Source organism: Xyrauchen texanus, chromosome 11 (genome assembly GCF_025860055.1).
Source record: "Xyrauchen texanus isolate HMW12.3.18 chromosome 11, RBS_HiC_50CHRs, whole genome shotgun sequence".
Taxonomy (NCBI): domain Eukaryota; kingdom Metazoa; phylum Chordata; class Actinopteri; order Cypriniformes; family Catostomidae; genus Xyrauchen; species Xyrauchen texanus.
The window spans coordinates 41,284,685-41,350,427 of NC_068286.1; the positions used below are offsets into that span (position 1 = coordinate 41,284,685).

At 37.2% G+C, this 65,743-nt stretch overlaps 2 protein-coding genes and 1 non-coding gene across 4 annotated transcripts; 2 read left to right on the forward strand and 1 right to left on the reverse strand.

The window, feature by feature from the left end:
• Positions 1-26,034: 26,034 nt before the first annotated feature.
• Positions 26,035-26,249, forward strand: LOC127652238 (small nucleolar RNA U3). The gene has a single exon (XR_007971688.1). It is a non-coding gene; the product is annotated as a small nucleolar RNA U3 (small nucleolar RNA).
• Positions 26,250-32,195: 5,946 nt separating this feature from the next.
• On the forward strand, positions 32,196-43,407 carry LOC127651765 (vacuolar protein sorting-associated protein 37A-like). The gene is made up of 12 exons (XM_052137774.1): positions 32,196-32,635; positions 34,912-34,986; positions 35,074-35,191; positions 35,347-35,447; positions 36,786-36,996; positions 38,049-38,119; positions 38,392-38,516; positions 38,729-38,787; positions 38,905-38,973; positions 41,797-41,940; positions 42,731-42,840; positions 42,927-43,407. The coding sequence occupies exons 1-11, from the start codon at positions 32,526-32,528 to the stop codon at positions 42,809-42,811; spliced, it is 1,164 nt and encodes a 387-aa protein (XP_051993734.1). The 5' UTR covers positions 32,196-32,525; the 3' UTR covers positions 42,812-42,840; positions 42,927-43,407.
• A 282-nt stretch (positions 43,408-43,689) lies between these two features.
• LOC127651758 (myotubularin-related protein 7-like) lies at positions 43,690-60,419 on the reverse strand. Of its 2 annotated transcripts, none has more exons than XM_052137763.1 (14): positions 60,190-60,419; positions 59,355-59,474; positions 58,153-58,315; positions 56,774-56,931; positions 53,479-53,607; positions 53,218-53,352; positions 52,686-52,818; positions 52,474-52,583; positions 51,196-51,321; positions 51,053-51,102; positions 49,152-49,352; positions 48,447-48,581; positions 45,845-45,971; positions 43,690-45,220 (listed from the first exon to the last, which is right to left on the reverse strand). In XM_052137763.1, exons 1-14 carry the CDS (start codon positions 60,211-60,213, stop codon positions 44,900-44,902), a joined length of 1,932 nt encoding a protein of 643 aa, XP_051993723.1. In that variant the 5' UTR covers positions 60,214-60,419; the 3' UTR covers positions 43,690-44,899. The 2 variants fall into 2 exon arrangements, with proteins under 2 accessions (XP_051993723.1, XP_051993724.1); XM_052137764.1 differs by having other exon boundaries at positions 45,024-45,220; positions 45,817-45,971.
• Positions 60,420-65,743: the final 5,324 nt, after the last annotated feature.

The window sequence follows — 65,743 nt, forward strand, 5'->3', positions numbered from 1 at the left end:
ATGGTTATCGTACCGCGCCACCCTGTACACAGGATAAGCGGTTGACGATGGATGGATGGATGGATGGATGGTTATCGTACCGTTAAAATCTCATACTGTTTCAACCCTAGGTATGGCTACATGTAATTTTTAAAAACAAGCATGAAATTCAATAGAATTTCAGTCAGTGTTACAGTGTTACATTAATGTATGTCTATAAGTCACGTAACGCAAGTTTATAAGAAATGAATAAAACCCTCATAACATCAGATGAGATAAAAATGTTTTCTGCATTAAATACATTTGATAATGTTTATCTGATTTAATTAGCAATTAGATTTAATTCAATTAAATCAATCAATGAATTACAGAAACTGAATTACAATTTTTGAAATAAAAAGTACATTTCTAAAGGGTTCATGTTTCAGATGCTGTCAATATGTTAATAAAAACACATTCGATTCTGCAGATAAAGTCAACTCACCTCAGAAGGGAAGAATTTATCTTTACTATTGGGACTGTATGAAACTGGAATGAATGGAATGTAAAACATAGTGCCATTTCATTTTAAGGGGCCCCAAAAAAGATTTACTACATATAAATAAAAGTACTTTATAAACATGTATAAAAAATGTACAGCTAAAAAGATACATCTTACCAGTTTGAAGTATCTTTTAAGCATTTATAAATGTCTATGAATTTGTTATGAATCCCCAATGGCAACATATTAATGCTTGACTTTTGACCAAAAGTTGAATTCTCCAGAAGAAAAAAACTAGGTCCAAATTAACTGGAGCCACAGATTTGTAAAAATTGAAATTATCTTTACCCACTATGTCTTCAATGAAACACAAAAGGAGATGCTAGGCAGAATGTCCAGCTTGAATTGACCATAAGCGCAAATGAGATTTGAGAGTTCCTTTGGAGGGGGAGATTATTAGTGAATAATGGAATTTTAAGGACATTTCTGTTTACCTTTGTCTCATAAACAATTTTGGCACTGTCTAGTGTAAAATCTGGAGCCTGAAGCAAACCCATTTGAAAACCACAGTTTCAGAATAGAATTGTCGTCTTGCTTAGCGGACTTTGAATGGCTCAGTATTGCTTGAGTGATTGTGTGAAACTGTGGGTGTTGGGTTGAATTTTCAGTGTCAGGTTCTCCTCCCGAAGGCGCATAGGCAGTGTCCCGTAACACTCAGTCCGGTCACCCTGAACTATCTCAATGCCCACTACTGTCTCCATGTCCTGCTTCACACAAGCTGTGGAGAAAAACGCTTTCAATGGAGGTGCAGGAAAATCTATCCCTTCTCTCTGCCCCCCTACTGCCTTGACATAACAGAACTTCCATTTTTCCATTAGCCCACCTTTCTATGTCTCTCTTTCTACTTTATTTTGACTCTCACTCTCTTTTCCCATAGTTCTCTGCTTTGAGGCTTTCTCACGAGTCGAACAAAAGCAGGGACAGTTCGCTGTCTAAATGGGGCACATCTCCCAGACCTGACGGATGTTTCTGGAGCACTCTTATCCAAACAGAAGCCTTTGAACGCTGCCTCTGTCTCCATGGTGGTCACTCACTGTGTCGAAGTTTTCAGCTTCAGTGTGTGGGCCAAATGCAGGGCAAATTTTGGCTAAATGTAGACGGACGCTTCAGCCGAGAGGCACCTTTTTAGATGTTATCATCATGAAAGGGGGGATTACTTGTCTTCTTTTTTTTTAGAATAGGAGAAGAAGGGAAAAGGTTCTGCGACTCCATTTATCTCTGGAGGCCCCTAGCTTTGAAAATCAGTAAACATTTTAATCCGACCTTCTGAGGAGCCGCCTTCAGAGTTTTCAGTTTAGACAAAGAGTAAAAAGCAAAAGGGGAGATTAAAAAAAGGGTAGACGAGGCCATTTGTAGGTTGTTAGTGTGTTGCTGTACATTAAGAGAATGGATGTGACCCTTTGAAATCCTTTTTCAGGCATCATCGCTTACACGAAATATCTCTTTCTGCTCTGCATTCTGACAAGTGAGTATGACCTCTATCTTTCCATCTTTTCTCCTGTCTTTCTCTTTCTTGCTTTCCTAGCCTTTCATTCATATGCCATGCTGCATTCTTCCTTACCCATCACTTTTGAGATAAGCCCATTGTGCATACATCTTATTTTAAACACAAGTCACAAACATTGCCCTGGTCCATGGATGTTTTACATCTAGTATGGTCGACACTGACAAGGCCCACCCAGACTCTCACCCCCTATAAAAAAGCAGGAGAGTTGGAGAAACACTTCTGTTTTCGTTAAAAAAAGTTTTCAGTTTCACCAAAGCCACATTTTTAAAGTCCAAACAGCATCCAAAAGTAAAAATTTGTTGCTCAGGGGTTACTCTTTTATAGTTCAGGAGACCTCAGATGGTTCTCCAAAAATCCTGAAGATGAATAAAAATAAATGTGACAATTTTTGATATAAAGTACATTAAGAGTATTGAGCAATGATAATTTAGCCTTGGAAGAATTGAATGAGAAATCTTTGACTTCACATTGAAATCTCTGACTTTTGATTGCAGATGCTATCTGGGCAAATATGAGCACAATTTGTGACATTGCGAGATCTCTTCTGAAACTCTTGAAGAGACATGTGAGATTGTCTCCTTCTCAGACGAAAAATCTGAGAAGCAGGAAACTACAGCAAAAGTCTGTTTTCCATTTAATCAGTCTCTTTATTTAATTGATTGTGCATAGGAGAAACAAGTGGTGAAGGAGATCTAATTAGTTTCCCCGATATTCCTTTCCTACAGGGTTGTTTGTGCTCATCTGACTCCAAGCTCCAACTGTCACAAAGAGAGCAACAAGAGATGCAATGTCTGCTGTGCGTGCTCTCTTCGGCTGTTGCTTGGGCAACACAACAGAATGTAGACATGTGGCTCTTGACAGATTTAAAAACACACCTAAAGAGTGTGATGAAAGGCAAAGTGGTGAAAAGAAAAAGTGCATTGAAAGTTCTTGGTGTGATAACAGGTTCTTACAAATGTGGGCCTGACCTCTGATCTGATATGATCTCTGATTTAGCCATCTAGTGGTGGAATCCAGAATGATAGTTTACCAGATGAGACTACAGAATTTGAAGTGCCTCATGAGCAATCCCTGTATGCATACCATTCTTTTATTAATTGATATGCATGATATAACATGTAATAATAAGCAACCGCTACAAATGACTTCTTTTCACAGTATTCCTTCAGAGCCTCATGCAGGCTTTAAGATGGCTTTCAGTTTCAATATGTTCGATGCCAATGGTAACCAGATGGTGGATAAACGGGAGTTTCTTTTGGTGAGTGTAAAATAAATTAATGAGTTAATTACGTGGCATTGTTTGTTTTGCTTTATTTACTCTCCGATTATAGCTGCAGGAAATCTTCCACAAGAAAAATTAGAAGAAAGGAAGAAAAGGAGATGCAGAGAAATCCGCTCAACTGTTAAGGAGTCACAATTTGAACAACTGATATTGAGATCTTTGTATTATTATCTTATTTTGTAAACAACTGGGTGACTAAGACAAAACTACAGATATATGTTCATTGTTAATTATGTGATGAACTTGCTATGTGATGTAATCTAGATGAAGCACCAAAAATTATAAATGATTTTTTTTGTTTTGTGGAACACAAAATTTGAAAGACTGAAAGTTATAAAAATGTTAAAGACTTAATTCTGCTCTTTTTCATTCATTGAAAGCACATTATAACCAGGGGCTGTCATGCTCCAAAAACGTCAAATAAGCACCCTAAATATAACATACAAGTAGTACATATAATTTGCGTACTGTATTACAAGTCTTCTGAAGCCATAATATTGCTTTTTGTGTGGAACAGATCAAAATGTACAGGTTTTTTTCCCCACTTATCTTCCCCTCTGCCATAGCTTTAAATGTCATTTGTGCTTCCACAACTTAGCACAACGCATCTTGTTTTTGTGAATTTTTTATTCAACTTCCTTAAACAACAGCTTAAGTTTCTGATCAGCACTGAGAGGTTTTAAGTTAGGCCGTTCCTAAATTCATATATGGCTTATATGGCTTTTTATGGGTTTATAAAAATGTTTTGTCTTTATGGAAAATCAGTAATGGCCAGTATTGTCAAAACAGCTTATATTTGAAGCTTATACGAGGTTAGTATTAGAGAAGGGTTTTATTCAAAATCAAAACATTGTAGTGCATTAGGGGTTGTTAAAAACTGTTATTAGGCTTGATAACAAACTGTCCCCCAAACTATTGCTGCAGAGGGCAAAATGAGCTGTCTTTCATTATTTACCTCTTTATCTGTCTCTCTTTCTGTTTGATATGTCACTCTAACTGCAGATTCTTATTTAAAATGTATGTTTTGTTATTCTTCTGTATATAAACATAGAAGGATATTTTATCATGGCATGATATTGCTGTTTATGTTTTTGTTCCATGGTAACCAGTATGAATACAAACATGATTTTACATTGCTTTAAAAATAGCCAACTTACACACTAGATGCAATAATCAAGACTGTGGACATGATTCTTCCTGAATTCCACAAGTCTTTATTTTATTTTAATTTTTTTTTACTTTAAGTAGTTTAAGATAATTTTGATCAGTGTTTTTGTCTTGAGGTAGATTTGTGCAAGCAGCCATTTCTAAGATCGTCTTTCTAAGTAGAGCATTTTAAAGTGAAATGGTACTTGTTAGATACTTACATTGTAAATTGTTTAAATGTCAGATGCAATGTTGAAGGTATAATTAACAAAACCAAAAAAAATCACCTAGGAGAACTGCTATTTGTCTCATGAGCAGTGTGTTTTGTTGTCAATAAATATAATCAAATTATGGTGATAGTTTGTCAAATGACCACAGGATACAAATAATAACTGTATGCTCTGTAAATTTTGCCAGGTTGTAAAAACTTAATCAGGGGCATTGTAAAATGATCATAGACTGTAAAAATACTTAACACACTGTATACAGCCAATGCGAGTGGCACGTCACATTGCATCAAAAGCAATAGAACCCCATTATCATCAATGATGCTCTCTACACTAGAAGCATCCATTGCAGTGCGTCCGTTGCACCAACAGTAAACAGGTGTCGCATTCCATTTTGATCACGCCCCACTCCAATGGCTCCACAGTATGAAGGATACTAATGCGTGGATTATTCGTTGGTATCTGGCACTTCAGCCCTTTAAATTTGAGGTAGTCCACAGGCCGGGGACGCAGATGGCTGTGACCGATTTTCTCTCTCGGAACGGGGGGGGAGTCGGTGGCAGGCTGGATGGTTCCCCGGACTGAGTGGGGCGGTGGGATTATGTGGAAGTGGGGGTGGAATGCTGAGTGTTTAAGGATTTACACCTGTGCTAACACATGTTTGTATTCCCAGTGAGCTGTGACACGAAGATATAAGAGGAGGAGATGGCGGCAGATGAGAGAGAGAGCTGAGCGTCCAGCAGTTTGTGTGTGTGTGTGTGTGTGTGTGTGTGTGTGCGCACATTTGGGAGCGTTCTGCTGAAAAGCAAAAACTTTGTGTGAATAAAGACTGTATTTTGGAATGAAGTATGCCATCTCCCACTTCCTTATTCTATAAGAACTAAGGGATTTGCTACAGATGCTTTCTGCAAAACCCCTGGAATAAATCGTTTTCATAAGTGCATGTAAGCATGGTCAACGTAACTAACATGGATAATATTTTTTTGTTGTCATTTCCAGTGTTCTTGAGATACATTTATAAATCTGGGCTATTCTTTTGGAAGGAAGGAGTGACATAATGTTATTCCATTCACACTTAGTGGATTCAGAGCTCCATGAAAGTTCTGTAAACTTCTGTGTTTACCTCAATCCTGCACTAAATCTTGGACTTTTGCCAGGAGGAAGATATGGGTGAAAAAAGTCCCATAATTTGTAATAAAGTTGAAGTATAATTCCTGCTATACTCCTGCAACCAACTGGAATTGCAAACATAAAATGTGTTTTTAAGACAGCTTTCTGAATATGCCCCCGTCTGCATTAGGTCAAACAAGATAGTACCGCCCCAAACTCATGCCATTGGGGCGGGTCTAAGTGGGTTGCTGAACACAGGAAGAGTTACATAGCATACATAGCATAATATAGGCTTTCGACTGTGGCTAGAAAGCAGTCACTTAGCAAAACCCTGACAACCACCCATAAAACCCTATACATTAAAAACCCAAAAAAGTTGACTTCACTCAATTAAGTAAGCTCATTCCCTCAGTTGAATTGAGTTTTGGCATCACCAAAATTTTTGTAATTAAGTTTATTTAGCTTGGTGTTCATATAGAATTAACTTAACTATTTAAGTTAAGGTAACTAGATACAAGTACAGATTTGCTGTTTAAATTTTGTTGTTTCTACTTATTCGTTTTAGTTGAATTGACAAAAATTTTGATCATACAATAACATAGCTCAAATAATGAAGAGTATAACCCATTCTAGGTCAAGCATTAAATAAACATAACATCTCCTCTGAAATGCATAAAAACATGTACTTCAGTTGCACATCCACAAGATGAACTGAAATAAAGTTAACAGGTTCCAACTTCACGAAAAGGGACATAGATCACCCTAATAGTCATCACACGAAACAACTTTTTGCAACAAAACAACATAAATAATACTACAAAAGAGCTAAAACCTCCATTAATTCTTAATAGCAACTATTTAAATAGCCCCATAAGTTCCCTTTGACCAAGCGAACATAAATATATAATTAAAAAATCAAAATTCAATCGTTTGAGTTAATAACACATTAAGTCTTAGTCTAGAATTTAAAGTCTAGAGATTTTTAAGATAAATACGTTTCTAGGAACATATAAACTCAGCAAAAAAGTAATGTCCCTTTTTCAGGACCCATTTTAAAGATAATTTTGTAAAAATCCAAATAACTTAACAGATCTTCATTGTAAAGTGTTTAAACAATGTTTTCCATGCTTGTTCAATGAACCATAAACGATTAATGAACATGCACTTGTTGAACGGTCATGTAACACGGTTAAGGATGGGCAAGGAGGAGGCGAGAACCGGCTTGTCAACATAAATCATAATTTAATGCAAACTGAACTCAAAATACACAAATATTAAACAAACACACATACGACGGACATGCCCGTAATTCTCTCTCTCGAACCATCGTCACCGGCCGCCTTTATCCCTTGCGCGCCTCATCAGGCCGATTGGGGACCGGGCGCGCGATATTCCCACCCGGCCCGGCCCCGCCCCCCCTCCGCTCCACACTCCTCCCGGCGTTATCTCAGGCCGGGGTGCCACCGGCATGACGTACATCCCCCCCATCTCTGGGGCGGGGTGTATCTTGCGTCCCGTGTGGTCATCCCTGCCTTCCTCATCCTGGGAGGAGACAGGAGGGGAAGACAACAACAACAAAGAAAACAAAATAGGCGAGGGAAAAGGCCAACACGGTGCGAAAGAGAGAGAGAAAAAGCTCACTCACCGGTTCTCTGATGTACCGTCGCGTGGTCCTCGAACACACCTCCACACTCAGGTGGACGACAGCCGCTCCAACCCCGGGTGAACCGGAGTCAAACCTCCGACCCCCAGCGGGCAGAACGCCCCTCCGCTTTTCTGGCAGCAAATGTGGACACTCCTCCACCCCTGGCAGCGGCCCTAACGCTCCAGGCGGTCGGGGAGTTTCTTCCTCCTCCCCTCGTGGACGGCGGTCTCCCTCGACCCCTCCGCATCTCTGGGGACGGCAGGGCACTCCTCCACCCCTGGCAGTGGCTCCCTCTCTCCAGACGGTAGGGCTATCCAGTCCCCACTTGCCCCGCGGACGGCGGCCATTCCCCGCATCCGGGCGGTCGGGATACTCCGTCACCTGCCAGATAGCAGGGGCGCTCCCCTGGGTGGACGGCAGTGTCAAGGACTCTGCAACGGGCATCCCTCCTCCTTCCCGGGCTTTCGGCACCAATGTAAGGATGGGCAAGGAGGAGGCGAGAACCGGCTTGTCAACATAAATCATAATTTAATCAAATCAAATCAAATCAAATCAAATCACTTTATTGTCACACTACCATGTACACAAGTGCAACAGTAGGTGAAATTCTTGTGTGCAGTTCCGAGCAACATAGCAGTCATGACAGTGACGAGACATATACCAATTACAATAAACAACATACTTACACAAAACAATTTACATATCAAATGTACACATACTTACACAACACAATAATTATATACAATGCAGAATATAGAACAGAATATACAATACAATACAATAAGTGGGAGTATATGAAATATATATGTGTATATATATATATATAGCAGTTGTATTGAGGAGAATATGTTGACAGTCCAGTGTGAGATTATAGATTAATAAAGTGCAGTGCTAATTATTGATCCTGATAGATCAAGAGTTCAACAGTCTGATTGCTTGGGGGAAAAAGCTATCATGTAGTCGGCTGAACTGAACAAACTGAACTCAAAATACACAAATATTAAACAAACACACACACGACGGACATGCCCGTAATTCTCTCTCTCTCGAACCATCGTCACCGCACGCCTTTATCCCCCGCTCCGACCTGGCCCCGCCCCCCTCCGCTCCACAGGTCATTAAGACACTAACAGCTTATAGACGGTAGGCAATTAAAGTCACAGTTATAAAAACTTAGGACACTAAACAGACCTTTCTACTGACTCTGAAAAACACCAAAAGAAAGATGCCCAGGGTCCCTGCTTACATGTGTGAACGTGCCTTTGGCATGCTGCATGGAGGCATGATGACTGCAGATGTAGCCAGGGCAATAAATTGGATTGTCCGTAATGTGAGACGACTATGAAAGCTCTACAGGAAGACAGGAAGGACAGCTGATCATCCACATAGTGGCCTGGTAACAACACCTGCACAGGATCGGTACTTTCGAAAATCACACCTGCAGGACAGGCACAGGATGGCAACATCAACTGCCCTGAGTTACACCAGGAATGCACAATCCCTCCATCAGTGCTCAGACTGTCAATAACTGACAGCAATAATCTGAGAGAGGCCGGACTGAGAGCTTGTAGGCCTGTTGTAAAGGAAGGCCCGTTCCAGACATCACCGGCAACAACTTTGCTATGGGCACAAACCCATCTTCGCTGGAACAGACAGTACTGGCAAAAAGTGCTCTTCACTGATGAGTCGCGGTTTTGTCTCACCAGGGGTGATGGTCGGACTCGTGTTTATTGTCAAAGGAAAGAGCGACCGAGGCCTGTACTCTGGAGTGGGATCGATTTGGAGATGGAGGGTCAATCATGGTCTGGGGCGGTGTGTCACAGCATAATCAGACTGAGCTTGTTGTCATTGCAGGCAATCACATTGCTGTGCATTACAGGGAACACATCCACCTCCCTCATGTGGTACCCTTCCTGCAGGCACATCCTGACATGACCCTCCAGCATGACAATGTCTACCAGCCATACTGCTTGTTCTGTGCTTGATTTCCTGCAAGACAGGAAAGTCAGTGTTCTGCCATGGTCAGCGAAGAGCCCAGATCTCAATCCCATTGAGCACTTCTGGGATCTGTTGGATCGGAGGGTGAGAGCTAGGGCCATTCACCCCAGAAATGTCCGGGAACTTGCAAGTGCCATGGTGGAAGAGTGGGGTAGCATCTCAGAGCAAGAATTGGCAAATCTGGTGCAGTCCATGAGGAGGAGATGCACTGCAGTACTTAATGCAGATGGTAGCCACACCAGATACTGACTTACTTTTGATTTTGACCCCTTTGAGTGTTCCACAGAAGAAAGAACATGATAAGGGTTTGGAAGAGCATAAGAACAAGTAAATAAGGACAGAATTTTGGATGAACAATCCCTTTAAACCACTTTTTTCTCTTTGTATGTTTATCCTGTCTTGTCCATCACTTCTTATCTCACTTTCTCCTTCATGTCCTTCTTATCCCCTCTTCCGAATGCTGTGACTGCTCCTCTGTACTTTGTGTAGAATAAGCAGCTCTATGGAAATCTTGTTGCCACAATAAACAGCGTGTGTATCGCCCCCGGGCCTCTGACCTGAACTATAACCTCTGTGTGAATCTTGCAATGATTGGAGAGAGTGAGAGAGATCTGCAGATGACTGAATGAAATGTGAAGGGTGGTGGAGTGGACCTCAGAGGTCAGAGTGCATGTGGGGGTTTTGCCACAATCAGTGTGATTTGATTCTTATTGATTTGTTCTTTAACCACAACATGTCAGTTTCAAACTTCAACAGTGGGGTATATTGAGCAGGCTTGTGGTTTAGGTCTAGGTAAGAGTGGGTGGAGTTGTTGGTGCAAATGTTTTTTCTATTGAGCCAGCTCTGAAGTCTTTCAAATGTACTTATATTAAATAGATGTTTCCTCCCTTACTCTCTCTGATTCTCACGTAACCTGTCAAGAACATGTCTGGGATATATTTCACTCCAAAATAAAACGAATGAAAGAAGAACTTTTATTTTATTTTTAAGAAATTTATTTTATTTTTGCATTGTGGCAGTATTTTTATGACAGTTAAGAACATTCTTCGGAATGTCATTATATAAATCTATTATAATTGTTTATTGTAATGCATACAAATAATATGTTATTTAAATTGTGTTTAAAAGCATGTTTGCCTAATGGTAGTATTTTTAATTCAAATTTTATTTATTTATTTAAAATCTGACATGGACATATTTTCTTGAGATTCACTCACACACATAAACACACACAAAACACACAGGCCTGTGTCTGTTGGAGTGTCTTTTCACAGCAGATGACTGATGATAAAAATATATTTTAGATTTATATATTTCTGTGTATGTATAATCCTAGGATATATCCAGGGACAGTTATTTCCTCATTTTTAATATCAAGCCCAACCTGCATTACTAACCTAGAGCTACTGCATAACACTACAAAAAAAATGTAGTTAGTAGCATTGATACTTTTTCTTAGTTATCCTCCCCAACACAGAGCTATATAAGATTATGTGCCTGTTATACAACATGTCATGATGATAATTGAAAACTACCTTTATCTGTTATTCTCCCCAAAACCACTTAATCACGTAATGCTTTGAACTTTTTCTAATTATTGATCACTTACATCATGTAATCACATACAATTAACATTGTCCTTCATGTTTAAAAAAGGACTGAGAAGCTATGAGCCACATGTTCTTTTTAAACGTGTCTAAAGAGGCTGACATGATAACAGCTTTCTATCTCATACTAACCCCTCTGCAACAGCTTAAAAAATAGATACAAGAGTTTATGTCCAGGAGCTACTGGGACATGCTGAGACATGGTGCAAGCCAAACCTTCTTTTCTGAACTGACAGAGGTAGAGCCATAGTCCTCTGTCTTCCTGTGATCGTCCCATTTTATTTATTCACCCCTAGCCATCCCTAACAAAAGTCTTCTCGAACCTGGATAAAAACAGAAAAAATCTGGTTTGGTATCTCAACCCTCCACCACTTTTTGTTGTGTGTGGATTTTTTTCCCCTTTTTGGAATGCCCAATTCCCAATGCACTTTTAAGTCCTCGTGGTGGTGTAGTGAGTTGCCTCAATCGGGGTGGCTGAGGACTAATCCCAGCTGTCTCCACATCTGAGACCGTCAACCCGCACATCTTATCATGTGGCTTGTTGAGGGTGTTGCCATCCACCGCGGCATCCAAGCACAACTCACCATTGCCCCACTGAGAACAAACCACATTATAGTGACCACGAGGAGGTTACCCCATGTGACTCTACCCTCCCTAGCAACCGGGCCAATTTGGTTTCTTAGGAGACCTGGCTGGAGTCACTCAGCACACCCTGGGATTCGAACTAGCGAACTCCAGGAGTGGTAGAACCCTCCTCCACTCTTAAAATCACACAATGGTCATTTTCATTTAATGACCCAAAGAAATCCTTTTGTTGCTGTCTAATAAATCTGTTTAAATCATCCCCCTTTTTATCAATCTATTGGACATCAACTGTTGATCTTTTAGAAAACATATTGTTAATTCTTCCAGAGTATAGTGTGAGTTGTTAATACTTCATTATAAAAGGGAATGTTCACCCGAAAATAAAAATCTTTACTCATCCTAATCTCGTTTCAACCTCACGTGTATTTTTTTTCTTCCATGAAACACATAAGATGTTTTGAAGAATATTAACACTGTTCTTGCCCATACATTAAAAGCCGAATGGAACCATGGGTTGTCAACAAAGTTAGATTTGGTGCATCATAATTGCTTATGGTTATGAAACAAAAAGCATTTGGCATTATTGATGTCAAACCTGGCGTGACACGTATTTCTGCACATAGTTTGAATGTTTTGCGGAACAAATCGGAAATGAGATTTTAGAGCTACAGCCAATGGGAAGTTTTTCAGTATATAATATCTAAAGCTCCAGTCTTCTTCTCACACAAAGCTATCGTATGGCTTCAGAAAACATGGAATTGTTGTTTTATGGAAAAATGCAGCATGAGCGTTTTGCAAAACATCTCCTTTTGAAGGAAACATCACAAGGATTTGGAATGACATGAGGGTGATTTAAAGATAACAGAATTTTCAGTTGGGTCAGTTATTTCTTTAATCGTTTAGGTAGTGTTAGTCCATTGAATGTTTTGTGCTATATTTGTATTGATTTAGATGTGACTAATAACAGTGTAAAATACTAAATGCTCACAACTGCTTGTTATTGATCTCGAAATCAAATCCACACTTAGTCAGAGAGAGGCACATTAAAGTCCTTTGTTTGTCTACTGATCTGGAACACATCTATTCAGCCTGACGGTGTGTTTGCGTTCTAATGGCTAATTGAGGGCGTCCGTAGGAAGCAGTAGTTTAATGAATGTGTGCAGATGCCCTGTATTTACTTAGTCTGTTATTCACAATGAGAGGGTAATTTCAACTCAGCTTCCTCAGATGACACAGCAGTTAGACAGGGCTGTTTGTCTGAGTTGACAACTGCACAGTTCCAGACTTTGATGGGTAAAGGGTATGTGTGTGTGTATACGCATGCATGCTAGCATGGTGTAAGTGTGATTCGAGTTACTCATCATAGAAGTCGACAGCAGAGATCACTATTATTATCTCTGTTTTTAGATCAAAGAGTAAAATGCATCAGGGGATGTCTAAGTCACAAGTGGGCATGGCTGTGGTGTTACACATTATGAGGACCTCACATTAATGGTTTCCTGTAACCATGGTGTTGTGACGTCACATTTCCAGCAGACTGATGATGCAATGAAATTGGAAAACAGCTTTAGATGTTTAAGTGTGGAACAGTGTATTAAATCCAGAATGTTCCTTTGCCCCTCTGGAATGCCTTGCCCCATAGAGGTCTGTTGACTTCTAATGGAAATGTAAACTTGTTGTATTTAATTCTGCAGTTTTTTTAATAGAAACATTGAGATAGCAAGAACTTCTTTTGAACATTTAGTTTGTCTGCCAAACATGTTGTGGGGTCCAAACATCATCTGCAGCCTAAAACTGAACTTTTGGTCAGATGTTTGGAGAGAATGCATTTAGCTGCATAGGAAAGCTATAGGATTCTCCCTTGCTCCCTATTTACTGAATAATTGAGCCTCCAGTGTGCTATCTGTCTGCACTTGACTCAGAACTGTTCAGAATGCACCTTATTCTCATCCTAACTCCATGTAAAGCCTCTGAAAGCAGCATGAAATAAAGCGGAGCATGCCAGCCTCTTCTGTCTCTGCCCTCTGCCTCATAAGGCGTAGTCCAGAGCAACAGTTACACATAGCCATGTTATAATCTAAAATCTGTATTCCATTCCCCTCCATGTTTTCTTGCAGCATCATTCTGATAGCAACCAATGCAGATATGCCAGAAGATAGCCACGTGACACACAAATCGTATCTGATCAGTTGGTGAAAGTCAATCATGAAGATCGGATTCCGATCGGATACACAAAAAATGGATTTGGAAATACAGTCTGAACATAGCTTTAGTTAGTCACTCCCCAACACTGTTACAGAGTTTCAGCATGGTACAATTGGCAGAAGCTTTTTTTTATTGGCGAATGAACAACATGAGCAACTTTTCCTTAGCTCAGTTGAAAAGAAAGACTGCTTTTGAAATCTTAACACTTGCATTGCTCAATGTAAAATTGTTCAAATTAATGTTTATAGTTACATTGAGTTTAAACACAAAAGATTCTGTCCTGGAATCTTCTCACATCTGTGCATTTCTTTCACATTTCTTGCCGAAGATAAGGTGTTTAGAAGTTGTCCGCAGAAATGCATGCGATGTGGATGCTTGGTATGTCTTTTCATTTGTTTTGTCTTGTTTTTGAATGTACACAACTGGCATGTGTGTGTGCATTTCTGTATATCATTGTTCTTTGTATTTCTATTTAAGTCTAATATATTTACTTTATACCTGATGAAAAATCACTGTTGTGCTGTTCTTACCCACTGATGGTATAAAAATCAGAACTGTGAGCTCAGATGAGAAAAGAAAAAATGTATGCACTTTTTCAGGTGCTGCAAGGCTGGTACAGACTGCTTTCTTATTTTAAAGTCTGCAAGATTTTTTATATTGTTTTCTTTTCTTGTCTTGCCCTCTTCACTACCACTCATCACCATTCACAGTGTGCGGATGAGAACATGATGACTGACACCACTCTGCTTGTGCACTACTTTGGCAAGAAGGGGAAGGCAGAGCTAACCTTTGATGACTTCTACAGGTATGAAGACTTGGATTTAAAGCTGAGGTGCATGTGTAATTTATATTTTGAAAAAATTGCAAAACAAAAACTTAAAAATAATCACTGTTTTCCAACAGTCTCCAGAAAACATTCATCACCTTGGTTTCCCAACTATTGGTTGTAAAAATAGATTGAACCATCCTGAATGCACAACACTGGTTGAGCCAGTGTAGCTGTGTTGGGATGGATGGGGCACTCAAACAAACAGAGGAATGTTTAGTGCCAAAGAGCCACAGTGATGAACTTTTCAGCTAAATCAACCTATTGTTGGCTTATTTATAGTTGGGGCAGTTTTAAATGTTCATGAGTTGGATAGCCTGAGGGAAAAAACTGTTCTGGTGCTCAGTGCTCTGTAGTGCCATCCAGAAGGTAACTGTTCATAAAGGTAGTGGGCTGGGTGAGTGAGATCTAGAGTGATTTTTTCAGCTCTTTTCCTCACTCTGGAAGTGTACAGATCTTGAACGGAGGGCAGGGGGTGACCAATAATCCTCTCAGCAGTCCGAACTATACTTTGTATTATTCTGATGTCCAATTTCATAGCTGAACCAAACCAGACAGCTATTTAAATGCAGAGGCCAGACTCAATAACTGCTGAGTAGAACTGTATCAGCAGTGCCTGTGGCAGGTTGAACTTCCTCAGCTGGTGAAGGAAGTACAACCTCTGCTGGGCCTTTTTCACAAAGTCAATGAGGGTCTCCCACTTCAGGTTCTGTGAGATGGCAGTGCCCAGGAACCTGAATGACTCCACTGCTGCCACAGTGCTGTTTAATAGAGACATATGCACAACAGAGAGACACAAAATAACAGAATGTTTCTCACTCTTATCATTTATTTAGCTGAATTTTAGTATTTTTGTACAACAAATTACAAGCAAAATGTGGGTCATGACTTCTTAACGTACTGTAAGTTAAGAGAGAGAGAGAGAGAGAGAGAGAGATCTGGACACACACACACACACACACACACAATGTGATGTGATGTGGTAAAATAAATAATAATAGTAATTTATATATTATTGTTATTTATATATTACTAATAATTATATTATATACTGTCTAAGTTATGGGACAAAATGTATTTTGCTTTTATTTTATTTATTCTATATGATGCTTTGGCAACATTGTTTTTGAAACTTTCATGCCAATAAAGCCCATTGAATTGAATTGAACTGAAATTGAGTGTGTTTTTTAAACAGCTTGACTTTCCCAATTAAATCTATCAAATATAAATTAGAATTGCCTGTTTGGACATGCATATATACTGTACAGTAAATAAATGTTCAGTAATGGTGAATATTCCAGATAAAGTGTTTACATAAATAACATTTCTGATTGATACATGGCACATACCTATATAGATTTCTAGAAACCATAAAAAAGGATTAATCAAGTCATGGTAATGGATTAAAGTGTTTCCATGAAGCAATTGGAATATGATGAAATTCTGATTAATAACTGAATATTCTTTTATATGTACAGTTATTGTCATCCTTCTTTCAGATTCATGTACTGCAAACTGAGATGTTGGAGATTGAGTTCCTGACCTATTCTAAAGGCATGACCACCATCAGTGAGGAGGATTTGCCCGAATCTTGTTGTGACACACTAATGTAGAGGATATCTGCATCTATCTGGAGAAAATGCTCTGTGCATACCTTATGAGAAGGTAATGAGAAACCCCACCTAGCTGCTAAGTTCATTTGAAAGGAAAAGCGTTGGACAATTGTGATGACCACCTGGCCCTGCTCACACTTTCACCTCTCTAACTTACCCTCTTCAACCCCAATCTGGCCCTGCTACCACCAGATTTACATCTACAAGAAGCTTATTGGTTAAAGCCTATGAACATTTCTGTTGTGCCCATGGGAAAGCTCTCAAAGAGTTTAAAAGTTGCAATGGGTCATTCAGCTAAAAAAGACAACTTCTGTCTACTAACACATACCCCTTCTATCCAGTCAAATTTCTAGAGCACACAAATTCCCACTCCTTGAGTTGTCGTTCACCCTTGAATGCTCCTCTGCCCCATCAGCAGATAGTGATTGTATAGTGTGACACTTGTATGTAACCTGCAGTTAAATCTTACTGTCTCCTTGTTCTCACCTCTACACAGCTAATATCACCAAACCCTTTCATCCTGCAAACAGACTTCTTAGTACAATGTTTATTTAAGAAGCCATTGTCAGGGGCCTGGGTAGCTCAGCAAGTATTGATGCTGACTACCACCTCTGGAATAAAAAGTTTGAATCCAAGGTGTGCTGAGTGATTCCAGCCAGGTCTCCTCCTAAGCAACCAAATTGGCCCGGTTGCTAGGGAGGGTAGAGTCACATCGGGTAACCTCCTTGTGGTCGTGATTATTGGTTCTCGCTCCCAATGGGGTGCATGGTAAGTTGTGCATGGATCGCGGATAGTAGCATGAGCCTCCACATGCGGAGTCTCCGTGGTGTCATGCACAACCAGCATCTTATAAGATGCGCGGATTGATGTCTCAAAAATGGAGGCAACTGAGAGTTGTCCTCCATCACCCGGACTGAGGTGAGTAACCACACCACCACAAGAACCTACTAAGTATTGGGAATTGGGCATTCCAAATTGGGAGAAAAGGGGATAATATGTATAAAAACAAGTGTCAAACTCACACTTTTGAAGTAAAGAATTGGCTCTCCCAGGCAGTCACTGAGTTGATTCTATTATCTGGGTGCAAATATTATGTTATTTTGTGTCTCTTGGTTTGCTTGTAAATTAGAACCTAACAACAATTAAACACATTAATAATGTGAAAAATTACTATTACAATTTGAAAAAAAATTGTATCTACTTCAAAGAGTTCTCATCAAAAAATCCTCCACGTGCAGCAATTAAATTTTTACGGATCATTGGCATTATAGCTGTTCGTTTTATCCAGATACTCATTTCAACCCACACTTCCTGTAGCACTTGCCATAAATGTGTCTTGTCAGGCACTTCTCACGCACCTTACAGTCTAGTTGATCCCACAAAAGCTCAACGGGGTTAAGATCCATAACACTCTTTTCCAATTATCTGTTGTCCAATGTCTGTGTTTCTTTTTCCACTCTAATATTTTCTTTTTGTTTTCTGTTTCAAAAGTTGCTTTTTCTTTGCATTTCTTCCCATAAGGCCTGCCCCCTAAGTCTTCTCTTTACTGTTGTACATGAAACTGGTGTTTAGCAGGTAGAATTCAATGAAGCTGTCAGCTGAGGACATGTGAGGTGTCTATTTCTCAAACTAGAGACTCTTATGTACTTATCCTCTTGTTTAGTTGCACATCTGGCCTTCAACATCTCTTTCTGTCCATATTAGAGCCAGTTGTCCTTTGTCTATGAAGACTGTATTGTACACCTTTGAATGAAATATTCAGTTTTTTTGGTAATTTCAAGCATTGTATAGCCTTAATTCCTCAAAACAATAATTGACTGACAAGTTTATAGAGAAAGCTGTTTCTTTTTTGCCATTTTTTACCTAATATTGACCTGAAGACATGCCAGTCTATTGCATACTGTGGCAACTCATAAACAAACACAAAGACAATGTTAAGCTTAATTTAACAAATCAAATAGCTTTCAGTAGTGTTTGATATAATGGCAAGTTTCTAGTACCAAATTAGCAATTTAGCATGATTACTCAAGGATAAGGTGTTGGAGTGATGGCTGCTGGAAATGGGGCCTGTCTAGATTTGATCAAAAATTGCTTTTTTCAAATAGTGATGGTGCTGATTTTTACATCAGTTATGTCCTGACTATACTTTGTGATAAGCTGAACACCACTTTGGTGAATTAAATTACCAATTTCCTTCTCAATCCTAAAATCTGTACATTATTCCAAACTTTTGGCTCCAGTGTATACACAATTATATTTGCTTATAGATTTAACTTATATATAATAATAAAATGATTGTGCATTATGGCATGATTGCTACTAATAGAGATGAATATCTTTACTAACACAGCTATTATCTTGACAAATTTGAACAACTGTGCTTACTGTGGTTAGTTCAACACTGTGTGCACACTGTAATTTAATATACAGCAGACAAACAATACTGTAATACATTTTTCTTTATGGCTGATTTACTGTATTTTAATTTATATCATAAAAACAACTACTGTAATTAATTTTACTGTACATTATATACTGTGTGTCATTATACATGTATACTACTGCAGTTAGTTCAGTTAGTGCACTTTCTGCAGGTTCATGTTCCACTGCAGTGTGCATACAGTTCCTTTCATCCCTTTTCTATCACACACTGGAAGAAACCAGAGGTTGGTGCCTGCCAGAGTATGCCAAGAGTACATTATTTTCTTACCTACACTTTTGGCCTTGTGGCAATTGCTCAAGAAAGTAAATTCCAGTTTACTTTCGACTTGCCAAGATTACCTTGTTGTGAGAGCTGATTACAGTGATAAGCTTCCATACAATTTTTCTTTAAATTGTCTTTAAAACTTCAAGATTTTTAGAAGTTCATAGTAAGATGCAGTGGTCCAAAATGAGTTAAAACACTTACACTGGGGGCCTGGGTAGCTCAGCAAGTAAGGACGCTGACTACCAAACCTGGTACCAGATCTGTTTGTGTTAAGGGTATCAGGTTTGGGGGCCTCTTTGACAATGTTTGCACATTTGGCTAGAATGACTTAACCTTCCTCTGCAATTTCCATAGAATAGACCCTAAACTCTCATTGAGGGTGGTTTATGGTTTTCTGCCATAAGTGCCAAGTCCAGAACTCAACCCAACAAAATCCAGTCTTAAACATACTGCACATCAATCCTGAACTGAAATTTATTCTTAACTAATCCCCAGGTAAGCCTAATGTGTCACTAGAACAATATTAAATACTCACCAGAGAGGTTTACCGAGATTCCTATAGCTGTGACAATGGCAGCAACCACATTTCCTGCATTTGGTCAAGGTATTTTCTCCCTTTATATATTTACCCTTTATCCATATAATACATCTATCACCCTCAGGAAAGTGCTTAAAATCTGACCTGAGACAAGATGATCTTTTTTTAGGTCTAATCATAGATTTTGGGCTAATACTTAACATTGATGTTTCCTTTGTTGAGTGTTTATGACGGGATTCATTTATAACGTGAGGTAAAATGGCTCACTATTTGGATGGTATTACATGAAAGTTACACTTTTTTGAATGTTGTTATAACTGCATATATATTATTTCCAATGCTTTTGTAAATTAATTCTTAGCCTTTATAATCATGTAAAATATTACAGTTTTCATGTAAAATGTTATAGATTTCCTTTTAATATTAGCCATACAATATAGTTAGAGAGCTGAGATGTTTGGACAAATGGGTCCAGGAATGTCCAAAAGGCTGGTGGAGTTCTGTTGTCTGATAAACCTTGAGTTCTTGCTAAGGTATCTCTTTTATTTCTGTCTATGATCTAAAGCTGTTTGTTTTCACCTCTCCACATTCAGACAGGCTGACAAGTTTATGACATAGTGCTTTAAAATGACTCATGCCTTTCATCATTTCATGTGTCACTGTATGCAATGAAGCGACCATATGTTTGGAAGAGTACAAAGAGCTAAATGCGCATCAGCTAACAAGCATGAGTTGCACAGCGACTGTCATGTTTGTGGAATTCTTCTTTCTTTGAAATGGAATGGAGTAACAGTTAATGGGAGTAATGTTTGTTAGATTGAATGTCTCTTGGATGATACATTAATTTCTGTTTTTTTTTTTTTTTTTTTGCTAATGTTTCTTTTCCAAGTACAGGGCATCACCTTTGAAGAGTTTAGGTCTTTTTTTCAGTTCTTTAATAACCTTGAAGACTTTGCTAGCCGTTCGATTGGACAAGGTGAACTATTTTTTACTTTAATACATATATAAAATGCATACTCAAAATCTACAATTAAAACACAAAATATTTACTGATCAGATTAGATTAGCTAACTGATCTTTTGTGAGGATTTTCATTAGGCTATTGATTTGTGGTATTGAAGAACTAGAAATAATTTAGTAATGATTACAATTAACTATCCTCACTTTCTCAGATGAGTTTGCACGGGCGGTGTATGTCACCACAGGCCTAAAGCTGACCCGTCACCTGGTTAACACATCTTCAAGATCTTTGACGTGGATCATGATGATCAGCTCAGTTACAAAGAGTTCATCTGTATCATGAAGGACCAGCTACACCGTGGATGCAGGGTTAGAAAAAACAGAGATAATCTTTTGTCTTTATTTCTTAAAAGTGCATTTTTAATTCACAGTCTTATTCATTTCTCATCTTGCCCTACATAGATTTTTGTTCAATTAAAGGCTCTCTAGAATGAGAATGTCCCTCCCCCTAATACCAAATGCAACTGTGAAGTCCATGTCTGAGACACAATTTGAAAAAAAGCACAGGACCTTCAATTTGTACCGCCTCAACTGTTTCAATATGAAATAGGTCCACATAGTAAAAAAAAAAAAAAACTGTGCTCATCAAGTGATTTCATTTAGTGCAACAGGTGCTGAGCAGTGTCAAGACATAATCACTGCAACTCCAGTGCCATCTAGTGCTGGGTACGTCTCAGTAATCTATTAGCTTCCTGAAGGGTCGACATCATCATAATCAGGTCAAATACCAAAGTAATTGTTAAAGGTGCACTTAAAGGAGTATTTTTATCCTTATTAAAACTTTGGTACTTCTAAAGAAATGAAAAGTAATTTTGAAACATATGTTTAAAATCATGACCACTCAAGTGAGATGAGGACTCCATTCAGTAGCCAGAAGTGAAAATAGACAAATGACAACTACACTTGTTACAGTACTTGAGTACATTTTTAAAAATGCAACTTTTTTTAAGTATAAATAAATAATGGTACTTTTACTTGAGTTAGGGTTAGGTTAAGTATTCAACTTTGCTACAGTTATTTTTCACCACAATTACAAAGTACAAAAAAATAACATTTCTGAAAAAAATACTATATAAACTGCCGCCAGTGTTCTCTCTTCTCTAGCTTCTCCAAGACTTTCTGCCCTGTCACTATACAAGAACTGTAATACTGTGATTTTCTGCATGTTTCATTTTATTCTGGAAAGGACCAGTTCATTCAGGTATGAGGGAACCGTCTCAACACGTTTAACCACTGATCAAACTTCACTTGTTTTTAAGGTTGGCACTGTTTGAACTGTATCAAACATTAACACAATGTAGTTTGACTTATACAGTGCATCCGGAAAGTATTCACAGCGCTTCACTTTTTCCACATTTTGTTGTTACAGCCTTATTCCAAAATTGATTAAATTCATTATTTTCCTCAAAATTCTACAAACAATACCCCATAATGACAACGTGAAAGAAGTTTGTTTGAAATCTTTGCAAATTTATTACAAATAAAAAACGAAAGAAATCACATGTACATAAGTATTCACAGCCTTTGCCATGACACTCAAAATTGAGCTCAGGTGCATCCTGTTTCCACTGATCATCCTTGATATGTTTCTACAACTTGATTGGAGTCCACCTGTGGTAAATTCAGTTGATTGGACATGAGTTGGAAAGGCACACTCCTGTCTATATAAGGTCCCACAGTTAACAGTGCATGTCAGAGCACAATCCATGCCATGACGTCCAAGGAATTATCTGTAGACCTCCGAGACAGGATTGTATCGAGGCACAGATCTGGGGAAGGGTACAGAAAAATGTCTGCAGCAGTGAAGGTCCCAGAGAGCACAGTGGCCTCCATCATCTGTAAATGTAAGAAGTTTGGAACCACCGGGACTCTTCCTAGAGCTGGCCGCTTGGCCAAACTGAGCGATCGTTGGAGAAGGGCTTTAGTCAGGGAGGTGACCAAGAACCCAATGGTCACTCTGACAGAGCTCCAACGTTTCTCTGTGGAGAGAGGAGAACCTTCCAGAAGAACAACCATCTCTACAGCACTCCACCAATCAGGCCTGTATGGTATAGTGGCCAGATGGAAGCCAATCCTCAGTAAAAGGCACATGACAGCCCGCCTAGAGTTTGCCAAAAGGCACCTGAAGGACTCTCAGACCATGAGAAACAAAATTCTCTGGTCTGATGAAACAAAGATTGAACTCATTGTCTGGAGGAAACAAGGCACCGCTCATCACCTAGCCAATAACATCCCTACAGTAAAGCATGGTGGTGGCAGCATCACAGGAAAAAAGGTTCTATCGGCTCCGCTTCATTTCCCTTTGCTCCAGGCGAATGAGGATCCTGGATTTTCCTTCCCATAAAGTAAAAGATTTGTCTGCTGGAAGCGTTCCAGAGAGAAGTCGTATTGCAAGAGATTCCACAGATCTACCTCTTTCTCTTCTCGTCCTCTTCTGATCTTGCACAGCATGTTCTGTACCAGCATAGCCTTGCATGATGTAACTCTTTAAACTTTATACTCTCTTGTTTGTAAGTGAGAAACCTTTGCCTTGTAACTGAATTGAAATTGCTACAGGTTTATACATTTTGTATGATTTAAAGTCATGCATAGATGCTCAGAAAAGCTAGAGTTCATGTATTTTTGTATATTAAGCAGGATGAGATACAAATCGATACAAAATTCAATATGGTGTTTAAATCAGTAGATTCTTATTTACGCTTATTTTACAATGACAAATATAAAGAATTATAACAGCAAATATTGTTATGTACCGAATTATACTGTGAGGGCTATGTGTAATATAATGTTCTATAACTTTAATCTTAATATGGAATTATTTATCTCACACAGAATTTATCTCACATGATTTGTGCAGTCACAGTTTAAGTATGCTGTGTTATAACTTAATCTTGAGAGAGTAACACTATAACTTCACCTTGAGATCTTGAGAAATAAAGATTTGGAATTCCCTCATAAAGTTCGAAAAGTTGTGCAATGAAGGTGATTTAATATGGATATGATTAAAATATCACAATTTATGTGTAGCAATAATATCAAAAAAATGTCCTTTCATAGCCTGCAATTGAAATGTACCTTTTATAATATAGATTTTGTTAGAATACTATATAAACATTATATTTAAAAAATATTGTTTATTTATAAATTATATAAAACTAAGAAAGTAATTGGATAATCTGGTATATAAATGTTTTTCATTTCATTTTTTTTTCTTTCTTTTTTGACAAAGGCAGAGATTGATAAAGATGACATTTAAAGGTAACAACCATAATAAATTATAGAATTACTTGAGAAATTGTCAACTTTTTTGTGTTTTCGATGTTTTCAACTGTTTTATTCTGCAATGCTCAATAGATGAATTGTACACTGGAAGACCATAATTATTTATGTGACGTACAAAAGTGAGATGGGGGTTTTTACTAATTAAATTTTATTGTTATTTGATTTTCTTTAGCCTTAAAATTTTCCTGCTCGCAATCCACTTTCTTTTGTGTCTGCAGGATGCCCATGTCTACCTTTAACTCTCTTGGGCTGCTTAATAAAAGTCCGACACCTCGGAGTGGAAACAGTACCAGCAGATGGCTGCAGTGACTGTGTGGTCTGATTTCCTTTTGTTACTTTAAGATGATCTCATTTTAGGTTTAGTTAAGATTATGAGAAGTTATGCATTTGGATGTATATTTAGATGTAACTATTAATTGGCCAGTAGCTTTTGTAATGCTGTATACAGATGATTCTGCTTGTAAAACTAAGAAATAATTTGTGAAATAATGAAATAATTAATCTGCGTCCTGTTTTATAATAAATCCATTACAAGGACAAAAATAAATTATCTAATTACTTAGCAAAATATGACATCACATTCCTCTGGTTGTGTAGCCTAACCATACTTGGTAACCTGGCTGGACATGGATTACAATTTGCCCATTTTTTTCCCCCATTTTAAGTCAACATATATTTTGACATGGGTAAGCATCTGTTCTAAATGTTTTAGCAAACGTTTCCTTTAGAATCATCCAGCAAATTATGTTTCGGCTAGTTAATTGAACGCAGTGCTAATTGACTGAACGAGAAAAATTGGTTTTAGTCTAGCCGCCAAAAGTATTGTCTCTTACTATGCATCAAGTGTAACAAAGCTAATAGAAATATACATACAGTTGTATCTCTCTGTTTATATTTAAATAGAATGTTTCTGCCGATTTGGGAGACATAACAGGTAAAGTGGACCATAATGATGTTTACCTCGAGATGGCTGCTGTGCTTATAGCATCGTCCTCTTCTGTTCCCTAACAAAAGTAGCCTACTTTAATGGCCATGCATATAAATAATTATAGCTAAGACATTGTGTTTGTGCTTTAAATTTGTATCGATGAAACAGAATGCCCAAGTTAATTTGGAGTGCAAAGCATGAAACTGTAGCAGGCACGCTTTTCCCGACTCGTAGTTGTGAGTCGGGGCTGCCCGAAATAGCTTGAGGCTAAAATAAACTCTAAATAAACGAAAATCTAAAGAACAATTTTCGTTTATTTAGAGTGTTCATATGTTTGCGGTTCAGTGACTGTCAATGTGTATATTAATCCACCATCCTCTTCCATTATAATCATATTGTTAACCATTGGTAATTGTATTTAATTGATGTTGACTTTTTAATTTATTAAATGCAAATATTAAACAACAATATCTCTTAAAACCAAATCAAGAAACTCGTATTCTTATCAAATATAAAAAAATAACTGGATTTATAAATCTTTTGGCTTGCTGTTGTGCTGCTCTTACTCTTGGCGGAACCTTTATGTAGAGTAGGCGAGTTCTCGCCGGACCATTTGTACTGCTGCACCAATGCGCTCTAACCGCAAATAAATAAAATGGGAGGAAATAGTCGTTTTAAAATACAAATAACGCATGCCATTAGATGTTTACAAACGTCATATGACTGCTTTTAAGGTCTGATTATTTCTGCCTCTACGCTTCTTTATTCCAAATGTTCTGTCCTCTTTTGTGAGATTGTAAGTGGTCTCTTAGCTGATTGGTTGCTTGGCTATCTCATTGAGCATGAATTTGGAAATTGCATTGTGGGTAACTATAAATACTTAAAGTAATATATTAATTAACTGTGTTATTATAATGAAAATAAAGTGTCTGCTGTGGTTTAAGTAATATATGTAACCCGATCAATAAGGACATGCTTTAAACGTCCACAGGTGTGTAATTGTAAAGTGTTGTTTTTGACATCGGTGAGTAAGCGCACACACATTTTCGTGTACTTCGTAATTTTTTATTACACCGGAGAACTTGTTTTCCCCTATATATAGTGCTATTAATCAGTGCATGTGTCCATTTTTTATAGGTTTTTAGAGCTGAAAAGATTATTGAAATACCATTTCCGTTGTTTTCCTCAACGCTGATTAGTCTACAGCCAGAGTGAACAACAACCGAGCACCGTCAGTGAGACTCGGAGTGTCAGTATAGTGTCGAGCTTGGTTTTGACTGTTCAGATTAAGACTATACTTTCAGGGATCATTTCTATAGTATTTAACTAGGAAATGTGTTTCGAAAGTGTTATGTCTCCCAGACCACGATGAAGAGTTTTGATACTTCTTTCTGAGCGTGAATCGAATTCAGAGTAATGATTTATGTCATACGCTTTGTTTTATTGATGAACGTTCCCCAATGCATTTTGTATTGCGGATGGAAGGAGTATGTGCGGAGTGGTTTGTTTTCAGAGTTAAAAATAGATTGTATTTAAGTAGAAACGCTATTGAGAAAATTTGTTTGAGTTATTATGAGTAGTAATAATGTAGCATAATAATTAATTTGAAAATGTATTTTTGTATGTATCATAAACGTTTTCAAATCATATCATTTTGTTGTCACACTATCATGTACACAAGTGCAACAGCAGGTGAAATTTTTGTGTGCAGTTTCGAGCAACATAACAGTCATGGCAGTGACGAGACATATACCAATTACAATAAACAACATACTTACACAAACAATTTACATATCAAATGTACACATACTTACACAACACAATAATTATATACAATACACACAATATAGAATACACAATATACAATGCAGTAAGGAGTATATGAAATATATATATGTATATGAAGTAGTATATTGAGGAGAATATGTTGGCTGTCCAGTGTGAGATTATAGATTAATAAAGTGCAGTGTTCTAATGATATTGAGATGTAATGTAGTTCCCTCGATTAAATATTAAACAAATTAATTATGGTGTATACGTATATCATGGGCAATAAAATATAATATTCTACAAATATGAAGTTACATTCTGAAGTTACAAATATTTCAAAGATTTTAGGATAATTCGGAACTTTTAGGAATAGCAGGATAATTGCCTAGCAACCAAATTAGCACACCCAAGGAACTGAGTAACAAAACACATCATCACTGGACCAGTTCATTGTACAGAATTCCAGTTTGACTCATTTGTCTCAGACTAGAAAACATCTTGTTAGAATAACACTGGCAACAGCCTAGCAACTAGACGGGGTCACCCTAACATCGTAGTATTAAAATACATATCTCTGGACCAGAACATTGTAGAGACTTTAGAGTTAACCCATTTGACTCAGGCCAGCAATAACTTAATTGTAATTGAATCATGACTAGCCAAAACCATATTAAATGTGTCTTTAATTAAGTTCTGACTAGTCATAATTCAATTACAGATATCTATAATTGATTGTATTACTATTAATAACTTAATTAGAGATAACTTATAATTTGTACTAGTAATAAATCAATTGTAGATATCTTAAATTAAAATGTATTTTAGGGAAAAACTCTATTGTAGATGAGAATAGTTTTCAACGCAATCCTATGGAAACAAATAACTGGTTAAAATTGCATTAGTTTTAAGATTACATATCTTAAATGTTAATTATGACATTTCAAACCAAATCTACACCCTTGCATAATCAAGGTTGTTTAATCTAAGTTAATAAGCTTCTCAATTTTTTAATTTGCAGAAATGTGCTGCTTAGCTTTTATTTCCTCCAGGCCAATGTGTAGCCTTGGTCTATGATAATAAATATCTTTAATATCGTCTTTGTCACAAAACGAGAGCCTACGTCATAGTATTACGTCATTTCTCCAAAACTGCACAGAAGTGAGTTCAATGTGAGGAGATGCGCTGTTCTTAAAGAGACAGTAACCATGCTTTAAGAGACGCTTACGTTTAGTAGTTTAACAGACATTTTATCCAAAGTGACTCACAAATGAGAAAGAGACACAACATACATAAACATTATATTGAAATCAATTATGTGCATTGTGTAAGTATAGGACACTTGATTGTTTTAATTTTAGAGTTATGTGTGTTGTGCAGTATTAATAATTCATTTAAAAATTATACAGTTTGATTAATGCAAAGTTTACTTTTGGCCCACTGTCCTCATTCAAGTTAGATTTTTGGCCCTTCATAGGGAAAAGTTTGGGCACCTCTGCTCTACACCCTTCTCTGGTGTTATGGTTTAACTGGGGCTGATTTCTGAAAAAACTTACTAACGTTGGCATACTTGTACAGATGAAAATAAGTGGCATAATCAGCACGAACGGCAAAATGACATAAAAAAAACTTCGATCTGACTGCAGGAGATTCGATCTGGTTCAAAAACAACATGACTAACACCAGGGCCATAGGTAGTGTGGTGAAAGGTGGTAATGATTCTAGGGGCCCACATCAAATCCTAAACTGTATTTTTGAATAGGAAAGGGGCCCAGAGCAATGTACAGTAAGGCGGCCCTGAATACTTTGCTACAGACCTGACTAACAACTTTACATGGCATTATCAATTTGAGCTATTAGAGAACAATATTAGTAGTGAGCATATTTAGGTTCAAATGAGGGTTCTTTATTCTGGGTGTAATTGTGCACATTATCAAGCAATGTTAACGCCATGTTAACTTATGCTTCACGTTCACAATATGATGGTCTTGTCAGAATATGACATTATGACATATTAAATATTGTACATCTATTTCTTGTCGAAACGCAGCTCCCAAATATTATGCGTCATTATAAATGGCAACAGGTGAGTACACGCTGCATATTTTACAGCTCAAACAAAAGATTTAAACACATCCTTCTCCCTTCGAGTTAAGGTGTGAATAACTAAAGCTCAGGGTAACGCCTGTCTGTTAAAACAAATCCTAGAAATGTCCCTATAAAAGTGTTAAAAGGGTGTCCTATATAATGCACTAAACCGATTGGAAAATGGATCTGTCCTGACATCCTCTAAAGATAAAATAACCATAGTATCACCATGGTATTTTGTAGTAAAATACTTGTAACCAAAAAATGAAACATGGTTGCATTATTCTAATGATAAGAGATTATTGTAAGTACCAATTTGTACCACTAGATGTCAATGTTGATCCCTCTATGTTAAGTATAAAAGCAACATAGAAGAAAACTACCTTTACATTACTTTTTATTTATTACAAATGTAATAAAAAAATATTAAGAGCTGAGTCAAGAAATAGAATAGAAATAAGAATACATCATATGTAGAATTCAATTCTGGTCATCCAGACACCAGCACACCTACAATGTGCTCCACACCATTGAAGCAACACTCTCAACTCACTTTGTTGTATAAGTTGCAAATAGACTATTGGGGTTACATCAGAAAACAAATAGTCACTCTGAAAAATAATCAATATTATCAAGCATTGGGGCAATATTGTTTAATAGCAAATATTAATAAAATAGTGTGACAGATAATTAATAACAAAGCTTGTAGCCTACTGGTTTGTTTGAACTACATAGCATTTCTGGTTATCTCGTTAAGCGTAAAACTCAAACGCATGTATTGAGACAAATATTATACAAATAATTTGATCACAGTACTAACTTCCACTATAATTCATGTCATGGAAATTTGCGATTCTTTTTCAAATATTTATAATATTTCATTTGATAAGTATTCTGCTCCCATAAATAATAATTCTTTACTTATTGAGAATATAACATAATACGACATAGTGGTATACATAACTTAATCACATTTGATAATCCTAATTAAAAATAGAAAATATGGGCTAGCTTATCGGCACATTAAATCAAATCACAGGTTTCGGGTCTTTTGGAAGTCACAATGCGGTCTAATGATGCTCGCTCATCATAACGTCTGTGCATATGTATAAGAATACTCACAAATTATAATTCTGTGAATGAATAAATCCAAACAAATAACTCTCCAATGCATAGATGTCCTCGTGAATGCTGAATGCTGCATTCAAGTCTTTATCATATGTCTCCACTGCAACGTTTAGCCAGAAAATAAATGTTGTGGTGTTTTTAAGTTTGTTGTTCTTCTTACTCCTCTTTTTGTATTTTTTATGGTGGTTGTCAAAACAGCTTAACTTGTCCTTACGGACTCCAGAATGGTCGTTACGTTGGGAGAAAGAGATCTGAGGCATTCAGCTCTGGCCTGTAAAAAGTCTATGGTTATAGCATCCCTAGTAGTTAGAGCTGCTAATGACCCATTCACATGGTGATCACGTCAGTAGAAAGCCTATTCTGAATGGATTCCCACTGCACATGACATATGGGTGTGTGTATCATCCCTTATGCCCTATTCCCCTCATGGACTTTACCTAATGGCTATAATGTAGGCTATAATGTGTAATAAAATGGTCAATCCAAACTCATATTTTAAGTAATTTTTTTAATTAAAAATTATCTTATAACGATAAGCGCAAAAATAAATAAAAAGTGCAGATAAAAAAATAACAAGCATGAATCAAAAATATATAAACATTTCAAATATGCTGCAAAAAAAACATCAACAGAGTCATCAGAATTGACAACAAAATATTTTTTTCCTTGGTTGTATTAATGTTTTTTTACGGAAGAGGATTAGGGCCAAGCAATAATAAAAAAATAAAACCATCTCGAGAATAAAGTCATTATAATGCGAGATTAAACTCGTTAAATTTTGAGAAAAAAGTCGAAATACAATCTTGAGAATAAACTCATTAAATATCGAGAATAAAGTCGTTGTGTTTCGAGAAAAAACTCGTTAAGTTTAATCTCGCATTATAATGACTTTATTCTCGATATTTAATGAGTTTATTCTCAAGATTGTATTTCGACTTTTTCTCGAAATTTAACGAGTTTAATCTCGCATTATAATGACTTTATTCTCGATATTTAATGAGTTTATTCTCAAGATTGTATTTCGACTTTTTCTCGAAATTTAACGAGTTTAATCTCGCATTATAATGACTTTAATCTCGATATTTAATGAGTTTATTCTCAAGATTGTATTTCGACTTTTTCTCGAAATTTAACGAGTTTAATCTCGCATTATAATGACTTTAATCTCGATATTTAATGAGTTTATTCTCAAGATTGTATTTAGACTTTTTCTCGAAATTTAACGAGTTTAATCTCGCATTATAATGACTTTAATCTCGATATTTAATTAGTTTATTCTCAAGATTGTATTTCGACTTTTTTCTCGAAATTTAACGAGTTTAATCTCGCATTATAATGACTTTAATCTCGATATTTAATGAGTTTATTCTCAAGATTGTATTTAGACTTTTTTCTCGAAATTTAACGAGTTTAATCTCGCATTATAATGACTTTAATCTCGATATTTAATGAGTTTATTCTCAAGATTGTATTTCGACTTTTTTCTCGAAATTTAACGAGTTTAATCTCGCATTATAACGACTTTAATCTCGATATTTAATGAGTTTATTCTCAAGATTGTATTTCGACTTTTTTCTCGAAATTTAACGAGTTTAATCTCGCATTATAATGACTTTAATCTCGATATTTAATGAGTTTATTCTCAAGATTGTATTTCGACTTTTTTCTCGAAATTTAACGAGTTTAATCTCGCATTATAATGACTTTAATCTCGAGATGGCTTTATTTTTTTTTATTATTGCTTGGCCCTAATCCTCTTCCGTAGAAGTGAATGAGGCCAATCTGTAAACGTTAAATTACTTACTATTTCCAAAGAATAGCCATAAGACAAAAAAATGTGATGCGTGTTAACATGATTTTAGTGTGATAAAATCACTTACTAAGTATGTGTGAAGTTATAGTCAATTTAACAACTTCGTTGCCATGACGATGTCAACAAACCCTAAAATGACTGTAAAATTGCGATTTACTGCTCAAATAATACACTTTAACAGAGGAATTAATGAATGTTTTCATAAAATTATAAGCTTCACATTTCTGCCTTTAAACCATCCAATAATTGGCCACATTCACTTCCATTCTAAGTACCTCACTGTGACCTCGATATTTGCCACTTTCTGTTCTTTTTTTAAGAAAAGGACGGACGAGTCGAATTTAATTTTGTGGTAATCAACATTATGCCACAAATGGTGTCGACTGAGCTTCACTCGTTTTGAACCCAGAATATTTCTTTAATTGTAATTTAATTTTCACACGTCCGATTTTTTAATTATGTACATTATGCAATGTAAATTCAAACGTTCAACCTTCAACTATTATAAATACCCTTTAAATACCTAAGACAATGCAATGCATGTGCTGGCAAAAGTAAATTAAAGCAAAAGCCTACAGTATTGACACTCATCCACTGGGGCGCTCTGTTGTAAGTCCGTGTCTCTTTAAACGCCTCCCTGTTTGGAGTGATGACGCAAGCAGCGCTGACGTCACGCTCACGCGGGTTGTTTTCTTCCGAGCCTGTGTACTTCAGACTAGAGCTTAATCTCTCATACTGTCATTAAAACGCAACATACCTTATTTTCTTTTTAAAACCGTCACAAACGTTTTGTATGCATTTCCTATATACATATTTAAACAGGTGTTAGGATACTAATATGATTAAAAACACCACATAGAGCCGCAGCTATTGCTAATGGTGGCGCTGGATATTTGTTGAATTTCTGTTTCATTTCGTCAGACCTCTTAAAACTGACATCTCCAAGAGATTCATTCCTTTAGTTTGTGTTTTGGCAGCCGAGAATGAACTGGATTTTCCCCCTGTCCAAGGGCTCCGGATCGATCCCTCCTCTGAACAGTTTACAGAAACAAAGACAGAGACAGATCGAGTCTCTCAAAGCTGCTCATTCCAAGTAAGTCACACCAAAAGATTAAATGTGTCTCAAAATCTAGTGAGCTGCCTACCTAGACCGCGTTTTTGAACGTGTGTTTGAATGTTACAATAGAACGTACAAACGCGTATATGATACAAAAAATGCTGGGGTCGAACAATCGAAAGACTTTTTCACGACGCTAGAACTTTACAAAATATGTATCTGCTCTTACTGGCCCTATACGAGTGTAATCATTGGTTGTGTGCGTGTGTTCAGGATGTGCTCTCTGCGTTTCAGATTAAAGTATTAGCTCTTCGTAGTTTACTCCAGATCCCTTCTTACAGGTCTTAAATTAGTGGCATGGTACACTGTATTTGTCAACATTCCTCAACAGCCATGCACACACACACACACAGAAGTCAGAAGTTGACATTTAATCATAGAAAACATTCACGGTCTTAGGTCAGTTAGGATCACTACTTTTATTTTAAGAAAGTGAAAAATCAGAATAATAGTAGATGGAATGATTTATTTCAGCTTTTATTTTAGTCATTACATTTCCAGTGGGTCAGACGTTTACATACACTTTGTTTATATTTGGTAGCCTTTAAATTGTTCAATCAAACATTTTGGGTAGCCTTCCACAAGCTTCTCACAATAAGTTGCTGGAATTTTATCCCATTCCTCCAGGCAGAACTGGTGTAAAGGAGTCAGGTTTGTAGGCCTCCTGTCTCGCACACACTTTTTCAGTTGTGCCCAAAAACGTCCTATCAGAATGAGGTCAGGGCTTTGTGATGGCGACTCCAATACCTTGACTTTGTTGTCCTTAAGCCATTTTGCCACAACCTTTGTGGTATGCTTGGGGTCATTGTCCATTTGGAAGACCTATTTGCGACACAGCTTCAACTTTCTGGCTGATGTCTTGCGATGTTTCTTCAATATATCCACATAATTTTCCTTCCTCACGATGCCGTCTATTTTGTGAAGTGCACCAGTCCCTCCTGCAGCAAAGCACCCCCACAATATGATGCTGCCACCCCCATGCTTCATGGTTGGGATGGTGTACTTAATCTTGCAAGCCTCATCCTTTTTCCTCCAAACTTAACAATGGTCATTATGGCGATATTGTTTCATCAGACCAGACTGGAGACATTTCTCCAAAAAAGTAAGATATTTGTCCCCATGTGAACTTGAAAACTGTAGTCTGGCTCTTTTATGGCGGTTTTGGAGTAGTGGCTTCTTCCTTGCTTAGCAGCCTTTCAGGTTGGTGATATAGGACTCGTCTTACTGTGGATATAGATACTTATCTACCCGTTTCCACCAGCATCTTCACAAGGTCCTTTGCTGTTGTTCTGGAATTGATTTGCACTTTTCACAACAAACTACATTCATCATTGGGAGACAGAATGCATTTCCTTCCTGAGCGGTATGATGGCTGCGTGGTCCCATGGTGTTTATACTTATATACTATTGTTTGTACAGATGAACGTGGTACCTTCAGGCTTTTGGAAATTGCTCCCAAGGACTTGTGAAGTCCAAAAAAAAATAATTCTAAGGTCTTGGCTGATTTCTTTTGATTTTACCATGATGTCAAGCAAAGAGGCACTGAGATTGAAGGTAGGCCTTAAAATACATCCACAGGCATACCTCCAGTTGACTCCAATGAGCCAATCAGAAGCTAATTGCCTGAAGCATGACAAAGTATTCTGGAATTTTCCAAACTGCTTAAAGGCACAGTTAACTTTTTGTATGTAAATTCTAGCCCACTGGAATTGTGATATAGTCAATTAAAAGTGAAACAATCTGTGTGTAAACAATTGTTGCAAAAAGTACTTGTGTCGTGCACAAAGTAGTTTGTTAATATTAAATCTGTGGAGTGGTTCAAAAATGAGTTTTAATTACTTCACCCTAAGTGTATGTAAACTTCTGACTTCAACTATATATATATATCATTTTACATCAGCTGTTTTTACTTTACCCTTTAAAATATATTTGTCATTCATAGCACATGATATGTTTTGAAACCTACATTTTGCAATGGTTATTTCATCAAAATCCAATACAAACATGTTCTCTGTTTCTTAGCATGTAACCATAATACTAATCAGCCCATCATATGTGCAAAGAATCAAATGAATGTGATTAAAGTATGATTGTGTCTCATTGTCTTCCCATGTTTGGACAAACTGGTAGTACGTCTCTACAATCATGAGTCGCGAGAGCTGCCTTCAAGTTTTCTGATTGGCTATCACACTCTTTTATTTAGTGGGTCATATTTGTCCATGATTTAATCTTGTACTTGATGTCCTCCACAGTCTCGCAGAAATCCAGAAGGATGTGGAGTACAGACTGCCTTTTACTGTCAACAACTCAACTATTACTGTCAATATGTATGTTAAAAAGTGTTATATATATATAATAATTTTCTTGAATGTCACTGTTGTTTAATATAAAGTTATAATTGCTATCATTCACAGTTTGCTCCCACCACAGTTCCCTCAAGAGAAACCAGTGGTCAGCTTGTTCCCACCAGTAGGTCATCATTTAGTGGACAGTAATAATGGAACTGTGGTTACCAGCCCACTCATAACTAATGTAAGTTTGTTATGATTTATTGTAACTTATGGGGAATCAATTCTTCTGTATGTTATGAATATTTTCTGATAATAGCATAATGTATAACAGAACATGCTGAATCAATTTTACTCAGATCAGCTCACTCTTTTATTGTTTTTTCCTTTTCAATTAAGTTTGGAATGCATTCAGATTTAGGGAAAGTAATTCAGAGTTTGCTAGATGAGTTCTGGAAAAGTCCTCCTGCCTTGATGTCAGGTCCCACCACCTTTCCTTTGTGAGTAGATTACAATATTTTACCAGCATTTACATCATATCCTTTGTCTAATTTGTGCTTTGTTGGTAAAAAGGGACAGTTCACACAAAAATGAAAATTCTGCCATAATTTACTCACTCTCATGCCATCCCATATGTGTTTGACTTCCTTTCTTCTGTGAAACACAAACAGAGATTTTTTTGAAGAACACCTCAGCTCTGTAAGTCTATACAATGCAAGTGAATGATGGCCAGAACTTTGAAGCTCAAAAAAGTAAATTAAGGCAGCATAAAATTAATCCATACCTCTCATGACTTTAGAAGAAGTATGATAGGTGTGGATGAGAAACAAGTCCTTTTAAGTCCTTTTTTAAATACAAATTCTCCTCCCTGCCCTGTAAGTGGCGATATGCATGTAGAATGCGAATCACCAAAAACAAAAGAACAAGAACTCTTAAAGGGATAGTTCACCTGATTTTTATGCAGCTTAAACTGCATGTGCTTTTTGAGCTGAGATATTCTTCTAAAATCTTTGTGTTAACCAGAAGAAATTCATAGAGCCCATTACACTAGGTATTAAGATGCGTTTTGGGTGATCCAGTCACATGTGGTCAGCTCTAAATACAAGTCTAAACGGGGTCTAAAATGTTTTGTGATAGAATCACAAAAAGAAATTACAGAGGTAGTCAAAATTGCATATGACCGCATCACATTTGAGGTGTTTAATCCATCCTGAATGCATCCCAGACAGCAGCGAAGCACCAACCCTCAGCTGTAAAGCAACCACTGTGCAAAAACAAGAATTTTAACTTTTACAAATGGTTACAAGTGGCTTTAAAAGGAAATAATTTCCAATTGGAAAATTGAATTGTGGATGCATACACAAGCATTAGATCCTCTCCATACAGGTGACAACACACACATCTGAAGCTCGGATAATTCTGCTCGAAATGTTGCGTTTGTGCTTAATTACATTTCAGATGCATCTGGGAGAAACAGCGTATGTTTTTTTGGCACGTTGGTCTTTTCTGACATTAATATCATACAGAAACACAGTAACATAGTGATTGATGTATGTCATCATGAAACAGAGTCCATCCCCTCCAAATACGAGCACAAGTGTTTACAGGCGACGCATTTAATTGACCAGGTGTAAACAGCTACGTGTCTCGCCTTACCAAATGTGATCGGATCACACAATACATATCTTAATACCAGGTGTAAAGGAGGTCATACACATCTGGGATGGCATGAGGGTGAGTAAATGATGAGAGAATTTTTGGGTGAACTACCCCTTTAAAACAGTAAAAACTATTTACTTGAATGTTATATTTCTATTCTTGTTCATCTTGTGTCTCAGTTTGTACAAACCATCGGGGATGCCTCCTTATCAAGCTCAGAGCTTCCATTTTGTTCCTGCCTTCCCACCACAGGATGGCCAGCGGCCTATGGGCCCTCCCCCTTTGTCGCATGCAGGAGTGGAGCCTCAACAATCCCCTCTTCGACCAGCAGCACCAGTTTATGGACTCATCACAGACCTCCCTCTTCCTGTACCAACCGCTGACTTCCAGGTACCTAAAGGACATTCATTCCAAAACAGCAACCCTTAAGTGCCTAGGCTTTGTTCACAGTGCACACAATTCTGATACAAATTCGTTTTTGACTGTCTGCACGCTGTTATTTTGTTCAAGCAGTGTAGTCAATTTTCAGTTTCTACAACACCAATTCCCAAAAAGTTGGGACTATGCTAATAAAAACAAAAAGTGATTTGGCAATTATATTCACCCTTTTCTCTATTGAAAGCACTACAACTACACATTATACAATGCTTTACCTAGTGAAATTCATTGAACAATTTGACCAGTTTAAATAACAAGGGAATGTGAAACAGAAGATGTTTAACAGGTGAGGCAATCGTGAAAAATATCATTTTTCTTACTGTCCCAACTTTTGTTCAGTTGCTTTAGTAATGACAAAGGCATCAGCGGGATGCCAGGTGTATGTCTTCGCAACAACTGAGCTGTCGCAACAAGCTGTCATTATGGAAAGAACAATGAAAACTGTAGATTTTGTGGTGCCTAAACTCGAGACATATACACAATATAAGTTATGGAACAAGTATTGCTGTATTTTATGCATTCATATCTAGAGTCTTAGAAACTACTGCATATTGTGTGTTATGTTGAATGCACAGCACGTTCTGAAGGTTGAAAAAAATACTACTTTAATTCTGATCTTCAGTTGAGACTGAGTTGAATTTTCAGACCACTTCCGAATGTGGCTTGGAACGGCTTTGTAAAAATCCGGTGCTATGTTGGGAATTTTCTGTTCAGGCTACAAACAGCTAAACAGATTTAAGTCATATATGTCTAAAATTAGGTTTGGGCTTTCAGTGTGAACTTCCGAAACTAGAGATGGAACATTTGCACAAGTCATTTATGTAGTAGACCTTTCAATCTCCCCTTGCATTTCCTGTCATTTGCTACATATCATTCTTCAGTAAGAAAGTGGCAAGCAAACTGATTTTACAGTAATCCTAAGTGGTTAAAAATAGCATGCAAGTAACTAAAAGCACAAAAAATGTATACATGCTCACTCTTGATTTTTTTCCTTTATTTTATAGTCAGGTCTGAATGGACACATGTACAAGATGCCTGAAATCCCAGATTCCTTTCCAGAACTCTCTGAGATGAGGTACAGTACAACAATCACTGCTTTCCTGTAAATGTTTATTCAGGTTATGTTTATTCATTATTCAGAGATCTATTTTATAGTATATTTGAGTACTGAAAATATCCAAATGAATATAGTGACAGATACTAAGAGGAGATCACTGGAGATTCCCCTAATTCTGTTTTATTTTAACTTAAATTGTTTACATTCTCTAATCATTCTGGGTTTTTATTGTGTGTGTGTGTGTGTGTGTGTGTGTGTGTGTGTGTGTGTGTGTGTGTATGATCTCACAGTGTTTCCCAGCTGAAGGACATGAGCAAAGATGATGTGTTGTTGGAGTTCTTCATGTGTCTGCCTCAGCTAAAACAAGTGACCTCTGACAAAGAAGAGCTGGTCAACAGCATTGTAGAGATAGCCAGTGAGTTTTCTGGGGGGGGTACAAATGCAGATTAGGCTCGTGAGTAATGTTTGGTTGATCATCTTGCCAATGTTTTAGAACAAGAAAAGTAAGCCAGAACAAGTGTTTGTGGTGCTGATAACAAATCTGCAACAAACAATACGCATTGCTATTGCAAGGATCAGTGTTTTTGGACCACGCTGCAAATAACAGGGAATATATTTCACTTCCAGAGAAGAACCTACAGCTGGAGCCTCAACTGGAGGACAAGAGACAAGAGATGCTGTGTAAAGTACGTTCTCGTGTAAATACAGACTTGCACAGTGCCTCAAGCTCACATAGACCAAAACACGTATGGACTATTTGTTCAAAGGCTGAATTATTTAATTATTTGATGTTTTTCCCCTAGTATGAACAACTAACCCAGATGAAGTCAGTATTTGAAACCAAGATGCAGAGGCAACATGAGCTCAGTGAGGTAAAACACACATATGTACACTAGGAACAGAGAGGAATACTCCCTTTTGTTGATTATTCATACATCTGGTGTTGACAAAAAAAAGTTGGACAAGGAAATGGAAGATATAATACCTCAGTCTTTTGCATACATGTGTATGTGTTGTGCTTGTGGTTTCTGTGCATCCATATTGAATGTACTGTATTTCTTTAGGCTCATTTTTTTTTGCAGTACCCTTTGAACTCTACAAATGATCGTGTTGTAATCAAAAGGGTTAGTTTACCAAAAAACAAAAATTCTCTCTTCACTTAGTCACCCTCATGATATCCCAGGTGTGTATGACTTTCTTTCTTCAGCTGAACACATTTGAATCTAAATATCTTTGCTCAGTAGGTCCTTAAAATGCTAGTGGATAGTGATCAGACATTTGAAGCTCCAAAAAGAACAGATAGTCAAAGATAAATGTCATCAATACTACTCCAGCTGTGTGTATCTGTATGATTTTCACAATGGTGTGTTTTTGGGCTTATCCTGGATGTCTCAACTGAGAAAAGAACGTGAGATTATGTTCAACGGACGATGCCATCGCCACAACCCTCCATCTGGCCCTCACCCACCTAGACAATAAGGACTCATACGTTCGAATGCTGTTCATAGATTTCAGCTCAGCATTCAACACAATCATTCCCCAGCACCTGATTGGAAAGCTGAACCTGCTGGGCCTGGACACCTCCCTCTGCAACTGGATCCTGGACTTCCTGACTGGGAGACCTCAGTCAGTCCGGATCGGGAACAGCATCTCCACCACCACCACACTGAGCACTGGGGCCCCCCAGGGCTGTGTGCTCAGTCCACTGCTGTTCACTCTGCTGACTCACGACTGTGCAGCAATGCACAGCTCGAACCACATCATCAAGTTCGCCGATGACACAACCGTGGTGGGTCTCATCAGCAAGAATGACGAGTCAGCATACAGAGAGGAGGTGCAGAGCCAACAACCTGTCCCTGAATGTCGACAAAACAAAAGAGATGGTTGTTGACTTTAGGAGAGCACAAGGTGAACACACTCCGCTGAACATCGAGGGCTCCTCTGTGGAGATCGTCAAGAGCACCAAATTCCTTGGTGTTCACCTGGCGGAGAACCTCACCTGGTCCCTCAACACCAGCTCTATCACCAAGAAAGCCCAGCAGCGTCTCTACTTTCTTCGAAGGCTGAGGAAAGCACATCTCCCACCCCCCATCCTCATTACATTCTATAGAGGGACTATTGAGAGCATCCTGAGCAGCTGCATCACTGCCTGGTTTGGGACTTGCACCGTTTCGGACCGCAAAGCCCTGCAGAGGATAGTGAGGACAGCTGAGAAGATCATTGGGGTCTCTCTTCCCTCCATCAAAGACATTTACAAAAAACACTGTATCTGCGAAGCAACCAGCATTGTGGACGACCCCACACACCCCTCACACAAACTCTTTACCCTCCTGCCGTCTGGCAAGAGGTACCGAAGCATTCGGGCCCTCACAGCCAGACTGTGTAACAGCTTATTCCCCCAAGCCATCAGACTCCTCAATACTCAGAGACTGGTTTGACACACACACACACACACACACACGTGTCCTGAGTTGCACTTTAATTACTGTCACTTATAACTGTCTGCTACCTCAATAACTGCTATGTGCATAGAACACTATCTCATAGTATGTTATGTTTACGTTTTTAGAAACTGTTATCTTTTTGCACTACTGTGTACTGGTCGGCGCTGCACTGTGTCTATTGTCCTGTTCATTGTCAGCCATTTGTTGTACTGTCCCGTACTTTGCACGTTTGCACGTGCACTTTATATAGGTGTATATATAGTTATTTTATATAGGTATTTTATTTCGTTGTGTTGTCTAATGTGGTCCTGTGTTGGTCCTTTGTTGTTTTTATGTAGCACCATGGTCCTGGAGGAACGTTGTCTCGTTTTGCTGTGTACTGTACTAACTGTATATGGTTGAAACGACAATAAAAACCACTTGACTTGACTTGACATAATATGGCAAAACCTATATGTCACATGAGAGACCACTTGAACTCCACCCTCTTAAGAAGTTTACCGGAAACGATGGATTATAGTTAAAAAGTACTTACTGTAAATACTTATATATTTTTTTGGCACCAAAAGCGATTGTGTCACTTTAGAAGACATTAATTTAACAGCTGGTGTCACCTGGATGATGTTTGCTGACAGTGTGTGATTTTTTTGGAGCGTCAAATGTTGTATCACCATCCACTTGCATTTTAAGGACATACAGTTAAGATGTGTTTTTTTTTTTTCATATGTGTTGTGCAGAAGAAAGTTATACACACCTGGGATATTGTGAAAGAATTTTCATTTTTGGGAGAACTATCCCTTTAAGGAAGTGTTTCTATAAATGGGGTATACCAGACTTTCAGAAATATGCAATGGTCATGTTCTGGCACATTCACTTTATTAACTATTACTTATATACACAATGGCAAGGACATTAACAAGGTACCTAGATGTAAATTAAATCTGGAACCTAAGAGGTTTGAATATAAAATGTGTTTTATATATATGTACTAGCGCAAGAATGGAATTTTGTTCATTTCTAATGAAAAATAAAAGAGAAAGTAGTTTACCTTTTAATTGTCATATTTTGATGAAGAAAACTAAATACACCTGTATGGTTTTCATTTTTAATAGTTGTGAGTTAAATATTTTATCCAATATTTTATTATTTCTCTATGCATGCGTAGTTGGACTACGCTAAGGTGAATTGACTAGACAAAATACAGCATGTTCTACATTAAGAGTGACTGTTATGGGTTTAATTGACTTGCAGAGCTGCAGTCTGAGTGCGCTGCAGGCCAGATTAAAGGTAGCAGCTCATCAGGCTGAAGAAGAGTCTGAGGAGAAAGCGGAGAACTTCTTGGAAGGAAAGACAGAGATTGATGACTTCTTAGTCAGCTTCATGGAAAAGAGAACGGTATTGAAGCAACCAAAGCATTGAAACAAATGTTTTTTTACAGTGTACTTACAAATGGAAGTCTATGGGCCAATTATACAGTATCACAATAAATGCTAACAATATACAATTAATTACACTAAATTGAAATGATAGGCATAACACTTAAACTTTGTGTTAAAATGAGTAAAGTTAGTATATCCAATCTTTCAACTATCTTTCAACAAGGGATATCTGGGAGTGGTGGTGGTGTAGTGGTCTAAAGCACATAACTGGTAATCAGAAGGTCACTGGTTCGATCCCCACAGCCACCACCATTGTATCCTTGAGCAAGGCCCTTAACTCCAGGTTGCTCCAGGGGGATTGTCCCTGTAATAAATGCACTGTAAGTCGCTTTGGATAAAAGCGTCTGCCAAATGCATAAATGTAAATGTAAATATCAGGAAAGGGTGACATTATATTCGTAAAAGAACTTTACATGGTGCAAACTCGACCCACAGCAATTGTATTGGTAATAAAATAGCCGAACATTCACCTACATCCACAGAAAAGTTGTCCTCAAAGCACTTTAAGAAAACTACAAGCTGCATATTTCTGCTTTTTTCTTCATCTCTGGAATGCATTTCCATAGACTTCCAGTGTAAATGTGGGTTTTCTTCATCTTTAACAAACAAGTTCAAATTATTTTCAGTGGTAATTGACAGTTAGGACATAGATGCTGTTCATATATTTAACCCAGACTGTTCCTTTACAGTTAAAAAGGTATGAATTTCCTACAAGATCTTTGACCTTTTCGTACCTTCTTTTTCAGCTATGCCACTGCAGAAGAGCCAAAGAGGAGAAGCTTCAGCAATGCATGAACACACATGGACAGTTCCCCACCACTCATTAGAATGAATGTCCCTCTTTCCTTTGAGGAAGGTAATTTACTTGTTTTATTTCCTTAATTCAGCAGGTCTTTACTCTTGTGTCTGGATTAAAAAAAAACATTGTATTCTTTATCACAGGTTTGGGATCAATCTACCAGCAGACCAGTGAGCTCTTGAGACAAGCAGCACATCTTGTGGTCTACAGCATTGATTGGGCAAACCCAGATACCTTATGAAAAGAGAGCTAGACTTCATTCTTCTATGAAAGTGATTTTGCACAGGATTACAAAAGTGTTAGGCTCACACTTGTTGAGTTGACTGGATATGCCCAGTCTGGCTCCGACCCAACGGCTGTAATCAGAGGAGAGCAATCTGTGTTTAATAGGTGTCAGAAACAGGCTGAGTTTAAAACGTAATAGTTCAGTTTCACTTGATGATATAAAAAATGGGGTTGGGCCTTATATGCACTTGATTTTGAACAATGTTAATGCAGCTGGAAATGTAACTTCGACACAAGCATACTGTATTTAATAATGTTGATAAAAGGCTTTATTATAAGTAGACATTGTATTATATGTTTATTTAATTTGATAGGTTAATAAAACATTTAGAAGTATCCCGATATGGTTAAAATGTGGATTTGTATGGTCAAAAATTATACTTCCATTAGACACCAGAAGCATTTTAGAGTGTTATGTTTGTGTGTCAGATGTTCTCTCCTGAATTTGGCGCTAATGATCCAACTGCTTGAATATGGCTTGCAAAGAGAAGTCACTCATGTCAGCTCAGGATCTGGTTTAAGGTGAAGTGTGTAATTTTCAAATGTTAAAATACTTTCGCCATTCAGAACGAATGTGGTCTTGCATTATTTAAGCTAAATCCAGTGCATTGTATCGAGATGCATTTTTAAAAGTTCTATTGACTTGACGCAGTGTCTTAAAAACCTGATGCTTTTGCGCAAAGAGTGGCACAACAATCAAAAACTGCTACAAAAAAACAGTACAGACAGATGCAAAAATGCATTCGATGTGAATGGCCCTAATTTGTCCCATCTATGAAGTAGTCAGAAAAGTACACAATTAACATAAATTGTTCTCTAGCTTTACCAAGTTGAGGGAAATGCTCTGAAATTCACTTTAGATATGTCAAGTATTTAGTTTTGTTTTTCAGAAAACATTTTATTTAGGGCATTCGTCCTTGAAATGTTTATTATGTTCCAGACAAATCTGTGCTTAAAATCCAATGGTCTAGTTGAAATGTTAATTACAGGGATTTGTTAAGTATTGATTTTCTGTCTCAGTTATGCTAGTAATACACATAGAAATCAGAAGGAACTAAGTACAGATGCCATCCAGTTCTTATTTTCACTTGTACAGCAATTCTTAACCACCTAAAGTCTTTGAATACAAGTGGATAGCACAGTTTGGAACATGGTTTTGGTAGGCACAATCTTTTTTCAGTGAAGACATGAGGTATGTTCCGAATGGAATCCTAAAATACAGCGCAGTGTACAATTATACTGCCTACTATTTTTAAAAGTTGTATGTGAAGCAATGCATTATGCAACGACAAACATTTCAAAACAGCAGTACGCCACATTCAACCAACCTCATCACGTTCAGTGTTTAATTCAGCAAGATAAAACGTTTCTTTTTTTTAAAGCCAATTTTAAAAATAGCTTAACTCATTCAATTTGACTGCCAAGAGTTAAGAATGTGATGGTTAAAAATTGTGGCAGATTACTTGGATTCATTTGTTACACTGGAAAAGAGTACATTGAAAAAATAGTAGCATACGGTATTTCACTTTTTGCTCTGATGCACACTGCAAATGTAGTAGGTCTTCTAGTTATTTCACATATTTCAGGTATGAATACAGTTGTAGGCTATTCTAAACAAAACCATGTCGATTATAAAGACAAAAACTGACTCATACTGAAGGCTTGAAGAAGCAGATGGTGAAATAAGTTAAAAGATCTTGCTACAATAGGCTTGTTGCTAGACCATCTCTGATATGTGCACATATACAGATAAAAAAATAAAAATAACATTAAAATAGCAGTTCCCAGTTTACCCCTTACTGTGCTTTTATCCCTTGTTACCGGTTGTATTTCAGGCATCTGTATTGATCAAATCATCCGAATCCTTGGCGTCATCCCCAGCACTAGAGGAGTGGCTGCTGAGGTCAGCAACACCCGACTCGAGATCACTGCAGGTTAAAAGGTCATCAGGGTCACCGCTCCTGGATGGGGCTGCTGGCTCTAGTGGCAGTGTGAACGAAGGAGGGTGTCTTTCGCTTCTAGTGGTGGCAAAGTAGTCTAGAGGGCTGCCGAGTTCGACATCATTTGGAACTGGACGGTGGACACGTTCAGACAGCTTGTTGGGCTTCTTCCTCTCCCCTGGAGCTTTCTTCTCCTTCAGCTGGGCAAGTCTCTGTTTAGGTAAAGAAGTTAACACAGGTATGGTCAGTTTATGAAGGGAACAAGGAAGATGGTAGGCCAACATAGTAGTTCAACATTCAGCAGCAAAGAGAGGTGAGTTCAGTTTCAAACTTTAATGATGTAAGCAAATGATTTCATACTGATATGGATGCTGTTAGGTGGGTGCTAGAAGGCTAGTTAAATTATTTTCAATTGAGAAATGTATTGAAGTCAACATGAAACGTTTGCAACCCATTTTAATTCCATAATATGAAGGAATATTCACAAGAAAAACTGGTCTTTTCATGCCCGAATGAATGTGAATTTGTAGTCATTGGTGGAGGACTACCACCCGAAACACTGCTAGCACCCACCTTTGACTATTTGAGTGGGATGAGTAGGCAGAAGTTCAAATTCTCCTCCTGTGAGAGCATCTTGATATATCCCAATGAAATTGAGCATTATTTACTAATATTGCTGACCTCTAGTACATAAATATTAACCATTATTAAATTATTGTGTTAACTATTGGCTAGGTTTTGGAAAGGCTGCATAATCCAACAACAGCTTTATGATTCATATGTGATATTTATGCATGCATGTGTATGCCTTGTCCAGCGTCCGTCTCCCGTGGTACCTCCTGGTGGGTGCTAAGCTCCTCCTCCAATTGTTGTGACTCCTCCCTCACTGCATTCAGGCAATCAGCTGGAGACTGATTTGATCCCATACTTTTCTCTTCTCGGCCGTACATTCCCTTCCAGAACCTAGATCATTTCCATGTTATAAAATCAGTTCAAGTTATATTCTTCCTGTGTTGAGTCCTTGATCAAATTAGCTATTTATATATGAGCTATGAGTTTGTTATTAGATTTTTAATAATAGGGCTGTCAATAAATAAAACATTTTCACCATATTAGCTTCATGATGTGCCGAATCTGCCGATTAGTTAATCGCAATTAATCACATATCATTAATTACTGAGAAAGGCCCCAAAATAAAGATAATTTAGTATATAATAATTTTAATAATACTAAATATAACATATATTAAATATTATGAAGCAGATATTTCAAATACATTATATCATGTACTGTGGCAGCAAACAAGCATTTAGACAATTAAAAAATTATAAAGCAATCAAAATATTGTTTATTTTATCTCCAAATCAATGAATATAACCCTTTTATTGGTCTAAGTCTATCTCTAGTTTGGGGTTTGGGTTGGAAGGTACAGTTTATAAAATATGCATTCTTTACTGTATTACAGCCTCTACAGCTGAAAACAACTTGCTTTACAACTCGCTTTTGGCGCCCCTCCATGGACAATTTCATGCAAATACGCCCAACAACAGTTACCGCTTTGGTCACAGGGTGCAGTGTTTCGCATTTCAGACCGATTTTAGCAAAAGAAAAGCCATTCCGTGTTTCCATTTTACTGTGAGATTAGTCTGCATTTGTGGAAGGCTGCGCTGCCTGTTGCTTTGTTGGTTTGACGAGACACATTGCCTGAATAGAGGTACGCTGACTGCCCCCAAAAACATCCAAGGTGGTACATCAAGCTTGAATTGCTCCTATGGTAGGAACATTCTACATTACGAAATGAACCAGGGTTGGACTGGTAATCTGGCATACCGGGAAAATTCCCGGTGGGCCGACGCAGTTTGGGGCCGATCAGGGGCATACTGGTCATCGGAAGAACAGAGCAGGCCGGTGGGTCGGCCGCGAAACGGACCGAATAGGCCATGATAAGCAAAATGAGCCGCTGCGTTATGCATAACGGACCACAAAACTGGAATTAACATACAGGTAGGGGGCATGATTAACTGCATAATTTTTTTAATACATTATTTGTAATTTCATTAAATCACACTAAATTAAGTTAAATCGACAGCCCTAATTTTTATTGTTATGTTATTATTAGGGCTGTCGATTTAACGCGTTAATTCAGTGCGATTAATTTGACTGAAAATAACGCGTAAAAAAAATGTATGCAATTAATCGCAATGCCCGCAATGATATGGAAGATTCCTGAGAAATGCAAGCTTGTAGTACCACCTGTTTACTCCAGAGTAACAAACATGTGTTACGTTCTTGCATTCAAACCACTTGGAGTGCAAATCCGAACTAAGGGATCTCAAGATGTGTTCTAAGTATTAAACTATATTTAACATGACACAGTGACCTAAACATTTTGTGTTTATGACGCAACGCACGAGACGCTACACAAGCATGTCTGACTCAGGTGTAAATTGATTAAACAAGCCCTCATAATAAATCTCCAACTGATTGACAAATTCACTTTTGATTGCTGTGAACTGTGTGCCAATGATTGGCTTATGTTCAGTAATATGGTAGTAAACGATACATTGTATTCTAAAGCCGCTTTTTATATCGTCTTTTTAATGATTAACTCTTCTGCTACAAGAATGTAATGCATTTTAATTATCTGAATATTTTATATATATATATATATATATATATATATATATAACTATGTATCATTATTTCATCATTACATTACATCATGTAATTAATTCAGCTTAAAAAATTTAATCGATTGACAGCCCTAGTTATTATATTTTTAAATCTGACCAACAAAATATTAACCTTCTCTAAGATTAAACATCTTTTGAGTTTGAATCGTCTGAATTTATTTTTAATAAATTCAGAATAAATGTGAATGGTGCTTGCCTGTGCAAAACTCCCCATCCCAAGGCATTGCTATGCAGTTGCTAGGGCATTATAGGTGGTTGTAGGGCATTTCTAGGCTGATATTGTACATGTCTGTAGCACAAATAGTGTGGGCCAAATTTAAATTCTTAAGGTTAGGGGTTCAATCAAATCCCTAACCCTATGCATGAGCAAAAAGTAGTTGTGATGCTTGCTTTAGCACCACTAACAATTCATGCAAAAAAATGAAAAGCCAACAATTGAACCCAAATGAGTCAGTCAAGCCATATAAGTTAAATATGTGTCATAAAGAAAACAGATTTTTCTTTCATCTTCCTACTTTACTTAAAACTTTACTTTCAGTTTAAGTGCCTTTCTGAGAGGCAGAGAATGCACTAAGATATCATTGCAAACGATTTGTAATACAAGCCCAAACAACTTTGTCATTCTTCTGGAGCTTTGTCACCTCTGAAGCAATTCAGAATCAAGCATGTGTCATGAACACTATACAAGAGGAAGTGAAAGAAATCATGTAATGGAATCAGGGCTGTTTTGGTCTGCTTGACTTACTTGAAGCAATAGGCAGTGGTTAGAGGTTTGAGAACACCCTGTGTCTGGCTGTGGTCTGTTCTGTACAGAGGGTTTGTGTATTCTGCTCGCTTCTCCCACAGGTGAGGCCAAAAAGAGTGTGTTCGCTCTTGTAACCTGTATGCATACAGGGGGAAATTGAAATGGAAAACTAGGTCATAGAAGGTACTGAAACCAAGTTGGTCTAACAGCTATACTGGAGAGTTTAATGCTTTAAGCTTTAAAGGAATAATTCGCCCAAATATCTAATTTGGACATTATTTACTCAACCTTGTGTATTTCCAAATCCATATGACTTTATTTTTTTCAGTGAAACACAAAAGGAAATGTTATACAGAACAGCAGCCTTAGTCACGTTAACCTTTGCATCTTTTCCATACAATAAAAGTGAATGGTGACTGAGGTTAACACTGTCCAACATCTTCTTTTGTGTTCCACAGAGGAAAGAAAGCCATACACGACTTTCAACATGAACAACATCAAGGTAAGGAGATGACAGATTTTGAATACAGCAATAATTAACAGATTTGATCATAACCACAGATGTTTCTGACAGACAAAGAAGTGTAGAAACGCCAATATGTCCTGACTTTGGCAAATCACGAACTCCTTGTATCATTGAGGTAGAAACATCTATGAACACTGTCTGTGAAGTTTCTATGACCAAAAAATGTTTGGTGTTCTTACTTTAAATCTCTTCTCTCTTTCTGGCAATTCCCAATAAAGTTCCCATATTGGCAGGAGTAGATGTGTGTGTGAAGCTGTATGAGGAATCGCTCATTGAACTCAAATGCACAGGGGAATTGCTGCTTCAGCTGCCACACACACTCCAGAAACTGGTCCATGACAGGAGAAATCTCCTTAGGGTCACCATCAAGGTGACCATACCTGAGTGGAGAAGATGCATAATGAATGATTAATGCACCTCAGAACAGGGGTGACACCAGAAAGTGGTACAAAGAGGAAATGGTAAATATGTAGCCAAAGCGCATGCATCATTCCTTTTAGTTTGTCATAAGTTAGAATAGCATAAAACAGCATTTCCAACCCATTTTACTTCCATATTGTAATGTATTTTGGTATGAAACAAGATATTCAACGGAAAACAAATTCAATTGGGGCTTGCATGGGAATGTAAAAGTGGGCGTTTTATACTACAAAGCCAGTTTTCAGCCTATTTTTAATGACTACTCTCCTGAAAGCCTGCCAGCACCAACATTTGAGAAGCTTTTTGACCAGGACGTGGAGGCTTTGTTTTCAAATCGATATTTGCTATTGTTGTCATGTTTACAATGCATATTAACTACTAGCAACGTTAGAGGAATATTTCAGGTTCAGTACAAGTTAAGCTCAATTTGTGGCATAATGTTGATTACTACAAAAAAACAAAATAACTTATCCCTCCATTTCTTAAAAAAAAAAGCAACAAATCGATGTTAAAGTGAGGCACTTTCAATGGATGTGAATGGGGCCAATTTTTGAAGTGTCATTTTGTAATGACAGTTTAGAGAAGTGCGATGCTTATAATTTTCTAAAAGCACTTGCATACATTTTTCTGATAACACTTGTGTATTATTTGAGTTTTGGGGATTGCGCTATACGTCATCTGTAAAATTGGCTATAACTTTAGACGGAAAAGGTTAGTAAGAAATTGCAACACACTAAAATCATGTCAACACACATATAGTTTATGTATTGTGGCTATACTTTTGAAACAGTGAGTAGTTTAATGTTTACATATTGGCCCCCATTCACTTCCATTGTAAGTGCTTCATGGTAACCCAGATTTGTTATTTTTTCTCTTTTTGGCATGCCCAATATGCTCTAAGTCATCATGGTGGCTTGTTGAGCGCGTTACCGTGGAGACCTAATGCACGTGGAGGCTCGTGCTATTCTCTGCGCCATCCATGCACAACTCTCCACGTGCCCCACCAAGAGCGAGAACCACATTATAGCGACCATGAGGAGGTTAACCCAACATGACTCTACCCACCCTAGCAACCAGGCCAACTGGTCACTCATCACACACTGGATTCGAACTTGCAACTCCAGGTGTGTTAGTCAGCACCTAATATAGTGCTCATGGCCTAGGCAGTGTCAGATAGTAGTCAGAGAATGTTATTAAATTGATTATGACAAAAATAAATCTTTGGAATAACGTGCACTAATGAAATCACATTTAAACCAAGGAAATGTACTCAAAGTAAATAGGGTCAATTCTGATTTAATGTAATAAGGAAAATTATTTGTAATATATAAAAATATAAAATAATACTTTTTTGATACACTAAACATTATGACATCTCTATATGTCTTGCAAACTTATAAAACTCACAGACTTGCATAAGTCAACCAAGCACTGCATACATACTATAACCGATGGTTTAGTCATGCAATGGACTGAGGAATGATGCCTTTTCTGGTCTCACATGTTATCCTTACAAGATGTACACAGAAAATTCACAGAAACCTCTACTTCAGTCAATTACTCAATTCAAGGAATTTAATTCAAGTAATTTGTGTGGGATGTCCAACATGTGAGGCCAGAAACGCACAAAATTCATGGGAGTGAAATGTGAAGCACAAACCTGTGGGAAAATTTGTGTCCAAATGACACCCAGTCCTTCTCTATAAGAACCTAGTAGCGAAGAGAGACATATGCTCAAGACTGACGAATATACACCAAAAAAGAACATCATAAAAATCATCATCAAATGCACTGTATTTTTACCATCAGCCCTTTGATAGTTCTGTAGTATGGATCTAGTAGCACACTAGCTACTGAACATGCTTGAGCTGTTCTGTCCCATCCGTCTGAACAGTGGACCAGAACACTCACTCCGTCCTCTGACAATGCCTGTGGACACACATAAATGTGTGATTACAGCAATCATACCCTGTTGCTCTTAACAAAATGTTCTGGGGTAAATACAAGTTAGGCACAATCAACAGCATTTGTGGCATAATGTTGATATATATATTTAGACTCCTCCCTTTTTTACTGAAAAAACTATAGCCGCAAGACATAAACATTATACATGTTAACATGATTTTAGTGTGATAGAATCTCTGTTCTACATAATTGTAGTATGATAAAATTGCTTACCAGGATTACAGTATATACCGGCATTACGTTGTCATGTAATTTTTGATATAACTTGACACAGATAAGGTTAGTAAGCATTTTAATAACACTAAAATCATGTAAACATGCATAATGTTTATGTCTTGTGGCTACACTTTTGAAACTGTGTGTTTTTTAACGTTTATGAGCTGGCCCAATGTAACCGGTGATGCTTGACCCACTCAGAGCGAGATTTGAACCGGCATCGGCTGGCATGGGAGGCGGGTGCACTAACGAGGCTTAAGGCAACAGCCTCTAGCGTCAATCGCTAGTGTGCCTCTTGAGGCCAGAGGAGTGAGGTTTACACATACCGCACAGCTATCACGTACCAGCTGGCTCCCGTTACACTCTCCCCCCTAAACCTCACTCCCATCCGGGTCAAGGCACCACTGTAACAGGTCCTGCTCGACTTGCTCCAAGCTGGATTCGAAACAACATCAGCAGGCAGGGGAGGCGGGTGCGCTAACGAGGAGGCTAAAGGCTACAGCATCTAGCATCAGTCGCTAGTGAGCCTCTTGAGGCCAGAGAAGTGAGGTTTACAAATAACGCACAGCTGTCACATACCAGCTGGCTCCCGTAACACTCACCCACTAAACCTCACCCCCATCTGGGTCAATGGCACCACTGTATTCAGTCCTGCTCGACCCACTCCCAGGGGGATTCGAACCGTGTCAGTCGGCATGGGAGGGGGGCATGCTAACGAGGCTGCTGCTGATCACTGATTTGTGTGTCAAGTTAATCAGTCTTTTTTTTCCTGAATTGTTTAGTTAAAAAAAATAAAAAAATATGTTTAAATGGTGTACTTGTCATGAAGCGTTATGCTGGGCTATTTTGTTTACATTTAGAAACATTGCATTTAATTTAAAGCTTTCTTAGGGGTCCTGCCTTTGCGATGAAGACTCCAGCATCTAGCACCGCTTTAATGTGTTTGAGCCACCCAGAGTTCTCTAGACCCCACAGGAAATCACTCATGGACGGAGCTGCGAGACCACCAACTGATAAACAAGGACAGAAATGGCACATTTTTTCGTACGGACAACAAAGCAAAAAACTGCTGAATGAGACTGTGTAGCACAAATAAATATGAATCTATCTACCATCTATTAGCTTCTGTTGGCTGTTCCTCATCACATGAATGTTTTCAATGCCGGTGAACTGCAGTTTTATGTTAGTGTAGTGGTCTTCATTCTCATAGCCCTTCCCTGCAGCACGATTTGCCATTGCGTTCAGCTGGAAATAATCACAGCATAGCAGTGTTTCAAAGTCATGACATTTATTATTATTTGCATTATGCTCAGTGGTTCCTTTACTCGCCCTCACGTCATTCCAAACCAGTATGACTTTCTTCCGTGAAACACAAAAAGATAGGCTGAATGTGAATGTTGACTGAGTCCAAGTATAACATCTCTTATTTTGTTTTACATTAGAAAAAAGTAATACGGGTTTGAAACACATGAAGGTGAGTAAGTGATGACAGAATGTTCATTTTTGGGTGAACTATCACTTTAAATGCGATTTTCAGTTGAATTTCCCTACACAATTAGCTTAGACAACTTTCAAACGATGTCATGTAAATCTCGACAGCCTGTCAAACCTGTATTTTCACTTGTTTTTTTTGTGACTCTTCACCTTTGGCCTTGTGTCCACCACATACATGAACTCGCTGACAGGGTTCGACTTCATAATGGCCATCAGCATCTGCTCATCATCTGAGGAACGTGCACTGAATCCAGAAAGAGGCTGACTGCTCCGACAGATAGACGCCTAGATAAGCAATGGTGTGACACATTTAGCTCAACCTACTATGTTATTTAGATCTGTATATAATGTAAGAAGCATGCATATGCTAAAAACATTTAAAGCTTTAAAAGGAAACAATTTTGCACTTACACTGGTGTCCCTGTGGAAGTAGGAGAGAACAGGAAGACGTCCTCGACTCCGAAACTTGGCACTACCCACAATGACAGCAGGTGAGGCTGATTTTGGCACAAACAGCTCCGATGGGTAAGTGTCACACAGCTGTCATTCAAAATATACTGATTAGAACTGCTTTATTGCTTTACATGCAAGAAATAGTTCAACCAAATATGACAATTCTGCCATAATTTACTCAACCTCATGTTGTTCCAAACCCAACAAAATAACAATATTATATATATATATATATATATATATATATATATTTTATTTTTTTTTATAAATACGCTGGACCATTTTTTCAATAAATGGCTGCAGGCACGTGTGGACGGGGTGGCTCTAGGGGCTCGAGCCCCTGCCCTTTTGCTGAAGTGCCCCTACAATGAGCCGTGGCATAGGAATAGTGAAATTACATTTTTATTTTTTAATGTTTAATAATAATAATAATAATAGGTAGGGGCGTAAAATGCATCAATATTATGCCGAAACGATGCGTAGATTACAAAATGTAATAATCAATTATAATCACTATAATAATAATAATACACACACAATAATACACACACTGCTACAGAGGCTGTCTCAGATTTCACTTTCACAACAGACACAGAGCGTGTGAAACAAGCGCACACTTTAAATTAAGAAAGATTAGGTTTGGTTTCTGCCTCGTTCAGAATTGCGTGTCTTTATAAGCAAAATTAGTTCATTGTTGTTTTTTCCTTCTCCAATTCCGATATATTATGCACATTGAGGAATATTTGGAGAATACACTTGGAAAGGTAGGCAACATACTGCACCTTTACTCGTGATCATTATTTGTCCTTAGGATGTTACACACCATTACATTTTTATTTCTGTGAGCCTGCTTGGTTTAAAGATCAGACTTATCTGCCTTCATACTCTGGTAGCCAAAAGTTTGGAATAATGTACAGATTTTGCTCTTATGGAAAGATATTGGTACTTTTATTCACCAAAGTGGCATTCAACTGATCACAATGTATAGTCATAACATTAATAACGTGAAAAATTACTATTACAATTTGAAAAGAATGTTCATAACCTCTTAAACTACTTTCAATGAGTTCTCATCAAAACATCCTCTACATGCAGCAATAACAGCTTTGCAGATCCTTGGCATTCTAGCTGTCAGTTTGTCCAGATACTCAGGTGACATTTCAACCCACACTTCCTGTATCACTTGCCATAGATGTGGCTGTCTTGTCGGGCACTTCTCACGCACCTTACAGTCTAGCTGATCCCACAACAGCTCAATGTGGTTGAGATCCATATCATGCATTTCCAATTATCTGGTGTCCAATGTCTGTGTTTCTTTGCCCATTCTAACATTTTCTTTTTGATTTTCTGTTTCAAAAGTGGCTTTTTCTTTGTAATTCTTCCCATAAGGCCTGCAACCCTGAGTCTTCTCTTTACTGTTGTACATGAAACTGGTGTTGAGCGGGTAGAATTCAATGAAGCTGTCAGCTGAGGACATGTGAGATGTCGATTTCTCATACTAGAGACTCTGATGTACTTATCCTCTTGTTTAGTTGTACATCTGGCCTTTCACAACTCTTTCTGTCCTATAGTGTACACCTTTGCATGACATCTTCAGTTTTTGGCAATTTCAAGCATTGTATAGCCTTCATTCTTCAAAACAATGATTGACTAACAAGTTTCTAGAGAAATATGTTTCTTTTTTGCCATTTTTGACCTAATATTGACCTTAAGACAAGCCAGTCTATTGCATACTGTGGCAACTCAAAAACAAACAAAAGATGAAAGTACCAATTTCCATCCTAAACAGCAAAATCTGTACATTATTCCAAACTTTTATCCGCTAGTGTAGATTACAGATTTCACTTTTATTTCAATGATTGTTTCAGTAACTGTTCACGTGATAATATTCAAATCTTATACGGATAATCAGCGGTCTACTTAATGTCTGTTTGAGTTAGTTTACATAAAGTCAGACATGATATTATCCTTTATTCATATTGGCTCCATAATTAATGTAAAAACAGTATTATTTTCTTTTTTTTAATTATGACCCAAACCTCCCTATACTCCATAAATACAAAGAATATTCAGAAAAGATTCTGAATCTTCTTACACTTGTGCATTCTTCTGTTCAACACAATGTATTGTGCATTTTTTTCTTTTCCATTTTGAACCAGTGAATGTTTTTTTTTTTTTTTAATCAATGTTCCTGTATAGTGCAAATTTTCCCACCATTAATATTTTCGTATTTCACATATTTTGGAAATAATTATGAAGCCTAATATTTTGATACATTAACAGACCTACCTACTCCATTCTACTCCCAGTATGACACAGACTGTTCTTGAAACGACTATCCTTATCAGCACAAATCCCTCTTACTTTTCAACTACTGATGAATGCAGAGGAGCTATGACTGGGACTCCGACAGGTAAGGTTAACTTGTAGCAAACAAACGAACAAACATAATCGGCTAACTTGTAGTGGTACATCCTTGTGTACATGTTAAATTAACGTTTCTGTGTGCAGTGACATAGTCCTATAAACTGGGACCTATGTAACGTTAGATATTGTTTGGATGTATGGCTATAGATAGCTAGCTAAATCGATGCTAAAAATGTTTTAAGGTTAACAGTAACTGATCAAGAATAACGTACATTAAACTAGTTATCTTGTTAAACAGTGCTTATCATTAGGGTTGTCTGAAGTAACAGTTTAGCTTTCCTGTTTTCTTTTCCTCTTCACATTAATGTTATAGCCTCTGCCCCTGCCAACCCTGGCATGAGGAGACCAGAAGGCTCAGGAGATGAGTCTTTGAGTCTGAAAAAAAGTCAACAAACTGAAAAAATAAAACCAAAGTTTTTTTTGAGGTAATATGTAATGTTTGTAATCTTGTTAAAACGAATTTCATAAAATGGGTATAGAAAAAGGTTTAGGAACCGGTATCGAAGTCAAGATTTTTTTTTACAATACACAGCCACGAACCATTTTGGTACATAAAGCCCACTTTTTACAATCCAATCAATTCCCATTAAATAAAATCAAGTCCTGCTGCAGGTCTGTTTAAAGATCCAGAACAGCTAAAATCACTTATGTCCCTTTAAACTGGTATATGAAAAAAAACAATTACACACCTCATCTTTGATTCATTAACTTGCTTTTCACTCTGTGATAGGTGTAACTCAAAAACTGATGCCTTAATTTTTATGGAAATAGACGTCCTGTAATAAATTAACGAATAATTACTACAGAGTACTGAGGCCATACTGACTCTGTATTCATGATTGGCTTCTGTGACATGCCAGAGGTTTCTAGGTATTCCCATTCGGCTGAATTCTGCCTTCAGGTCGATGAAGCCCCAGGCCTTTTCCCTTAACTCTTTATCCAAGTTAGGGTTGTAAAAGAAGCAAAACAGCTCTCCATAGCGTTCTGCAATGGTAAAGAGATGTAAGAAGTTAATGAGTTTGCAAGTCCCATGGACGAAACTCACAAAGCTCCATTTAATTTTGCCCTGATTTCATGCATGCACTATTTTCATAATGCACTGTGATGCAATAGCTCAGACCTAACAATATCGGAGCAAAAAAGGCACAGTGTTAGCTTTTCACAGAAAAAAAATCTAATGTATGGAGCATTATCCATGTTTTGCCAATTAATGGGTTGAAAAGACTGAGTGCACTTGTGAAAAGGATTCTATTTTACATTCTTGTAATTTAACAGTTTGTTTTTTATTTTTTTTTTACTAATTATATTATCAGCATAACAATTTGAGTTTAAATGTGCACTTCAAAATAACATGGTCTTAATGTTTGGTGTGCTAAACATTTGCTTTAATAACATCATGCACTGGAGCTGACATAGTCTCCACAAGTTTGTTGCATGTTATCTCAGCATTATTGGACAACACATGATATACTGTATATTATCATATATGGTTTTCACTGGTTTCATATTTCAAAATTAGTCATCTACATACACTAACACAAAGAGTAGTGGAATGCCCATGTGTACAAATATGCTCAAATATATTAACTATTTTATATGTTTATATGTGGCTATAGATCAGATTTCTGTATGTTCTAAAGATTATCTTGTGTGCTTTAACGGAAGCAAGGAAAACTGACTTTTTGTACAAAGAAATTACTGTATATGGTCAGTCTCTCAATTCGCTTAATTGATCAGTGACCAGAAATAGTGCAGAAACGTAAATATTTCTTATTCATTTTAAATCATAACGTTTCATTGTTAAACCTTTTACAAAATCCTAAGACTTGTTGTTTTGTTTGCCGTTTTAAATTTGATTTTGAATCCCCAATTTTTTATTTGGACTTAGGAACTGGTCCTTAGACAATAGATAAAATAATTTCTAGACTGTTTTTGATAACTCTATTAACCACCAAATACTGTACTTTTAATCCAAGAAATAGATTTAATCTAGAAAGTGGTCCTTAATCATGTTTAAAAATAATAATGAAACCCTAAAAGACCACCAAATCACTAATGTTTCACTAAGATGAAAGAAAGCAAATATATTTTCCATGTAGCCTTTAAATTTGCTCTCAAAGTAAAAACTCTCTGTTGGCACCATGTTATGTATTTACTCTCTGATTGTTGTCGAGTACTTTTTTGACCTGGCCATTTTTACTTCACCTGGGCGTGAAAGACGAGTGAGGGAGGCGTGCACATCTATGCAGTCCTTCTCCTCCGGGATCAGCAATCGGTATACATGAAAGTTCTTACAGCGGATAATAAGAGGACTACCAGATGGGTTTGTCGGGAGTCTCTCTACATTACTCATCAAACTGTGTAGAACCTATAGCAGAACAAGAGAGATTCAGTCAAAACTAAGTCCAAAAAAGGTTTTGGAGTTACTGATAAATGGATAGTTCACCTAAAAATAGAAATTCTCTCATAATTTACTCACCCTCATGCCATCCCAGATGTGTATGACTTTCTTTCTTCTACAGAACACAAAGGAAGATTTTTAGAAGATTATCTCAGCTCTGTATGTCCATACAGTAAATGGTGGCCAGAACTTTGAATCACCAAAAATCACATAAAGCATCATTAAAGTAATCCATAAGACTTAAATGGTTAAATTCATATCTTCTTAAGCTCTAAGATAGGCGTGGATGAAAAACAGATCAAAATGCATGTCCTTTTTTTACTACAAATCTTCACCATTGACCTAGCCCATATCGCCACCAGTATAGGTGGCAATATGCACAAAGATAAAAAATAAGAACAATGTGGAAGTGAAAGTGAGATTTGTAGTAAAAAAAACAAAAACAGTTTTGTTTCTTTTTCTTACCAACACCTATTATATCACTTCTGAAGACATTAATTTACTGGAGTCATTTAGATTAATTGTATGCTGCCTTTATATGGTTTTTGGAGCTTCAAAGTTCTGGCCACCATTTACTTGCACTGAATGGACCAACAGAGCTGAGATATTTTTCTAAAAATCTTAATTTGTGTTCTGCATAAGACAAAAGTCATAAACATCTGGGATGGCGTGGGAGTGAGTTTATGAGAACATTTTCATTTTTGGGTGAATTATCCCTTTAAGTAGACAAGTTTAAACAGAGAGACAGATCTAGACAGACAGAGCAAGGTAATTCCTCTCTAATAGTTAAATTAATTAATATTTTTTTTATATAAAAAAAAAAATACTTTTAGGACTACAGCTAGGTAAAGGCATGTTTAGACAGATTGATATATTTAGGAAAATCGTGTGCTAAATTTATGTTCAGCTACAAGGATCACACAAACAAGACCAAGATAAAGTAAGTTGGATTATTTTCAAGAGGAAGCTTCATTGTTGGCATGGAAGAGTTTGTTTCAGTACCTACCCAGGTCTCTTTGCGTGCTTCTGTGTTCTCCACAAATATAGTGTGAGTAGAGGAGAGGTACAATGTTCCCACCATAGACTTCCTGGGGGTCAGATTATTAATCATTCGTGCATTTTCCACCTGGAAGAACAATACATTCAATAATTTCTCAACATGCTACCAAGTAGTGCCTTGTGATTGTCATTTTGAGGTTGTATTAGAAATGTCTGTTTTGACTGAACAACAAAAGCACATTTTAAAATATCTTTATCTTCAAATAATTTAATTTTATATTAATTTTAAGAATTACACATTTCAATTTCATGACAAATTACATCCAATTGAATTGAGTAATCTGTAATAAAATTAACTACAAAAAAATATATATATATATATATATATATATATATATATTTTAGGTTTTATTTGTGTATTTTTCTAAAACCCTACACAATTCAATTTAATGGAATATATACAAATTGAAATGTGTTTCAGAATTGCCCTAAAATTATTTAATTAAACCATGCATACAATAAACTTGAAACTGATGTGCCTTGAAAATAAATGGTTAAGACCTGCTGACTTTTATCAGCTGTGATGAGGCAGAATTATTCACATATATTTTACAAAGCTCTGTATGTGAATGAAGATGTGGGGCTGTTATTGTGGCCTATCATCGGATTTATTCTGCGAACTCATTTATTAGTATTACGAAAAATCATTTTGTAGACAAAAATGACCTTTTTAATTAAACATATGCTATGCAAGGGAAAGAGGTGGGACGGATGAAATGCCGTATAGCGAGCGTCTAATGATAAAGGAAAGGACATAAGGGACATTAGACAGACAGCGCTACCTTTGGTGTTCTGATGTGCTCCATCCTAGAGACGCCGTCCAAATGATGCGCAGAAAATTAATCCGAACCTAACAGGGTATCGGGTGTTATTCAGGTCAGATAAATCGAACCGGACGTCGCATGTTGGTTACAGGCACATCATTTGATATTGGGAAGGCCAGTAGATACTGTAATTATAGCAATGGTTCTTGTGTCTGACTGTGTGGAGATCCGCTGTTCAGGCTGGTACACGATGGTCAACACACACAGACCGCACGCAACGAATCCTACTACAGCGAAGGCACGGCTCATGAATATTAACAACGTTATGTGACGTTTGCTCTATAGTCTTATCCAATTGGTTGGAAGGCAGCCATTTGTAGGTGGATTCTAGTCAAACGGCGAATTAAAGAATCCAACTAGGAAAAAGGATTGGCTCATTTATTTTAATTAGGGTATGTGACTGGAAGCTTTGGGGAAGTCACAACGTCACAAAAGCTTTTTTTAATATGCATGACTTTATCCTTCGAATAGAATTCGTAATTTCGCATACTGCAACAAAGGATTATTTTACAACGGCGCATGCGTACGTACGTACGCACGCATCCGTTTGGGCTCTCACAACCATCAGGACTGTATCATCATTTAAATATATCGCCCTTGAAAAGAATAAACACCGAGCAGGCAAAAATATCCCAAATAAAAGGCGGAAAAAAGACACGTCTCATTTGAGTACCGTATTTGCGTATATTTATTTATTACATAATATTTGGTCATGTTTATTAACTTTTACAATATAATTTCCTGTCGTGGCCAATCATTAATAATAAATAAATAAATAATTACACGATTCGTATTATAAATCACTATACTCCAGACGCAAGGGCTGACTCACGCACTGTTCTGTATTGTATCATGTGATTTTCAATCACACACGAGATTTGTTGACTAAATGCTGAAATAATTAGTATACTTCATATATCACAATTTAATATTCACAATACTTTTATGCTATTTCATTACATAATTTCAGAGTGGGTAAAAACGCATTACTTCTCAAATTATATGAAAATTTACATTTATGAAATTTCAAGTAAAATCATCTCACATTGTTTTCTTTCTTTTTTTCTTTTGTTTTTCTGTAGGTGCGACTTTTATCCTGTAGGTGGTGCTAACTTGACGGCGTTAAAATACTTAGGCTGAAATGGCATTTGCTTTAAAAAAAAAAATCCTTTGCATATTATGAATACATACATTTACTGTTGTAACATTTAATAATAACTTTAATAAATAATTGCATTACGTCATTAACAAACACCTTGCCTTATAACAGACCAGTACACCATGTACATTGAAACAAAAACACATAAGAACATATGAGACAAAGTTTCATGACTTTTCTATATCAATGAACCCATACTACTGAGTGGTGATTATATTCATTATTGTTTTGCTTATAGAATTAAATTAAAGCATGGAAGTTTTTATAGAGTGTCAACTGGAATTCTGTTTGACCATACAATAGAAGTGCATGTTTGTAAGGGAGGTGTGAATGCTTTGTGAGGTTACGTAATCTATGTGCAGTTCTCCCATTCACTCTGATCAGGCTGTTTATTTAGAGATGCCGCATGGTTAGAATCAAAGCTGGAATGTTTTGGCTGAGCTTAAACCTTAACTGTTGTGGCTGTACAGTTTGGGACCAGATGTACATTTATTTTGGTTATGGAAAAGTGTCTCTCCTGCCATTCCTTTCCCTTTCCCTCTATTAATGCCCATTTTTACTGTAAACCAGGTTTATGGAACTGACCTTCAGAGACTAATATATCCTTCATTGTTGTTTATTTATGGTTGTTTTAAATGTATATTATTATTATCATCACACTTTCAACACTGAAGTAACTATGTGACAGTCAAGATTCAGGTTTTCTCTCTCAAACATGACACGTGTGCAAACCTTTGGCATGATTATAGTTGATAAAGATGCATATAATCATTGATTTGACATGGATAATACAAGTTTCATGAAAGTAGACTTTTACTGTGTGTTTTATGCTTAAAGCCATAGTTAATCCAAAAATGAAAATTATCTTATCATTTACTCACCCACCCTCATGCCATCTCAAACGTGTATGACTTTCTTTCTTTTGCAGAACATAAAGCCTAAATTTAGAAGCAGGTGTGTAAAAATTACTCAAAAATTATGCTTAAGTGAAAGTATGGATACTGAGTGAAAAGTTTACTCAATTAAAAGTCCAAGTGTCTAGCAAAAAAATACTTGAGTAAAAGCAAAAAAGTATTCACAAAAGTACTTAAGTATTAAAAAAGTAAAAGTAACTTTTTTCCCTTGCTAGAATGAAATCAACAGAGGAGATTGTGTGAGAGAGGATGTTGTTAAATTTGATTAATTTGTTAAGTCACCTTTTTACTGTCTCTGACGACTGTCGTATTTCTCCCCCAGTGACATTCGCAACCTGTTCAAAGAATAATTTTACAATAACTACATTTTTACTAAATACATTTTATGAGGCCTGTTGTATGTAACATGGCAATTTCCTGGTGAAATGTACTAGAGGCTCTACAACAACAACTTTTATTCACTGTCCCACAAACCACGAGTACAACAGCAGATTATCAGTACATGAACACTTACTTTTCGCTCAGTTCCTTACACAATGCTATCTTATGACATATAAATACTTTTACTATAGCGCATGACTCATTTCATGTTTACATTAAATAAGCAACTACATTTACAAGCTTGTTTGAATGTGATCAAATTGCACGGTAGCTCAACTGATGGAGTGTTGCATACATGAAACAAAGAACTGGGGGTACGAGTCCTGAAGAGCACGCTAGTCAACACGTGAGCCGATAGTGTCTTCTAAACAACACAAAATGATGTGGCTGATTCAGAAATTGTATTTTTCATGTCACATTTGCTTTTTATGACACTATCAGTTAGGTTTAGGTTTATGGTAGGGAGGTCGGTTTTGTTCATTTAAATCTCGATAGAACATTAATCTTAAAAAAATCTATTTTTTCCGAGAGCAATTACACTGTGTTGGTTGAGGGTGTTAAAAAGGCTTTAGACATATTAAAGTAATGTTATCTTGACTGCTGGCTCCATGCACCACACACATACCAGTCACTAGTGTGTACAAGTTTGAAGTGCTGCCCGAAAGTAAAAATAGATTCTCAAATATGTTCATTATGCTCGGTTGACATTAAAGAATTAAAGTTAATTCTGGATTACTACATCGACCTTTTCCTGGGATGACGGATATAAAAATGTTGTTAGATGTAAAAGATGTTTATTGAGAGTGGGTAATTGAACATTATTGTAAACTAAACCATCATTAAACCTAGTTTACTTGAGGGAAGTGTTGCGTGCCTGTTACTGCGTTGTTAACATACATCAAGGCGTCTTTGCGTGAGTATTTCAGTACAGTAATTTATGTTGACTCATAAAAGAATTTATTGTAAAAGATTGTGTTGATAAATAGGTTTATAGTGAATTGTTAACATGTTATCCGCTAAGTTCAGCGTGTGCTGCGTGGTTAAAACAGCGATATCACCACTTCGTCTCATGTCTTTGGCTGGCGGCTGCTGCAAGGAGCACATCACGCGAGCCCAGTTTAAACTGTAACCTGAAGACACAGGCTGCGTCCGAAAATTGGACTATGCTCCCTCTGATGGCTGTATAATGATGGATGAAGGTAGGATGAAATAAGGCACAAGAGAGTTCCATTCATCCAAAAACACTGTTGTTTAAACAACTGATAAGACAGCGGCCTACATTTTCCGATGCAGCCAAAGTTTGTATAAAACAGCCCTAAACAAACAAAAGTGCAGCTATGCTCCCATAGTCCACCATTGGTGTTGTTGTTGTTGAAACGCGCATGCAAATAACGACAGAATAATAATGGCCGATGGGTCGATACTAGATGACGTCACTACGGTGGTAACTTTATGACTGCAAAGCAAGAGGGGAAAAGTCTCCATGGGTGTTCCGTTCCTCGTTAGAGTTCTTATTTAGAAAGTTACTAAGGGAAAAGCAGCAGGACTGTAGGTGGGAAAGGGCCTTAAGAAACACTAAGAGAATTTCTGTAACTGAGTCTATTGAACTTGATACATTTTAGGTAGACTTAAGTAAATTAAGACGAGTTTGCACAGTTCAACTAAGTAAAATGAACAAATTTGTTTTTACGGTGATACAAAAACATGGTAAAAAAACATATTTCTGTGTATAAGCTAATGAATAGAAAATATATTGTAGAGGTCAGTACTGTATACTTTTCAGCCAAATCATTGTGGATGTAACCATAACTCTTATTAGTAAGTGTAGTGTGTATTTGTTAGAGTGCATGTTCCTATGTGCACATTTCTATGTTCTGTGAGATATTATTTTAACTTTCAAGAACGTTCCAGGTTCAGTACAAGTTAAAGGTGCTGTAAGAGATTTTAGCGTTCTGAACACTGATTTATATATATAGATCAGTGGTTCTGAAGCTTTCACGAGCCATTGAATTAGCCACGCCCCCTCATTCCAAAACTCCACCCCAAAGATAATTTTGAGACCAAAACCTTTAGTAAACATATGTGAACATGTATAATAATGTTTACATTTTGTGGCTACACTTTTTAAAGCATTAATTTGATGAGATTCCCCCGTTAACAACCTTTGTGCTCAAACATACAGTGGTATTTGCCCACTGCTATAATGTCAAAAATAATGCTGAATCATTTTGTCATGTGAACATGTTGTTTGGTCTCTGGAACCACACAAGTGCCAAACTTATCTTTAGCATGATAACATGACCGAGTCATGCATTGTCTTGCATGAGAGCATGTCCCATGTTTAAGCTTGTTAAAGTTTGTATTTTGTGGCGGAGCTGTTGTATATTAGTGCAAGTCATTCATTTTGTGATATGCAAGACTTGAAATGTTTCCTTAAGCCTGATCTCAGAGCTTAAAAAAGACTTTGAGGAACAGACTGTTATCCTAAACAGAATTATTTTAAACAATATTATGTAAGCTGGTCTTCAGCCTCCACATGTGGCTTGTTTGTCATCCATCAAGAGGGTGCCGGAGATCTAAAAGTAGTCACTGAGGGCAAACACAGTGATGGACCTCATACTATCTATTTAAGAAAAGTTAAACACACAGTTACATAGTGCTCTGATAACATACTGAATGTACTGAATCCTTTTATATCAGTGATTACGGTGGTTACTGTCTGGGGCTTTGGCACCTGTTTTTGTAGTTATATGTTGTAACAATGTTTATTTCTTGCTGAATGGCGGTTGGTTCATTCTAATAATCAATAAGTTGAATAATAACTAGCCTATAAAATTACAAAAAAGTAATCAAGTGTACATTATTGAGTTAAATAAGTATTTGAATATAATGTAATATACTACTGTATAATATAAATTAATATAATAAAATATAATATAATATAACTAATAAGTTATACAGTTGTAACAGGTAAAGGATGGGCAAGGAGGAGGTGGGAACCAGTTGAACAGACAGCATAAAGTTTAATAGTAAAACTCAATTTAAAACAACATAAAAC

What these genes read in the sequence shown, in the direction of transcription:
- LOC127651765 (XM_052137774.1), top strand. Translation starts at nt 32,526, where the DNA reads ATGAACTGGATTTTCCCCCTGTCCAAGGGCTCCGGATCGATCCCTCCT. An exon ending in CTCAAAGCTGCTCATTCCAA is followed by an intron (nt 32,636 to 34,911) that starts GTAAGTCACACC and finishes TGTCCTCCACAG; the next exon opens with TCTCGCAGAAATCCAGAAGG. An exon ending in CAGCATTGTAGAGATAGCCA is followed by an intron (nt 38,517 to 38,728) that starts GTGAGTTTTCTG and finishes TTTCACTTCCAG; the next exon opens with AGAAGAACCTACAGCTGGAG.
- LOC127651758 (XM_052137763.1), bottom strand. Translation starts at nt 60,213, where the DNA reads ATGGAGCACATCAGAACACCAAAG. An exon ending in AAGCACGCAAAGAGACCTGG is followed by an intron (nt 58,316 to 59,354) that starts GTAGGTACTGAA and finishes GTTCTGCTATAG; the next exon opens with GTTCTACACAGTTTGATGAG. An exon ending in ACCACTGCCTATTGCTTCAA is followed by an intron (nt 45,972 to 48,446) that starts GTAAGTCAAGCA and finishes GAAATGATCTAG; the next exon opens with GTTCTGGAAGGGAATGTACG.